The 63,703-nt window shown below is 41.5% G+C and overlaps 4 protein-coding genes across 5 annotated transcripts; 3 read left to right on the top strand and 1 right to left on the bottom strand.

Annotated features, from left to right (window-relative positions):
- The first annotated feature begins 5,297 nt into the window (after window positions 1-5,297).
- On the top strand, window positions 5,298-14,378 carry LOC310872642 (VIP36-like protein). Its single transcript, XM_083784684.1, has 8 exons — window positions 5,298-5,512; window positions 7,323-7,441; window positions 8,712-8,829; window positions 9,462-9,544; window positions 10,017-10,178; window positions 10,803-10,917; window positions 11,222-11,338; window positions 11,872-14,378. Exons 1-8 carry the CDS (start codon window positions 5,305-5,307, stop codon window positions 12,012-12,014), a joined length of 1,065 nt encoding a protein of 354 aa, XP_083640810.1. The 5' UTR covers window positions 5,298-5,304; the 3' UTR covers window positions 12,015-14,378.
- Window positions 14,379-17,759: 3,381 nt separating this feature from the next.
- LOC310872853 (leukocyte surface antigen CD53-like) lies at window positions 17,760-23,646 on the top strand. Its single transcript, XM_083785024.1, has 7 exons — window positions 17,760-17,848; window positions 17,990-18,178; window positions 19,334-19,408; window positions 19,813-19,923; window positions 22,248-22,355; window positions 22,840-22,923; window positions 23,034-23,646. Exons 1-7 carry the CDS (start codon window positions 17,786-17,788, stop codon window positions 23,100-23,102), a joined length of 699 nt encoding a protein of 232 aa, XP_083641150.1. The 5' UTR covers window positions 17,760-17,785; the 3' UTR covers window positions 23,103-23,646.
- A 1,243-nt stretch (window positions 23,647-24,889) lies between these two features.
- On the top strand, window positions 24,890-31,484 carry LOC310872709 (leukocyte surface antigen CD53-like; the record flags this gene model as incomplete). Its single annotated transcript, XM_083784752.1, has 8 exons — window positions 24,890-25,018; window positions 25,689-25,773; window positions 27,177-27,365; window positions 27,576-27,650; window positions 27,770-27,871; window positions 30,065-30,169; window positions 30,945-31,028; window positions 31,377-31,484. The coding sequence occupies exons 2-8, from the start codon at window positions 25,711-25,713 to the stop codon at window positions 31,482-31,484; spliced, it is 726 nt and encodes a 241-aa protein (XP_083640878.1). The 5' UTR covers window positions 24,890-25,018; window positions 25,689-25,710.
- Window positions 31,485-38,017: 6,533 nt separating this feature from the next.
- araf (A-Raf proto-oncogene, serine/threonine kinase) lies at window positions 38,018-52,809 on the bottom strand. Of its 2 annotated transcripts, none has more exons than XM_083783734.1 (15): window positions 52,723-52,809; window positions 50,801-50,895; window positions 49,759-50,057; window positions 47,128-47,288; window positions 45,294-45,398; window positions 44,822-44,966; window positions 44,692-44,719; window positions 44,441-44,571; window positions 44,020-44,222; window positions 43,147-43,323; window positions 42,567-42,613; window positions 41,772-41,890; window positions 40,204-40,335; window positions 39,458-39,592; window positions 38,018-39,071 (listed from the first exon to the last, which is right to left on the bottom strand). In XM_083783734.1, exons 3-15 carry the CDS (start codon window positions 49,981-49,983, stop codon window positions 38,931-38,933), a joined length of 1,749 nt encoding a protein of 582 aa, XP_083639860.1. In that variant the 5' UTR covers window positions 49,984-50,057; window positions 50,801-50,895; window positions 52,723-52,809; the 3' UTR covers window positions 38,018-38,930. The 2 variants fall into 2 exon arrangements, with proteins under 2 accessions (XP_083639860.1, XP_083639861.1); XM_083783735.1 differs by having other exon boundaries at window positions 44,444-44,571.
- Between the last annotated feature and the right edge of the window lie 10,894 nt (window positions 52,810-63,703).

The raw sequence follows: 63,703 nt of genomic DNA, 5'->3' as shown, positions 1-63,703 counted from the left end.
CACCCAGCAGTCTTCTGTCACCCAGGCGGATGCTTGCACGCCCTCAGGCGTCTTGCTGGTAGTATTTGTAGTAGATAACAGTAGCACAATTTGAAATTTGTACCCTTGCTGTCTCAGTCTGGCTGCGCCAGGCTAAGACAAATAATCTGTACAGTAGTCTGTGTGTTTGACTAGAGTTTGGTGTGAGGTGTGAGCCTAAGGCTGACTCCCATGTGACTCCCATTGGAAATGCATTGCGAGCTTGCATCAGTAAACAAGTCTCATGCATCAGCCATACATCAATCTGTTGTGAAGGTGTGAGTCAGGCCTATAACGCCTCACTCACACGACACACGCAAGACACACTTGTGTCCTGTGTCTTCTGTGCGTTATGGCCGCCTCAATGCATTTCCAATGGGAGTCACATGGTTTCATGACACAACATTGTTGCATGGCTGGCTTCTGCCCTCCCCCCCACATGCAACAAGTAGGACAGGAGGACAGCCCTCGAGCTAGGATATTTTATCTTTTACCAAAAATACACAAAAGCCCGGATTCATGGACAATACCATATGAAATTCCACCCGGTAGACCAATTGTGTCGGACTGTGGCAGTGAGACTTATCAGACAGCAGAGTTTATTGAATATTTCCTAAACCCACTGTCGATAAAACACCCCAGTTTTATAAAAGACACTTACGATTTTGTGGACAAAATTAAAGCTATTATAGTAGGAAAGGAGGCCTTGTTGTTTTCGATAGATATAGACAGCCTCTACACAAACATTGAGACAGAAGCAGGCCTACTAGCAGTTAAAGAAGTCTTTAATAAGTACCCAGACACAAATCGACCAGAAGAGGAATTACTCCAATTACTAGACTTAAATCTAACCCAGAATGATTTTTCCTTTAACAACACATTTTATTTACAAATCAAAGGGACGGCCATGGGAAAGCGATTTGCACCATCTTATGCAAACATTTACATGAGCATATGGGAGCAGACAGCACTAGAAAAATGCAGACTTAAACCAACACATTATTATAAGTTTCTGGATGATATTTTTGGAATATGGGAACATAGCAAGGAAGAATTCCAGGAATTTATTGATGTTCTTAATAGCCATCATAGATCCATAACGATAAAATTTGTGACACACACTGAAAGGATTGACTTTCTTGATGTAACAATCTTCAAGGTCCCAAACTTTAACACAAATGGGAAACTAGACTTAAAAGTATTCTTTAAAGAAACAGACACCCACGCCCTATTACACAAAACGTCATTCCACCCGACACACTCTTACACAGGGATAGTCAAATCACAACTACTAAGATTCCATAGGATTTGCACGCAAAGAAGTGATTTCAAAATAGCTTGTAAAACACTATTTAAGGCACTCAGACTAAGGGGATACACTAGGACATTCCTCTGGAAAGCTCAAAGTACCTTCTTAGAAATAAGAGTGCGAGATCCAGGCCCTAAATTGGCCCTGATAACCAGTTATTCAACACAGAGCACACTAGCCAACAACAGAATAAAAAGGAATTTTGAGAACCGAACGGATGATCTTCTAAAAGATTATAAAATTATATCGGCCTACAGAAAAATCTAAAACCTTAAAGATTATCTAGTACACAGCAAGCTAAAAGAAATCAACACACCAGCACGCGAGGGACCAGAATACTTCAAACCCAAACAATTAGTCAAAAATAGAACTACAAAACGCGTGTTAGAGATTAAACAACGAATAACAACCAGAACCAGCAACTGCATTTACTTAATCACATGTAACAAATGTGGTTTACAATATGTCGGAGAAACGGGTAAAACAATAGGTACAAGGCTGGGACAACACAGATACAATATTAACAATGGAAAAAAGACAACCACAAGGTTTGTGCAACATTTCATGGCTCATGCCATGAAGCTCTAAAATGCGCTGGACTCCAACACAATCCCAACTGGACAGTAGGACAAAGACGTTTTAATGAAAAACAGTGGATTAAGAACCTCAACACGGATTTTCCTGGAGGCTTAAACATGCCTAAAATCAGATCTTGAACACAACAAAACCTAAACTCAGGATTAAACTGGAGAAATCTAAAAATGATTGGATCAGACTTCCTTCACATACTGTACATGGCGAATGCATTTATTCCTTGCATTGTGCCTACACATGTTGCGACGTGCGGTCGCCACATGTGTAGGCATAGTGCGCTGAAGTTTTTTAATTCCCCCACATGCAACAAGGTTGTGTCTTCAAACCATGTGACTCCCATTGGAAATGCATTGAGGCGGCCAAGACACTCTCAACATGCAAGACACATTAATATTGTGTCTTGCGTGTGTCTTACGTGTGAGTGTAGTGAGTGAGTGGCCGAGATTTTGGGTACTGAGACAACATGTAGTCCAGGAAGGAATTGACATCACAGCCACTTTGAAATATTGAAATATCTAAAAATACATATTACACACAAAACAACGCCAGGAAAGTGTTTCTTGTGTCCTAAACATCATTAAAATAAGATCTGGTTGCAAAAGGGGTTAAGTGACCCTTTATGCCGCTATGCGAAACAATGAACACCGTAAAGTTTACGGTGTTCATTGTTTCGCATAGCCTAAATGTTTTGCAATATAGGCCTAGGCATTTTCCAAACATTATGAAAGCAGAAAAACATTGCAAGGGGTGATCAATGACTTCACATTAAATGGTATTTACCACCGCGCGAGCGCACGCGCGCGCGCACACACACACACACACACACACACACACACACACACACACACACACACACACACACACACACACACACTATATATACAGTATCACACAAATATTATAAGCTAACTTTGGCTTCATCTGAAGCTACAGGCAACCAATGAATTGGCAAAATAGTGCTATATATCACACAAACTAGCCAACCTTTATTTTGAAGGTCCTCCGCCACGTCCGGTTGATTGGTTGCATAGGCAATGAATGTGAATGAAAGCAGACTATGAAACAAACAAGCTGTCTGTCACACTTGACTTTCAGTGCAGATGGAAAATGGAACTACAGAACACGGGTACTATACTTTGGTCCGACATACCATTGGTCCGATCTACTACCTACCCCAAACCCTCACCCATAACCGCGAGCACAGGGCAGCACACCTAAACCTAACCCCCAACCCTATCCCATTCCCGAGTCGGACCAATGCTCCTTCGAACCAATGGTATGTCGGACCAAAGTATGATCCCCACAGAACACAGGTGTTCTGTTTCCTTGATTCAGATGCATAATGGAACTACATAACACAGGTTCAGTGTTCTGTTTCCATGATTCAGATGCATAATGGAACTACAGAACACAGGTTCAGTGTTCTGTTTCCATGATTCAGATGCATAATGGAACTTCAGAACACAGGTTCAGTGTTCTGTTTCCTTGATTCAGATGCATAATGGAACTACAGAACACAGGTTCAGTGTTCTGTTTCCTTGATTCAGATGCATAATGGAACTACAGAACACAGGTTCAGTGTTCTGTTTCCTTGATTCAGATTCATAATGGAACTACAGAACACAGGTTCAGTGTTCTGTTTCCTTGATTCAGATGCATAATGGAACTACAGAACACAGGTTCAGTGTTTTTTTCCTTTATTCAGATGGATAATGGAACTACATAACACAGGTTCAGTGTTCTGTTTCCATGATTCAGATGCATAATGGAACTACAGAACACAGGTTCAGTGTTCTGTTTCCTTGATTCAGATGGATAATGGAACTATGGAACACAGGTTGAGTGTTCTGTTTCCTTGATTCAGATGCATAATGGAACAACGGAACACAGCTTCAGTGTTCTTCAAACGAAAGCAGAAAGCAGGTGCCGGTTTTAGACTTTAAAGGTCTATTCAGTGATTTGACTTAATTCAAATATAACTTATTTTTTTTGTTTTGTTGTGATAGTCTTCCCTACTATAGAGTGTGCTCACCATATAAGGAGTTCCTCCCTGGGGGTCAAAAAACCCTAGGTTTCGTTTTTGGCTAGGTGGCCAAACCTTCATCCAATCAGGATAGAGAGGGGCCTTGGTGTGTGTGCTACTGTTGGCCTGTTGCGCGTCCCCCCACTGAATGCTCCTTTAAAAGACATTTAGAACAACGAAAAACAGGCCTGTATTCTCTTTTGTCATTTTATGTTTAAGAACGGAACACAGCTTCTGTGTTCTGTCTTCATTTGGTTCTGTTTACAAGAGAAAATAAATAAATTAAACCGACACAAACAGAAAACGGGCACAAACAGGCGCTGATTTCCAATGTTTACAGACATTCAGACTAATGAAAAACAGGCCTGTGTTCTGTTGTTTCATTTTAGGTTTAAAAATAAAACATGATATTTTCTTGTTTTCTCAATTTTATTTTGAAAAACAAATTATTCTTTAGTACCCTGACCATAAAGCCCTGAAGGTCAACCATAGAGTTAAAGTGGTTAAAACAGAACAAATTGAAATATTTATCACATGATCTGATTATACTATGATTATTATGCCCCTCAGCCCTCAGACAAAAACATGCCATGACATGGCATAAAGATAAAAGGCTAGTAAGGCTAGTTCAACTGAGCATTTGGGGAGAACCAGGTACTTTTCCCCCCACATTTTATGATTTCTAATCTCACTCTATTTTACATTTTAAAACCATTTGTAATGGCATTCAATGAATGGCTTAAAGGTATATTCAGTGATTTCACTCAAAAAACCTTAGGTTTCGTTTTTGGCTGTGGGACCCAGCTTTTCGTCCAATCAGGATAGAGAGTCAAAAACGAAACCTAAGGTTTTTTGACCCCCAGGGGTTAACTGGGGACAGGGAGGAACTCCTTATATGGCCAGCACACTCTATAGTAGGGACGATCACAACAAAACAAAAAAATAAGTGATATTTGAATTAAGTGAAATCACTGAATATACCTTTAATTGTTTTTTTATATAGTTATATATAGTTATATTGCTGTTCTTAAATAAAGGCGTGAAAAGATTTTGACATGGATTTGCACCAAAATGTATCATTAAAAAAATATATGAAAATAAATCACAGAATCACACTGTCCCTGGCTTCCCTGGACTACATTTTTCTGACAATGAATATGCTGGCTAATGTTCCCCCAGAATATGGATGAGGCTGGGATCCAAGTGGTTAATAACTCCATAACCACAGAAACCAGGTCACTGATCTGATGATTCATAATGATAAACAGGCAAACCAATAGCAACGGGACACAATCACAAGTTCATAATACATGTGGGCGTGGGGACTCCTTAAAGTGGGAGGGCTAAAATGGCCGCCACCATGATCAAGTGTAAACTGTGTCGGAGAAGAAGTTTGCTGATTTCAGATTTAATGTTCAATTTTAGAAACATTCGTGAATTAACATGTTTGTTTGTCGTTGTTTGTGCCATGCTCAGCCAGTCGTCGGCGGACGATGGATACGAAAGAAGAACATACGATACCGAGGACTTTTTGAAGAGGGAGTATTCGCTGACAAAGCCATACCAAGGTAACTAACGTTAGCCAGTGAAGCTAGCGTCATAATGTCATTAAAGTTGACATTAAGCTGACAGCACTGTACAACAAGGTTCATGCTTTTAGAACGGAGCAATTCCAACAACACTCTTGTCATGACTCATGTCAAATAGTAACTTAATTGGTAAATGATAAACATTTATTCTGACACCGACAGGCATACAGGGTGGCTTTATTATACTTTTATAGGGCAGGCATAGACTGCACAATACAGCACTTATACCGTTTAATACTACTGTACTACACAATAATACATGACGGTGAGATCACCACAAATAAAGTTAAAAAAAAAGTGACAGATTAATTGGTCTATGCTGGCCGTTTAGGTATTGCAAGCCTAGCCTTGGATCAAGACTATCGATAGGTGTAATTATTTGATCGATTTTGGCATTAGATTGATTGAAATAATTAACAGTTTGTAGAATTACAGTACATTTCAAGCACAAACTCAATACAAAGACTGTTAACTGTGAGTGGACGACCCAATTAAGCATTACACTTGTTTACAACAGGGTCCACATTGTTCAATTCATCAAAACATTTAGAGACATACAAATAGACACTTCTATGTAGTTAAAGAACAGAACAGGAATTCATCATATAGGAAGCAAAATATACAACAGGGCTTGACATTAAGGCTTGTCCTGTTGTGACTCTTGGTTTCACTTTTTCTGTGATGCTCCTAGCAGCCAACAATATTGTCTGACATTATTATCTAACCTGGAAGTGCGTTATTTGTCTATGGAACCCGGCAACTATGGCTAACCTCGCGTCACCAGGCTTTCCATCTCGGAGGTAAGCCTGGTCTGTGTTCCAAAATCGCCGTGTGAACCGGTCTGGAGTGGATGGTAATTTATGTCATGTTGTAGTCCCTGATTTGTAGTCATCAGACCGGAAACCACAAGGCGGAATAAGAAGTACCCATTCATAGTACTGATTCCGCCTTGTGGTTTCTTGCATGACTACAAATCATTGACTACAACATGATGAAAGTTACCATCCTGATCATAAACCCGAAATGGAATGCAGCCCAGGCTAAGCGATAGCAGGCGACAGTCAGAAAGTGGGCGGGGGAACGTCGCCCGAAAACATGAAAATTATCTTTGGACTACATCGATGGGTGCATTTATTTTATCGATTTTGGCATTGGATACATAACGATATTCAATCAAAACTCAGACTTGATAAAAAATATATATCTGATAGTCTTGATCCAAACCAAGGCTATTATAAGCCAAAACTTTGCATTGTGATTAGAGACGGAACTGTTTTCGCAGGATAACCCTCTAGTCTCTATAGAGCGCCGAAGTCCTGACGTCACTCGCTCATCCCCTCGATTCCCCTGGTTGACGGAAGTAATTTCTCTATGGAGAATAACTTGAGGTGATCTTAATATCGTCTACTATTGTGCTCCAAAAATAAACAAGCTGTCTGCGTTATTGTCAGGGAGGTGTCTGTATCGTTTGCGACAGTCAGTCACTCATATGATAGTCTGTTTCCAGCGAAAATGTAACTAATTCAGTAGCAGTAACAGTAGCATTTTCTCTCAGTCAGTTGATTCTTCATATCCATATGAGTGAAGCGGCCTGGGTGATTTGTTAATTTTTCAAACAGTTCTTATGAGGCGATCTAAAATCCCCCTATGGGGATTACAATGCAAATAAAAAGTACATGAACCCGTGGATTTGCGCCCTCTACCGATATTGACGTCAGACTTCGGTGCTCTATAACTGACTTTTAATTACTTTAAGTGTAACGTACAGTGCTTTTATGTTTTATTGTAGGAGTAGGTTTCTCAAGTTCTTCTCATTGGGACTTGATGGGCACTGCCATGATCACCCCTGAACATGTGAGACTAACCCCAGACCTACAGAGTAGGCAAGGAGCAGTGTGGAGCCGCTTTGTAAGTTTAAATGCAAATCATTATTAGAACCTGTCAACCTAGAACATCAAGGCCAATTCATGACATCTAGAAGTAGGTTTATTGGTTATTAAATAATACATTTGAATGTACAACTGACACGACTGGGACGGGTCATGGTTTAAATGTTACACGGTATCTAATAATCACACCTGTGTGAAGTGACTGGTGCTCTTATCTCAATCCGGCCTATCACAATTTGCGTCCTCACCTTCAATGCGTCCTCACACTCAAAGCTGGACATGGGAGCGGCTAACGCCCCTCAAAATAGGCAATTATATTTTCAGTGTACACTGAAGTCCCTATAAATAGTGCATTTTAGGCGAACAGCAGTGTTTACCAGTACTTTAACACAAATACTGTTGTGATTTTATGATGCTACAGGGGATGGCACAACTGGTCCACAGTTTATAAAACCAACATCCAGGACACAGTCAATCATGTGTACTTGGTTTGAGATTTTACTTTCCACCACCAGTAAGCGAGACAATAAGAAGATTGACACATTGGAATATGTAATTTGGAACACCTGCTGTTGAGAAAAAAAAATATATACACACACATGCAATATTGTTCTCCAAAATCATCGGTTTAATTACCATCATCACAAAATCAAGCTACATAACTGACATTAACATTTTCACTGTAATTATGCAACGCTTCTCATACCTGTCAAGCATGTTCTACTGCTTACAAGAAAGACCAGCTGTGAGAGACTGTAGGGTAGGTGGTTGAGGAAAAATGTTGATCTTGAACAGTACGGTTCTGAAGTGATTACTAGACAAGTAGTGATATATTCAGCTCCAGCTCTTTATTAACAGAAAATGTATTTTCAGGTTGGGATACCAATTTTATCCCATCAGGAGAGACCCCAAACAAGTGAATTTGGAAGTGATGACTCAAATAAATGAGCAGACAAAATCGGAACTGGAACACTATAAAATTTGAAGCTGATAAGGCTTGGCTGAAGATTTGCCACCCACCTGACAATTTGTTTATTCAAAGAGCTGGAGACACACATGACCCATGCTACTGAACAAACATTCCAATCCATAGCAATGATTACTATCACAATATTGTGCTTTAACCTTTTAAACAAAAAACCTTTTGATGTAACCAAAGAATATCACTTGCCACACCTTTAAAAAAAAAAAAAAAAAAATCTTTTTATAGCATTTTGGAAAAGTCATGTATAGCAATATCCAGAACTTGTAAACTAAATCCACCTCGTCTTCAATCACTGTGTTTCTAGCCTTGTTACATCAGGGACTGGGAGCTGCAGGTGCACTTTAAAATCCATGGGCAAGGGAAGAAAAACCTTAATGGAGATGGCATGGCTTTTTGGTTCACCAAAGAGCGCATGAACGTAGGTAGGTCTTTATCGTAGATTGTTTTGATGCATGTCAAGATATCATTGATAACCCTTGTGTTTTGTTTGGGGTGGGAGCATTTCTGTATTGCACAGAAAGAAAGAAACACACTACAAAAATCTAACATGATTTTAAAATGGTTTACTGAGCCAGATGTTTCAGTCATGTAGTATTACATTTACAGTTGAATCTAGCTTAGCATCACCAAAATTGTGACAAAGGTATGTTGGAAAGTCTTCCCAAAAAATGAGAAACGGGTTCATGCTAAAACAAAGTGGAGAGCAAGAGCATTATAGTCTATGTAAAATAATTTCTTAGGCTTTCATCAAACTATACAGACTCTTAAAGCCTGAGCGTACTTTTCTCTGTTTTTACTTGCCACCGTCACAGCGGAGTAGCTTTTCACCTAAAACTGGAGTATGCGTGTGCCTTAGGCTTAGTTCATATACATATGATAATATGATACATATATAATATGACAAATACTGAGGATAGAGTAAAGGATAAATGACAGAAACGTATTCAAATATGTAGGTTTAAGACAGCCCTGCCCTTCAGTTGAACTAGCTTTGCTTTCTACAGCAAGGCTATTCTGGTCTTTCTATGAGTCTATAAGGTTGTGTCTTTTGCAGGTCCTGCGTTTGGCAACATGAACCAGTTTACTGGTCTTGGAGTTTTTGTGGACACCTACCCAAACCAAGACAAGAACCATGAGGTGACATTCTCTTCACATCTCTCTCTCTCTCTCTCGCACACATGCACGCACGGTTACTCACTCACTCGACACTCACTCAACTCACTTTAATACAAGTGAAAGTGTCCCCTAGGTAGAAAATTGGGTCATCTTCCTTTTGAGAACTAAGTGTCGTTGTTTCCTATTTGTTTTTCTTTGCAAACCTACTGGATATGCAGAAGAAGTACACTGGACCTCAGGTAGCATCAGTGCCATATTAACCCATTTTGAGGAATATTTACCTCGTCAACCAACACCATTACCTAGAAGTAATTACATTGCCTGCAGTTTAGTATTAATTAATTAATGTAAAAATGAGAAATCCTAAAATAAAGCTTCCAATACTATGGCAATTTTAACATTCCTTCCTCCATATTTCTCTCACTCTCCTTTGCACTTCATAAATCCTTTTTTCTGCCTCTGTTTTCATTCTGCCTGTCTCTGTCTCTCACAGAGGGGTTTTCCATACATATCAGTGATGCTGGGGAACGGAACGCTGCAATATGACCACAGCCGGGACGGACGGACCACTGAGCTTGGCGGGTGCATGGCTCTAGTGCGCAACGTCAACCACGACACCTTCTTCCTCCTCCGATACTACAGAAACCACCTGACGGTGGGAATACACCTTTTATTTGCCTTTAGTTATTCAACCACCATGTCGTCACCGTGTCCATGGCATGGTCATCTTAGCAGCTGATGCCACCACGGCTACTTAATCATTTAAAAGCCTTATTATATCTATCTATGAATGCACCAAGTCTCTGTAGGTATATGCGTGTGTATGTACGTACGTCTTCAATCCACATAACTCAAGAACCGTTGTCCAGAACCAACACAAAAGCCTCTTCCCGGGCTCTGGACCTGATCACCCCTATGTCTATAAATGCAGCTGGCCTGTTCGGACATCACGTTGATGTTCTACATCTGCATAGACTCCATATTTGGGCATGCCTGACAAATAACTCCATATATGGGCATAAAAGGGACAGAGACATAATAAATGGATGGAGCATGCATTTCCAACTTGCATCGTTCCAAGTAGGCCCCTGCCCAACAGGCACCGCTCTAGTACTTTAAGAATCTGTCAAACCTTCGAATATATAATAAATGGCGAATATAGCTGATCTGCAAGCTAACAGTATATTATTGTCACAATATTGATATTGAGTGTTCTTGATCCAAAATGTTTGATTCCATATCACCCAGCCTTCATGCTGTTCTGTGTTCTGTCCTCCAGCTAATGATCGACATCGATGGCAAGCGGGAATGGAAGGATTGTGTTGATGTCTCAGGCCTGCGCTTGCCTCTTGGTTACCATTTTGGTGCATCCTCTGCCACAGGAGACCTGTCGGGTATAGAAGAAGTCTATTGTGTTTTTATTTTTATTTTATATATATATACCCCGGTGTGGGTGTGTGTGTGTGTATATATATAATATATATATATATATAACTTATTTTCAACTGACATCCCTGAATTGAATAAAGCGTGCTAAGAAAAATGGCAGGTGGATATAGTACAAAACATTATTTCATCATCATCACCATATACTCGGCAATCCTCAGAGAATATTATGTTCTAGTACTTTACAAGGTAAAATAATTTAGTGTTGTGAGCACCATCATGTGGCCTGAAGAATGATGCGTTTCCCCATAGATAACCATGACCTCATCTCCATGAAACTATACCAGCTGACAGCGGAGAGGACTCCAGAGGAGGAGGAAGAGGAGGATGTCATTATCCCCATGGTTGAAAACATGACACCATTCCAAGGTACAAACTACTAAGCCACATTTTTGTGAGTCAGCAGTGTTGTTTTATTTCAAAACACTCAAAAAGGACATAAATGGTTAATATCAAGTGTTGGGCAAGCATCAGTGTGACTTTAAGTGCAGTCAAGTAAAAGGTTGCACAACACTTTTCTGCCAAAGCATTAACTAAAACTAAATGTCCTTGCATGCCGGGAGCGTGACGACTAAACGATTAGAAAATGCATCATATAGGTTGATTATTTTCTTCTCAGTAAAAAATCAACCTCAACTTGAAAACTGATCACATCACTGTATCTGTGTGGAAGTACTCAAAACACAACAGAAGTTTGATTAATTTAATTAATCGCTCGAAATGAATGCTCCCGGTGTGTTCAGGGTGTTATCTTCCCCCAGAATGTGTAGACTTATTTTCTTTCCTTCATCTTCTTTTAGCAACTGAAATGTTTGGGACGATAACTTACTCTTCTTTACACATTTTAAACAGGCCTGTATTCCAACACAAAATCTGTGACCTTTTTTCTTTTTGCCATGCAGTAGAGGTAGAGGAGGAAGAGACGAGTGGAGTGCAGGTCTTCTTCACCCTCTTCTTCTCCATCGTTGGCCTGTGTGTCTTGGGGGCCATAGCCCTGATGGTGTACAACCGCTGGAAGGAGAACAGCCGCAAACGCTTCTATTGAGCAGAGATGGACCCAACAGTCTACACAACACAGGCGGAGTGACAGTTCTCGGTGTGTGTTTATTTTTTTGTTTTTCTCACGGGCAGTTCAATAATACTAAGCCTACTGTAGCTTTAGCCCAGACACATTTCGTGGACAGTCAAGTGTATGCAGGTATTCATTTCAACCAAATGCCAACATTTCACAAATCACTTCCCCACTTTGCTTGGTTGTGTGCTCATTTGTGAAACAAACTGGTGTAGTGTTTGATTGGAATTTAAAGCCTTCATATACTCAGCTCTCCATGGACATCACTGCTTTAACTGAACAAAGTTGGGAATCTCAGCCAAAAGAACTACACATGTGATGCATTTGTGGGGAAATGATGGACTTATCCACTAGGATTCGAGTTTTTTTTTTTTAAGGTAGAAATGTTATGTATTTGTAGTTGCTGCTGAGCATACGGACAATGATCTGTGGATCTCTGAGCCAATCATGGGCAGATCTCTTGTTGCACTGATACAGTACAAAGCACCCATGAGATGATTTTTATTTTATTATTGAACTATTTTCTTTAAAAGTACATTTGGGAGAACGATGTGCTCCATTTTGTACTTTTAAGGAGTATGTGTGCTTGAGTTGCTAATGCTATCCAAACTAAGTGCCTAGCTAGGACCAATAATGACTACTCAAGTCTTACTTTATGCATGTTCTGTCCTAGGTTTGAGGTTTGGGATACACCTGCCTTTTGTATTTGACATCTCATTGCTCTCACACATTTTTATATTGAAGTTACTGTTATTGAGAATCATTTCTTGAATAAGTTTTTAACTGTTGCATAGGAAAAACTGTTTTTGTACTAAATCATCTAGAACACGCTGCACTCAAACTCATTTTTTGCTTCTCTGCCACAGAATTTCATTCAACCTGTGAAAAGGAAACATTTATGCACCGTTTTCACTTTGTCGTTACATGGCACATCAGCAGTCACATTTGCCAGTGATCAATTGTCATATGAAAGCAAATACAGTACATGTTTTTTACTGTCCATTGACATATTTTGAGTTTGTGTATGAACACTGTTTGGGTGTTAACCGTTAAACCTGTGACATAATTTGGTTATCAGGAGGGATGCACAATATTGTCAAAGAAAATTAATTGGGATATCTTTCAAAACATATTTGAGTTGTCAATTCTGACACATAAATGTACATGTGGATGCAGTTGATCCCATATGAACGAATGTATTAAAAAATAATACATCTCATCTCGCATTTGGAAATTGCAGTAAATATTGTAGTTGACTTTTCTTTTGCAATTAAATTGTGCAGCCTTAGTTAGTTACCAAGACAACATTGATGGCCTTCTAATGATGTACATGCTGGTGCCTTACTCACACATCTAAGACCAGAAACTATTCAGCAAGGGGCAAGTGTCCTGAACTGACAGTTTAATATTTCATCTAACTTGTATTGAGTGGAGGGGGTTCAGTGTAGACACAAGGCTGCACTGTGGTAGAATATGTCAATTGGACCTTTTCATTACAGCCACTCTTAAACTATTACTAGGCCGTCTACCCTAGGCTCTAAAGCAAAATGTAATTCTTGAATGTGATCTAATTACATTGCCTGAAATAAATCATAGTTATGGTCATGTCAACATCTAACCATATAGCCAAGTGAGGCAGTCTTTCAGCTATCGCAGGCAATTCAGTGATGTCGAGATAAATGTAACTGACAACTCAAAATGGCAGTGTTCTTAAGCTGCATGTGTATTTCCCCAATATGCAATACACTACAAATTTGGAGATATACTAATTATTTGAACATCATATTCCATCAGACGTGATAGAATTGCTCAGCCATTGTTATTATAGATAATTGTATAAACATTTAATATAGATACTTCATTATGCATAATTATAATAAGGACATTCGTGAATTTGTAATTATTATAATAATAGGGATAATTGTATTGATATCTGAGATGATAAACTATTTAAAGTTATCTGGTTAACTGAGAAATCCTGTTTTTGGTAATAGAGGATGAGGAACATGTTGCTGCCATTCTATTAGTTTACAGATCTCTAGTATTCTTCTAAAAGTGTATGTTGGTGGATAAGGTTTTTGTGGTATGCCACACACGGTGAAGACAATGTATTGTGCTTAAAAGACCTCTTGAAGAAACAATGGTTATACAGTAGAGTATTTAATTGATGATATTTAGGCTGTGAAAATGTGAATACTTTAATCAAAGCTCTGAAATTTCTATTTTAAGTCTTATTGCTGTAATTAGTTCTTGTTGGTGTAAGTGGATAATATGCACTTTTTGTGCTATACCGTGTCGGATCATTTTCAATAAAAATGTCTAGTGTTCTTGAATGTCCATTGTCCTCTATCGCCTCTTTTTTCATGCATTGGAATAAGAAACTGTTTTGCAAACAATGGAAATTATACTGTCAATATTCTCTTTTGACTGTGTAAGTGTCATAATAGTAGCGTAAACCTACCATAATATGGGGATATGTCATGATGTGCTGTATATACATACCTTGTTTGTCTGGTTTTGCTTTGATCATATGACAAATTATATGTAGCAGTGTACTGTTTAACTGTCTTGTGTGGATTGTCTAATCGATTGAATGTTTGTTATTGGTGCTCTTTTTGAGGTGTATTAGATTTATGTTCTGTTCTGTATGTCTCTGAACTGTGAACTTGTATTAGGTGTATGTTCTGTAGAAGTACAGAGAGTAAATTCTTTCTACATTATGTATGTCATATATTTTTGCCTTTACATCAGTAAAGTGTGAAAACTGATACTAGTGTCATTATTGTGCTGACAGTTTTATGCCACTTACTTGACTTGTCTGCTTTGAGAGTGGACAAACCTAACAGATTATATTTGTCCAAATATTTTGGTGCTTATCTCTTAAACTGGCTTCATGGAATAGGCTATATACTGTAGATGCATTTACATGTCTTCAAGACGGGTGCATTGTGGGTGCTGTTTGTATCAGAAGACCACTACTGGCCACATGCAATCAACAGCAACCTGTTGGAATGTACCAAACACAAAACGGCACATGGAGGCTATGGCTATCTGGCATGGAAAGTTTGGGAACCACTCACTTTATGTAATTGATGCATGGGGTGATTGGGGTCAATATGTATCATATAGGGTCTATATCTATTATCTACACCAGTGTTTCTCAATTTTTGGGCCAGTAGGCTGCCCCTTATCCAATATCCAGGTCTCTTTCCGTAGCCTGGTTTCCAGCCTGATTCGGTGCGTTCCGGGGATTTGTTTTGTAGCGAGTGACAAAAAAATCCACCAAACGCAGCGAATCAGGCTGGAACCCAGGCTACCCTTTTCCGCCCCCACACCCAATTAAAAAAATTAACCTTAATAAAAGTTTAAAAACGGCCATAGCCATCATCATCACAAATGTGATCATCACATTTGGAAAAGTGGCTATGGCTGTTTTTAGCCCAAGGAGTGTTTTTCGTGCAAAACAAATGCTTGCAATGGATTCAGAATCATGAAAAAACCCTAGTTTGACCTGTCACATGCTACTTTAACCAGAATTAAAATGTGAAAATTGTGGCTGCATTACTGCATATGTTGTGAATGGTACCCCAACTTTCAGCACCTGTCACAAAGTATCCCAAAGGAGTTGGGTTGGAACAAATTCAGAGGAGATAGTAGACACCTTTATGAACATGTATGAAGAAAGCTATTGGTAAGCATTTATATTCCAGATTGGTCCAAAACTTTCCCTAATAAGAGTTGTAAATGGATGCTCTGTCACATCAGCCCCCTCTCACAGCACTGAATGTCATAGCCCTGCCACAGGCCCTATCTGTCATGTTACCATGGTAATATGTTACGGCCCTGTGACAGGGCCTGACATCCCAGTCCCACACCACTGTGACAGGGGCCTGTGCTGCATGTGCAACTACACACAATTCAAGAAACCATGCATTTGAATGCAGAGTTAATGAAAAGAAGTCTAGGATGAAATTAAGAGAATATGTGCACTTGTATAGGCTATATTAAACTGCCGTGCCCCCCCTCCCAAGACTCAAGAGCACCTTTAAAAAGTACGGTATTGCTTCCAGTGCCCCCCAAACTTCTCTGTATGCCCCTTGGGGGGGCTGCACAACCAAATCTCTTTGCCAAAAATAGCAGATCTACAAACTCTCTACATCTCTAGGCTTGTATAGCCTATTGACATGCACATGCAGGGATGCTAGGGTTCATGTTAAGTAATGTGGGTGCCACTCCCATAGTTCTCCTTGTTGTCAGTTGTGTAAATAAACAAATAGAAATGTCTCTAGTATAGACTACAGTATTTTGAGGCAGATCCTGCCACTGTGCCCTTATGCCTTTTCCTGCTTGTAGCTAACACTACATCTATAGCACTAGCCTCTGTATATAATCAGTGGCACCTGGGAGTTAATATTACTGCAGACTTGTTGATAAGGTAAGTCTTATACTGCGATAGTTATCAAGGATAGTTTGTAAAATAAAATAGAATTCTGGTATTCAGCTATTATACTGAATTGTTTTCATACCACCGGTTTTCGCTAAAAATCATTGAACTATTCATGAAGTGAAATAAAAACAAGAGTCTGGGTAATGGGTTGCATAGTTGTTTTATATGTTGTTATAAGAAATACGTTGCTCATGATCTGAAGATAAACTATGCATCTTTGGGATGAATTGTATAGGCATGTGTATGCTTAGAAACAAATATATTTGTAATATAATATTTATGGTTAGGTATAGAAGTTATGAAAAGAAAGTTATGAGAAGAAAAAAATTGCTTAGACAAATTCATATGACTAAAAATTATTTACTTTAGGCTCTCACACGTACTGTGTTGACTGTGTTGCATCTATTCTGCTTTTTTGCTACCATGAAACCCAAAGATAACGTTTCACAAAGACAATAACCTGGCTTACATTTGAGTTCATGCATGCTGAGAAGCTTTATTTTCTTGTGAAAATACAGCTTCTCCGAAAATCTACGAAAGTCATTTTAAATGTGAGGCATGATCTTCTATTCTATTCTAATAATAAGGAATAACAGACATGTCTAAATGTCAAGGGGCTACATTATGACAGTAGATGCAGGCTCAGGCAGTGTTGTCATATCAAACAGTGTTGTCGTGCAAACACAGTCCACTTACAGGGCTGGATTACAGAGCAGGCCAATAGGGCCCAGGGGCCTCTGAACTCCAGGGGTCATGCTTTCTAAGGTGCAATTTGGGTCCCTAAGGATTTAATACTGTCCAATACTTCGATACGGAGGGGGATGAAATTGTGACAGGCAGTTACTGCCGTCAAAATATGACTTCCCAGTCAAAGAAATAAATAAAAAATAAAATAAATGAGTGAAATAGACACTCTTTCTAAGGTGTAATTTGGGGCCCTAAAGATGAATACAAATGTAGGTAACACTTGCTATGCATCCCAAATAAGCTTTGTTACAATGAAAAGTATGAATGTCATATCACAGTTTTTTCCCCTGAATTCATATTCAGGCGCAAAACTATTGATGCAGTGTTTTTTATAATGGCCAAAGTAGATATTGTCATTGTCATGAATGAAAATCTCCAAAATGCTACTTTTAATTATTATTTTTGTTAGATTCCAGAATTGGCAGTGAAATGCTGTTATATAGCAGTTCTGCATGTCTTTAGGCAAATATGCACAATGTTGAATTTGAAACCATCCCTTCTTATTTCAATTGTATAGGTCTTGACGGAGGAAGATCACCGTTAAGGAAGAATGAATCGCTCCTGTGTAGACTGCTGGAAGAGCATGATGATTCTCCTCAACTTCATTTGCTGGGTGACTATAGCCTAATTCATACGTTGTCGCAATTTCTATTTTAGATTCATTTATTTCCTTCTCTATAGGATAATGTCCGTTGAAATACCCAATATGTCATATATGTGATAAAAGTTATCTCTTATCTCCCATGTGCGGTAGCTGTGTGGTGCATTTATAGTGGCGTTTGGAGAGTTCCAGATGATGCACTCTAAATATGGTTCAGTGATCACCTCCTTCTGGCCTATCTACCCTGCCAACACCCTGGTGGTAACAGGGACCATCGTCACTTGTGTCTGTTACCTGGGAGTCCTGGGAGCACTGAAGGAGAACCGTTGCATGCTCATCACTGTACGTTTATTGAACTCACTCAACATATAAAGAAAAATTATCTAAAGGGGTTTCTACTCAAAATATGCTTAGAAGTGGTATAATCAATTGTTAAAATCGAGCAGTGTTTCTCAACCATTTTTGGCCCCCTATAACCAATATGCAGGTCCCATGTCCGTATCATCATGACAGTATCATGTCAGTATCATGGCCAGTCTCATCCAAAAAATATAATATTGCTTCTACCGCCCCCTCATAACTTCTCTGGGGGGCTCTACCACCCCTGCCGAAGAACACTAGTCTAGAACAAACTGAACACAAAGGAGCACACATCATATATTCTGGTCTGCTTACATGCCAGATGGGTGGGGATGTATTTGCACCAAATAAATCTCCTGTGATTAACATCTTGTGGAGTTAATCACACCAAAGCCAATTTAAAACCAAGGGTCCCTGCTGGGGCTTATCCCAACCCCACCATGCCCTCTCATTTACAGTGACATCTTTAACATTTATCGCACCTCGTCTTTGCGTTGTATTTCTGTATTACGTAAAAACACCTTGGCATGTTACACATAGGATGTAGAGTTGTAGACTCTACATCCTATCTGTAACATGCATAGTCTACATTGTAGACTATAAGCATGATATGAAAGGTCCCATTGCAGTCAGAACTGCAGCATCACTCCCAATCTTCCGCCGTAGTCTGAAAACCCACCTTTTCAGACTCCATCATGGCCCATAGCACTTACCCTACCCCCTTAGATAGCATTTCTGTAGACTTAGATAGCATTTGATACAGATTTATAGCATGTTATGTAGACAGCACTATAATTGCATTGTATGTAGTCATAGCACGCCATAGTACATATGTATAGCATAGTAGTATATATGTATAGTTTATATTATATAGATATTCCACTGTTACTTTCTTAGCTTACGCATGTTTCATGATAAATGCTTTTATGTGATGTATTCCCATGCTTTTTGTTCTTGCTTAATGTAAGTCGCTCTGGATTAAGAGCGTCTGCTAAATGCCTAAATTGTGTAAATTGTAAATTGTGGTGCTAAATTAAAGTGTATTAGTAAGGCAAGGCTAGTTTATAGTATTTCACACACAAAGATAGTGTGAACATCCAGTGTTGTGCATAAAGTATATGATTTGTGTGATTACAGTTCTTTGTGCTGCTGTTCATTCTGATGCTAGTGGAGTTGGCCATGGCCTGTGTATTCCTGGTGTATGACAGAGAGGTACAGTATCATGGAGCCATGCATTTTCCTTTTTTATATATTCATCAAAACACATTTAATAACCCAATGTATCAAACAGTGAGTGTACAGTGTACAATGCTAAAAAATACATTTAGTAAATATGTTGATTTCAAAGTGCCAGTGAAAAGTATTATAGAAAACATGAGCTACATAGCTAACACAAATAATACATATTTTATTAGTGAGCATAAGAGTACAGTAGTAGTATGCTGCCCCCTATTGGCTCACTTTAGCTTTCTAATTCTATACCATGCACAGTAGATATTCAGTTTAAAAAGGTTTGTCTTGTGTGGTGAGTACACTTTTTCCCCCCAGTTCATAATACTGTAATGCATTTGTAATGGCAGTTGTAACTTGTACTGATTTGCACTTACGTGGTACAGATTGACACATTCTTTGAAAAAGACCTGATGCGAAGCTTGGAGACCTACAAGCTCTCCACTCCAGAAGGCAACATGACCGTCAAAGATGATTTTGATGCTGTTCAATTCGTAGTAAGTCTTCAGCAAGAATACCCAGGGGTCATCAATGTGTCCATTAGTCCGTACATAGACAAATGTGTCCTTGGCTAGACTTGGCCTCGTCTGTGGCATGGTTTTCTTTTCTACATTTTCATCATAAGACCCATTTACTTAAAGGTATATTCAGTGATTTCACTTAATTCAAATATCACTTATTTTTTTGTTTTGTTGTGATAATCCTCTCTATTATAGAGTGTGCTGACCATATAATGAGTTCCTCCCTGTCCCCAGTTAACCCCTGGTTGTCAAAAACGAAACCTAAGGTTTTTTGAGTGAAATCACTGAATATACCTTTAAAGGTATATTCAGTGATTTCACTCAAAAAACCTTAGGTTTCGTTTTTGGCTGTGGGACCCAGCCTTTCGTCCAATCAGGATAGAGAGTCAAAAACGAAACCTAAGGTTTTTTGACCCCCAGGGGTTAACTGGGGACAGGGAGGAACTCCTTATATGGTCAGCACACTCTATAGTAGGGAGGATTATCACAACAAAACAAAAAAATAAGTGATATTTGAATTAAGTGAAATCACTGAATATACCTTTAATGTCAGTGTAAAGTTGGCCGAGTGGCCAAGGCTCCAAAAAGTCCAAAAATCCCTTTTAGGGTGTTTTATTTCCCCCGGTTGCAGTGCGTTTGTTTACAGTGGACACACAGGCCTGACAAAGCAAAGAAACACTGAAGACTAAACGTACAAAAGTAAATAGGAAACCAAAACCAGGACTTGAGAAACTCTATTAGGCTAAAACCCTTCCATCAAGGGCCCCCTATAGCAGCTCTCCCTGGGTGTTAACTTCTAGTTGCATCAAGCCCATGAACTGAACTGACTCACTGCCCCTGCAGCCTCCATCTTATACTAGGCAAGACAATACCAGAATCAGAATCAGAAGCCTTTATTGCCATAGGCCTACATGTAAAACATGTTAGGAATTTGTTACGGTGAACAGTTCTGTAATTGGTAACACATTTAACTCAACATCATGGCTAACTACGGCCCATGAGTTAACTTACACAATTACCTAGGTTTACTAAACCAATTCAAATACATTACATGCGCAGCGATGCACCACAACATCAAGCTAAATAGAAAACATAACACAAGAGCTCTTGTAACCCAGACAGACACCCCTCCTGCTCTATAGCACTTGGTACCTTCCTCCACTCAGTCAAGAGGATCACACCAGTAGGCTACTGCAGGAGAGCCATGTGCCAAACAATCATCATCTTAAACACAAATTACACCAAACATATATGCTGTGACAATATTTGCAAAGTTCTCTTTTACAATTCTACAATAATAAAAATATGCACTCATGTCCATTAACACAGTTTTCCAAGCCGGCCGGCAAAGTTAGTTAATTGGATGCAACTGTGTCGTTTCGGTGTGCATTGTTCTCCATCAATGTGTATGTGTATAGGGCACGGGCTGCCCCGTGACTGTCAGTCTCCGGGTTTTCTTCAGAATAATTATGACACTGATTTACTATGACACTATGGCACATTAAGACAGTGGTTCTCTAACCTTTAATTTTCTATGACCCCCACAACTCTTGAGAGTGCAAAAATACAGTCCCATCTGGTTCCATGTGTGCACCCTCAGAGTTAGAGACCTGTAAAAGTAATTTATTTAAGGCTATTGCTCTTTATGTGTTTCTGGTAATATAATTGTCCGCTCATTTGTATGTCCATGTCAAAGAAACTGAAATTTGACAAAATGTCCACCACAAGCCAGCATGACCCCTGAGACTTTTTAGCTTATTGACCATAAATGCACTCACTGTTAATGTTACTGCTACTCCTACTTTTTTCTTCGTATAGCTATTCTTTATTTATCCACGGAAATGTAGCTGACTCTGGCTTGCATTCCTGTTCAGTGTGTGGGTTTCCTCACAGGGTCTAGGGTGTTTTTCAATATTCTTTACAACAACACAGTAATTTCAAAGCCATTCTTCACATATATTTTCCCCCCACAAGTTGCCACAACCCCATGGCAGCACAAATACAAAACAAAATCTTCGAAGAAACATCAGGAAATGTCCATAAATACAGAACAAATTAAAAATATATGATTGATTGATTGATTGATTGAAATATTTATTAACAGTTTGTAGAATTTACAGTACATTTTAAGCACAAACTCAATACAAAGACTGTCAACTGTGAGTGGACGACCCAATTAAGCATTACACTTGTTTACAACAGGGTCCACATTGTTCAATTCATCAAAACATTTAAAGAATAATAACAACAACAAAACTGTATTTTACAGTTTAGTTGAATCAGTTTTGTCATATTTACAGTTTCAGTGCTGTGGAGTCCATGGTGAGTCTGACTGGGACGGGAAGGCCCCAATATCCTGCTGTACTGAAGACCCATGTCAAGCTTTCAACCACACCAACTGGCAAGAGGTAGGCCTAGTTATAGAAGTATCACCTAAGTTATGTTCTTATAAGCATGGAAAGGCAAGTTTATTTGTATAGCACAATTACACAAGAAAGATATTCAGTTATTTTCACAAAACAGCATTAAGACGTTAAGACAGACAAAAGAAACACACTATAAAAGGACATTTGAATACGAAAGAAAAAGTTATAATAAAACTTTTTACTGAATGACTCTTCACTGGCAGGTGAGCCAGTAGGGTACAGCAGCAGTCACAAGTAGTCAGGAGTAAAAGGGGTACAAAATAAATTAATGCTCAGTCATGACTACTATATTTCTGGCTTGGATTGTGGACTAAACACCTTTATCTCCATAATAATATACAGTATATATTTTAATACAATTGTATTTTTGAAACTGTCAAGAACATTATTCACCTATTCCTTTCCAATTACTATACTTACTGTAAGTATTTACCAGTCCATTTGAAGAGATTCTTTTTTGTTTCAGGGATGTCATCTCAAACTTAGGAACTGGTTTGCCAGAAACTTCCTCAGCACCGGTGCAGGTGTTGTCTCTCTGTTTATGCTGCAGGTACTGGTACATATATATCCTGTTATTTGCATTAAAACTCATTTGCAGATATTTGCTATTTATAGTTCTATTATATATTTGGTAAATGTCCTCTTTGTCTTTATTCACAGTTCCTTTGTATGTGTTTCACCGTCCCCGTGTTTTGCCACTTTAGTCGAAATGGACTTGGCTACCAGTGAAAATGTGGACTGAAAGAATTCTCTCACATCTCTGAATATCTGCTAATCTGTGGTGACGTGACACATTTGGGGGGATATATCTAAACTTGTCTTCTTCTTCTTCTCTGTGAATTTAATGGCAGATTTTAATTTAACAACAATAATCTTGGCAATATGTTTTGTCTTTTAGTATTAACCCATTTGTTAAAAAGGGCCGGGGAAAATGCCCTCGCATTTTTGAATTATACCTGTGCTCTAATGTTCATGGCTGCTGTTGTCAAGCCAGAAAATATAATTCTACTCAGTAACCACATCATGATTCACTGGACCAATACATCACCTTCTTTTACAGTGCCACGCACGCACGCACGCACGCACGCGCGCGCGCACACACGCACGCGCGGGCGCACACACACACACACACACACACACACACACACACACACACACACACACACACACACACACACACACACACACACACACACACACACACACACACACACACACACAGGTTTGCACAATGTGACTGAATGAATGCTGAAGGATTGTGGATGTCATTAACGCACTGGCTTGTCTTGCAAGCCAGTGCGGTTCTCAACCTCTTCAGGCTGCGATCCTCATATTTGAACTGCATGGGGACCCCCCCACTCTGATAGGCACTTGGAATGTAGGAGTTGGGGCATTATTTAGTTTGACTCTGTTCCACAGATAAATATAGTGTCACAATGTTTGCCTCTTTCTTACATTATTTGACAATTTGGCCAATGTTTGACCAGTTTTTGTATAGTTTGTTTATTACCTTTCATGCAGTCTTTTTTTCGCTTTACTGTATTATTTATGTATTAAAAGGTCTTAAAAGTCCTTAGGCCTACTGCTTCATTGGCACTTCACTGTTATCTGGGCCTCCCTGTCGTCGCCCCCCCCCCCCCCCCCCCCCCCCCACGTTGAACCGAATATCGTACTACCTACATAGAAACACTATTTTGTCCACAGATTCTGGTTTCGAGTAGCTGCAAAACCCACAATTTGCGTCAGGGCAACCACACTTTTTTAATTACTTTCAGAGACTGACTCAGCTGGTTGCCATGCTTTAATCACACTGGAGAAGGCTCCAGCCAAAAACGTCCAGGTTGCTGCTGCGCATCATGAAATAAATCAGAGCTCGTAAAAGTGAGTGCTGGTGTTTGTCACTGCCACGCTTTGGCTTCCTGCTTTAACTACAATGACTACTGTCAATATGGACAGGTATTTTGTGTGCCTAGTCTGGCCCTGTACAAGCTTAATTGACACAAAATATTGAGATGGTTTTCATCTGATATCCACCTTGCCCTGTGCCTTTTCATACACAAACACAATGCCAAAACAATATCATCAACATGCACAACCACATGGATGGAGAAGCTCTGGCAGAGATTTGAGCTCCACTGAGCACCCCTTTGTAGTATTGTATTCTATTATTTTACCGTTATTCACTGTTGAGGAAGCTTTAAGTACAAGAAGAATTCCACTGCCTTTAATTCGGATACAGCTGTATTATAATTATGTGTAATGTGTATGACTAATAAATACCTTGAACCTTTGTTTTTTTTGTTATTGGTTTGTGCAATTCTCATATTTTCCACTGTACTGTGTGCAAAACAATTTGGTGTCTAAATATAAAAGCAGCTCGTCACATACATGATTCTTGTTCTTCCTTTTTTGCCCTAGTGGTGTTATTTTTGTGTGTTCTGCAGTACACTTTCGGCCGTCGATGTTTCATGCTGTTCTGAAATAATAAGGAAGTGAAAAGGGTGGCTAAAGCCCCAGCCTATTTTTGGTAATGCTAAGCAGCACCATGCGAATGTAAAGTTCAGACAACACCAAGGTGCACACTAGAGTACAAGTGGTCTTCATTTCTCAAGAAATAGAGGGTAGCCTACAATTCAACCAACCAGGTGAGACATGAAACTTTAATATCAATATTGTAGTGTTTATAATTGGAAATTGTATAAAGACAACTGGCTCTTTTGAAAAGGGAAAGAAATGATTTAGAAGTATTTGAAAAGAAGAATTATTGTTGTGTAAATAATTGCTGTTGTTAACTTTCTGTATTGATATCTTTCCCCTAAGGGGGATTATTACATTCAATCAAGTTGTATTAAAGAAGTTAAAAAAAGAAAACCCCCCAAAAAACAGACAAAAGTTTTAAACATGATTATTGTTTTGATAACATATAACATTCACTTTGATAAGTTAATATGAATGGCTAAACTGCTGTATATAAATTATAAATGGTTAAGCGTTAGAGAGGATTTTCAGCTCCTATTTTTATTTTTAAAAACAATTTCGGAGTACATTTCAAGTAATTTATTGTAATTGATAATATCCCTTGATTATTATTTCTTTTATCACAACTGCACTTATTTAAGTAACTAATCTTACCGTGAAATAGTTTAAATGCAGAGGAAACACAACATTATCACACAGGAAATGAGACAGCAGCATACTCATCACTTCCTTGTGACAGTGACACCACCCCAGATGGATAGAGGGGAAATCCAAAGTTTGACTAACCAGGACATTTTTCCATAATGTTTAATAACATTGTTTAATGTCGTCCCCTAGGTTTGATGAGAGGATTTGAACAATGGCCCAGAATTGCCTCAAGTGCCTGCAGTACACCATGTGTGTGGTCAACTTCCTGTGTTTTGTATGTACTACCGCCTTCTGTTATCTAGCTCACATTTAGTGTTCTCTACACATACTGTATGGAATGGATGTATGAACAAGTTTTCATGTGATAGCCCAGAAGTCGGAACATGGATTTAAACACACACACACAGTCACACACACACACACACACACACACACACACACACACACACACACACACACACACACACACACACACACACACACACACACACACACACACACTGTGTGACAATTTTATGGCTATACCTACGCTTTGATGTTTATGTACATGTTGAGCACTAATCTTTTTAAAGCCTAAATTGCAGAACCAAATAATTTGTGACACACCCTTGACCCTATAGCAACCTACATTGCCATTTATTTTCTCAAACTGAAGGTTACTTATCTAAAATGATCGGGTACTACACCTTCTGGACGTCTTCTTGAATGATATTCAAAACAGAGTAGCCCTGTATTATTAAAATCAGTTGTGCATTATTTAATACAGAAGGATGGTCTTCCTGCTTTCTTTGTCGCACCTCCAACGGTGCCATGGAGGACTATGCATGGCAGGGGCGTCCTCTTCCCTGAGCCAAGCCTAAGCCTGATCGCATACCATCCATCCATCCATCCATCCACCACTTATCCGTAGTCGGGTCACGGGGGCAACAGCTCCACCAGAGTGCTCCAGACTTCCCTCTCCAGAGCAACATTAGTGACTTCCTCCTGGGGGATCCCGAGACGTTCCAAGGCCAGTGAGTCGATGTATTTCCCCCAACTGCGCCTTGGTCTGCCCCGGGGTCTCCTCCCAGTGGGACGTGCCTCGAGGATCTCCCTAGGGAGACGCCCGAGAGGCATCCTAACCAGATGCCCGAACCACCTAAGCTGGCTCCTTTCCAGGCGAAGAAGCAGCGACTCTACTCCGAGTCTCTCTCGTGTCACTGAACTTCTCACCCTATCTCTAAGGGAGATGCCAGCCACTCGTAAGAGAAAACTAATTTTGGCCGCTTGTATTTGCGACCTTATTCTTTCGGTCATGACCCACACTTCATGACCATAGGTGAGAGTAGGAACGAAGATGGGGTCCGTACGCTTTTCCGACCAGGCATTGGTCCGACATGTGGAAAACGATCGGATTAAGGTTGGCGAACAAGCGGTAAGGTTGGCGACCGGATTAAGGTTGACGAACATGCGTTAAGGTTGGCGAACATGCGCTGCTCCGTGCTTGTGGTTATGGTTAGGTTAGGGTTGAGACCATAGAGGTTGAGACAGAGGAACACCATGAGCTATATATGTAAATCACACCTGTGAATACATGTTATTTATATTTATTCATAAGGGCTTGCCTATGTCATCCACTCATCCTGACAGTCTATGATGGCACTACTACTAAGACATCATAATCTATTTTTTCCACAGATGTGTGGCATAGCAGTGCTGGCCTTCGGTGTGTACATGACGATGCAGTTAAAGATGTCCGCTCTCATCCCCACCCTTGCTCAACTCAGTGTACCCAACATGTTGCTCATCTGCGGCATCATCATCTCCTGCGTGTCCTTCCTGGGTTTCCTGGGAGCCCTGAAAGAAAACCGGTGCCTCCTCCTGACGGTATTGCTACAACAGATATGAAAGAACACATTTATTTATCTATATGGATAGAAGGATAGGATCACGCGGAAACCTGTATATGTTTATTCTAGACAGTATGCCGATTGTAATCACATCCTACATGGCTATCCTAACAGTATTCCTAATAACAAAGTGTTATATCTTACATTACACATCAAATGATACTGACAGAGTGGAATCTCTTTACAGTTTTTCCTTCTGCTGTTCATTCTGATGGTAGTGGAGCTGATTGCAGCCTGCCTCCTCCTGGTCTACGAAACTGAGGTAAGACACAATGTACAGTATACAAATTATTATAGGATTATTATAATGTGATTGTTTTTAAAGGATGGGTCAACTTCGTAAACTGAGGAAACAAATGTAAAAGTAATGTCATTGTTTAGATTGGTGACATGGTGAAAAAAGACCTCCAGGCCAGCTTGGACAAAACCAAGGAAGGGAATTCGACAGCTGCTTTGAGTGACTGGGATGTGGTTCAGAACACAGTGAGTGATCTACTTGTGCATTCATATTTCTCAATACCAATAGTGTCGTTTCACTGCCGTGTTCTGAGAATGTGGCAAAGTTCAATGCAAAGTCTTCTATTGAGAGAAGAGGAGCAACCGCTATACTTTCTCCACTGTGGAGGAAAGTTGAGAAAAGTTCAACTTTGACCCTTTAAGACGGAGCATTGGAGTGGGCATTTACACTCAACACCACATAAAAAGACAGCATACGTAAGTAGAGATTACTGATGACAAAGTTTTAAAATAGATGTTAAAAGAACTGTCTGTGCTGTCCCACACCTCTCTCTCTCTCTCTCTCTCTCTCTCTCTCACACACACAGAAAAGTGTGGTTATGAAGTCTTTAATACATCAGTGTGTACTCTTATCTCATGCACCTAATCAGCAATTCAGCACCTCTGCACTCTGCACTAGTGTCCGCCCTTCCTCCTTGTTTTTTCTTTATCTCATGTACCTCACACCCAAAACTGTTAACGTGCTATAGGCATCTGTTGATGTTTTTTAATGGGTTGATTGGTCACAATTATTAGGACTATTAAAATTAGGGTTAGGTTTTAAATTATATATATCTTTTTTTTTACACAATCAAATTTCAAGTCTATTTTTCCTGGGGCCTCATATATAGCTCTCGCACACAAACTAACATTAAGTACCATTACCGTAGAACTATTATAATAAAGTATAGTTGCAATCTTATGATCCATGTTAAGGTCAGGACATGTTGTGGACTGTAGTTGCACACAAGTTACAAAATGAGACGGCCCCTTCTTCCAAAAGAGGGGCTTGTCATTCAGTAAAAGGCTATTTTATTATATAAAGAACCAACATATTGTTTTAATGGTTATTTTGGTATGACCTGCATTTACAGTAGATATTTTTTACGATGAAATTGCCTATATCTATCTATAAATGCACCACATACGGCTGTAACGTAACTCGAGAACAGTTCGACCGCCAACAATTCGACATACGCGTTCCACAGCCCCCACAGGGGAAATGACCCGGTGTCGGGTCATTTCGACCCACAGTTGTCCAGAACCACCACGAGAGGCCCCTGCCCGGGCTCTGGACAGGTCCCTGCCCAGCGTCCATATATGGAGCTGGCCTGTTCTGACATCACAACACTCCATATTTGGGCATGCCTGACACAGAACTCCATAGGAATAAAGGGACACAGAGAGACGGATACAGAAATCACCATACAGTATATGGACATAAAAGGGACACAGACAGATGGGTAGAATGGGTACTCTGACACGGGTACAACGTGCTAGGTACAACGGGCATGGCATAGCCGGGTGGGGCATGGATCTCCAACTTCCATTGTTACCGACTCGGTGATCTACAGCCGGGCACCAGTCTAGTCTTATAAAATTTGGGTCCAAGCAGGTCAAAACTCAAGGTTGCAATCTAGTCAAAATTGAGAATGGATGGATGAATAGATTTTTATAGCGCTTGGTGAGAATGATCAGCAGGCAGCTCTGAACTGACCTTTCGGTTAAAATGGTCAAAGCACAAGGTCACCGTCAAGGTCAAGGTCTAAATGTCTACGGTCTAAAATGACATAATAGTTGGGTCATTTCTGATACTTCCGTTTTGCTCGCAAAATTTGTAAGAGACCCAAATCCATATGGCCACCATTGATGACCTATATAATTATGGCAAAATAATAATAATTTCATCATGCTTTAAGTAGCATGTGACGTGTTAAACTAGGGGATTTTCATGATTGTGAATCCATTCCAAGCATTAGTTTTGCACAAAAAACTGTCCTTATTGGGCTAAAAGCCATATCCGTCATCACAAATGTGATGAGGTATGGGTTCAGAATCATGAAAACCCCGTAGTTTGATATGTCACATGCTACTCAAAGTAGAATGAAATTTAGAAAGTGTTGCCATAATTATATAGCAATTAAGTGCAATTAAGGCAATGGTGGCCATATGGATTTGGGTCTCTTACGGATTTTGCTCACATTTTTGAAAGGGGCATGGGGGCTCAATTTGTTACATGCCAAATCTACCCAGAAACGGGCCTTCGCTCTCCACGGACAATATCAGAAATGACCCAACTACAATCTGTCACAATAGGGGTGGAATGGCATATAGTGATGACAATTGCATAGCGCTCAATCTTTCTAGTTTTAAATGATGTTCCCAACCATTGTGTTACAGTTTACCTGCTGTGGAGTCTATAACGTAACTGACTGGGGTGGCAAAGTGCCTTCATCTTGCTGCATTACATACCCATGTGAGGAACCCCCCAGATACAAGAAACAGGTATGAATATTACACTGGTCGTCCAGGTTGGGGGTTGGGCTTACAGGAACCAGAAGCAGAACAAAGTCACACATATTATACACTGGTACCATTATTCCCATTTAGAGTAGCTCTGAAATATTTAATGCTATTTCTTGTCACTAATATATAGTAAAGTGGATAAATTGTGAGTTGCGAGTGCACTCAATTCCAACTCAACACATCTTAGGACATGATATATCTCAGGTCACTTTTAGAGATGTCTGGGAGCCATATTATGATCATCATGTCAACATACAAAGTTTAGTGTGGACACAATACAGTAGCCTATATGTACCTGTCCACATTAAAGCTTGCCTTGTCAGTGATGGCAGCACCTTTTAGCTAGAGATTGTTCTTCAGTGAATGCCAAGTAGTCTACAACACAGCACAGGCATTTTGCTTTTAAATATGTATTGTTTCATGTATATGAACTTGTAAGGGCAAAAGTTCAGGGTAAACATTAAATTGTACCGTAACATCACCATCGTGTGGTGGCTCTTTTCTATGGGCACTTTAATGTTCTTGAGAGAATGACTTCACCTTGTGTTGTTAGTCTCTCTTGTTTGTTTTAAAGGGTACTATACAGTATATAGGACACAAAACACCAGGTCTAATGCACCCTGATTAATGGCCAGTGTAAAATGTGGGTCCCGATTTGAAATCAACTCAGAACCACTATTATACACAAATCCAACAATATCCATTTGATATAAATAAATACATCAAAACAAATTCTGTATGCTCTCTATTTAAGGGTTGTTTGGAGACAATGAAGAACTGGTTTGAGGAGAACTTCCTCTATACTGGGGTTTCTGTGATTGTCCTCTGCATCATTGAGGTATGCTTACTTACCACTGCAGTTTATGAATTCTTCTTAATGTATGTATGTATTTTTATAGTTCAAGGGAAAGTTACTTCACTTTCTAAGTACTGGTAAATTAATATTAGGTCAAATACTACTTCAGAGTTTCTATCTCAACTGAGATAACCCATCTACTTCATTTTTCAACATTGCTTGTGTGAAAGTAGAAGCAATTCATGTAGGCTACTGAGTTGTATTGTTATCGTGTGATGTTCGTGTCACATCTTTAAAATGAAGTAAAAGGCCCACTTGAGTCTTGAGCCCTTTACTACAACAACCATGTTAGAACATTTTATCATCATATCTTCCTCTCTCTTTTGACAGGTCTTGGGAATGTGTATCGCTATGACCCTGTTCTGCCACGTCAGAAGATCTGGACTTGGCTACAAGTTATCAGGGACGGCTCCAGGGGGGGGCAAGGGGGGGCTTTAGCCCCCTCTGGTGGAGGCTTAGCCCCCCTAAGCCCCCCCCTCCAAACAAGCCAAATTGACTGACTTCTATGTAAACCAAGATTCATTAGCCCCCCCTCTAAATAGCCAGCCCCTCCATAGCACCCACAGACCACAGTCACAATTTTCTGGAGCCGTCGCTGCAAGTTATAGAAGAAACACTCTTGAATCACGTCTCCTTTACTCTTATGTTAGCGTGAATCCTATTGCCAGGTTTGGTACACATACAGAATATAGATTTGATCCATGTGTAGTTCCAAACTTGATTCTATAGATCTTAAAATTGGATTTTACTGAAGAGCTGAAGGAACCTTTGCAATTTATTTGTCATGTTTGGGTTTGTGAAAACTATCACATAATTTTATATCTTATATATATATATTGTCTTCAAATGGAAACCTTTTTGCAAAAAGATATATGTTAATGACGTTTAGAAGCTTTAGAACACTTTCCCGGGGGTCTTTATGTGTGTAATATGTGGTTTTAGATATTTTAGATTGTAGCAGTGAGCCCAGTGTCTCTGATGTCATGGACACTGGTCTCACTTCCTTCCTGGACTACAATTCCCATAATACTACTGGTGCACTGCTCCTCCTTGTGGATAGGGGAGGTCTGTCTTACTGAGACCACATGTAGTCCAGGAAGTAAGTGATCCCAGTGTCCATGACATCAGAGACACTGGGCTCACTGATACAATCTAAAATATCTAAAACCACATATTACACACATAAAGACCCCCAGGAAAGTGTTCTAAAGCTCCTAAATGTCATTAACATATATTTTTTAGCAAAAAGGGTGAAGTGTCCCTTTAATGCGAATACAATAACATTTTGATCTATTTAGCAAAAGGCTGATGCACACCTCAGAAGGCTAGTGACATTGTCTGTCCTGATGAAGGTCTAATCGACCCAAACGTTGACACAATAAAGAGCAACATCTTTGGCAAGTTTCTGACAGTGTGCGGGACCTTTTCTTTGATTTTCAAGGATAACCTTTTTAACCTGGGTTATCTACCCATGAAGTCCCCTTTTGTTTGCATTTGAAGAGTGTGCGGAAGTTTATCTTTCAGGACGTTGTATTGGGGCCCTCGTTTGGGCTTCCCCTACATACCTGTCGTCTTTGTAGGTGTTCAAAAGACTTGCTTTTTATGTATTATATATCCAAATTACATCAAATGATATTCATAATGGTCATACAGTATTAACATTTTAATTTATTTCCTTTCTGTATTATTTCTAAAGCTTTCCAATGCCTGGAAATGATCAAATGATGTTTCTGTAAATAGATACTATTGGAACCTTATGATGCATACTGTTGTTCACGCATGCTATTCTAATGTCACTATTGTGAAAATATTATGCACCAATGTATATTATGTTAGTGTTTCATGGGCACTTTGCAGTTTCCGTACACACGATTATTTTCAATTGATTCTAAATTCTAAGGAAATAAAGCTTGTGATTGTTCAAGTGGAATATTTAGCTGACATAACTATAACAATATAGAATGGTTTGAAAACACATGAATAGCATCCCTATTCTGGGGCAAAACTACCCAATCTATTTTCCTGGCTACAAGAACCAAGTGAACAAAAAAGTGGATTATGCATGGTTGTTAACTTGTTGGTTACTCGGAAAGAGTTATAAGATACGGTAACCTGTGGTGGTAGACACTTCCCGTTTTACACCTACTTTCCCTTTCATCATGTTTCACTATGCTAAAAGCACTAAGTCTGACGGCCAGATTGATGCGTCAAAATAGCAGTCTTATGTACATTCTAAAATAAACATTTTTTTATATAAAGAAGTACGCTTCAGTTGTTGATACATATGGCAAAAATAACTAAATAAAGAAACTGGGCTTATGTCAGTAAGTAATCCACAGTTTTATTTATAGAATAAAATCCTGCATCAATATTTTAAGACAAAAAAAAAAAAACTAAAAAAAACTAAGATTTCCTTTACATTTTAAAATAATTTTGTTCTTTTTTTTTTAAACCGTCACACAAAAAATAGAAACAAGTACAATTTTTGCCATTAAAAAAAATGTAACTGTACACAGCAGAATATACCATTTATTGCAAACTTAACACCCCTGATACCTCAGAAAACTATAAACACAATTATTGCAATTCACCTAGAGAGATATGCCAAAAAGGGGAAAAAAAGACGAAGGAGAAAAAAAAAAACCTTCTCCGATACAACTCTCTCAATTTCCTCTCTGAGAAAGACAGCTGTATCTGTTTTTAACATCCCCATAATGTCCGCTGAAAGCACCCAGAGACAGCAGCAGCGTAAAGCATAATGTATACTTCCATACAGAATGGTGTTGCTAGCAACAGTCATGTGATGAAGCATAAATTAGGCTTCAGTGGTATATTCTCTGACATAATGTCATTATTGCCGTCTGTCCCATGTACTGTACAAGGTGATCCCAGTAAGCATGACACTTATCCCACTCCTCTCTTCCTGTTATTGGTGTTAAGTCACCAGATCAAACTGTCCTCTTTGGGGGATACAGAGGTAACGTCTTCCACTGCGCTGTAGTCTAGCTGTACACGATCAACAAAATAAATAAAGCAGGGAAATTCTCAGCTATGGTGAATCTCCTTCAGATCTTACACTCAGTGAGAGCATGAGAAAACCCTATAGTCTAGTGTGAAGTTTTCAGTTTTAAATTACATTCTGCCATTCGTATTGCGCCATTACGTTTTTAAATGTTTTTTTTGGGGGGGGGAAAGATAGATGTCATCCCATAACTATTGGGCTACACAGATACTTATCCTCTACCCATATACATCATTAGAACATTAGAATTGCAGTACAATGCCACTGTAGTGAAGTGCTGAGCTAAACTACCACACTGAAACTAAGTTTAATATCTAGTACTTAGTGCCCAACTGCCCAAGATGCTGTTGAAAGAAGCAAACCAAATGCCTCTGCGAGACAGGAAGAAAACCCATTAAAAGGTGCAACACTGGGCCAGTACCATGCCTCAGAGAATATTCTTGTAAAACCATTACTTAAATGCTGCAAAGAGTGTGATCTCTCTCAGTAAACATTTAGTCTGCCTCAAAAGATCCAAGATTACAGACAAAGAACATCTGGGGGGGGAAAATAAGTATACATCAATAAATAAGAATGAACAGAAACAGAGTCATTAACTAAGCCAATGTTTCTCCACAAACACCCAGCGAGTCAGGAAGTTAACGCTCCCCGTGCTCCGGGCCACAGCGGCATTATGGGATCCACAAAGTCCCCAGCCGTTCCAACTAGTTTGGTAGCAAAACATGATTTTTATTATTAGAACCCAAACATAACTGCTGGTTAGCTGCAAAAGTGGCTGACCAAGTAGAAAAACAAAGCCATAATCAGCCAGTCTAAAATTAGCATCTGGTTGGTGGCTGGTGTTCATTTTTCCACCCTGCATCCAAGCCATACCCAGAATCCATAACCCACTGACAAAACTGGAATGAGCAAAACAATGAGGGTACCCAGCCCCTATATTTAAAAACATTAAAACACCTAGGTTAAAACACCTGGATCTGCTGCGTAGACAGAAAGCTGTCAGTTCTATTTTGTTCAGTAACCACTGACCCTTGATTAGGCTCTGCACCATGCAGTTAATCGCATCAATTACTGTATAAACAAGGAAAAAAAAGATAGCGCCCTCTAATGTCGAGCCGCAGCCCAGTGCACACACACACCATCAAGCATACAGTACAACCTTCACAGTCACTGTTCAATTCACAAACGTCAAAGCATGAAACAAAAATCCTGTCCTAATAAATGTGCCTTTTTGACTGGAGCGCAGTCAAAACAGCCAAACTTGTTCCCAAGACTGATACTAAAAGGAGAACATGTCAAAGGAGAATAGGTGGTTTTGTGTGCATCTACTGTTAACTCTTCTTGAATTTTGTAAGCTAAACAAAAAAAAGGACTGGAATCAAATTCTGATTCATGGTCTGCAGCAATGTGGGAACTGAAATATTTGCTTACAGTAACCGCCACCTGTACTGAGCATTTCTCATGTATGAGTACAGTATGCCTGTCACTCCAATTTAAGTACAAAACCAGGACAAACTGACTTGATTTAAACTCGAGTTAAAAAAAGAATACAAACTAAATAAATATGGCTTGTATTTGTTTTCAACAGTCTTGATGAGTCCGTAATTCAAGTACGCCGTAGCCACACACAAAAACTTCCACACCTTTTGGAAGTTCACACATTAAACTGAGAAAAGGGACAAACAACTACAGGGTATGGTCAAAACAAAGAAAACCAAAACTGTTAATAAAGCTTTTCCATGATATCGAGCCTTTCAACAGTGCAGAAAACACTCACCCCGCTATGCAGTTACTGTGGATCCCAAATTAAACAGCCACATACTTTTTTCAACTTAATTCTTTTTAATATACCCTCCGATAAAATATCCCCCCAAATCACAAACAACCCACCCTTATTTGCATGAATTTGGCTGGGGATAATTGTACACTCTGGCATTAATCCATTAAAGGGACAATTTGAATAACTAATGATTCAATATGATCATTACAATTCCATAATTTAAATCTTTAGAAAGACAAGATGGAGATGCCTCTACAACTTAAGACATCTTGAATTACAAACTTTAGATAATGATCTTTACCTAACACCTAGCATCTAAGATAATGCCCCTAATGTCAAGGTATTGGTTGTTACTAGCCCATTCTGACCGGGCACCCATTTTGGTGTCAGCATCATGTTATGCTTTAGCTATTGAAAAATAGCAGATCTACAAGCTCATATCGCGCCACCGAGTGGCGCGATACGAGCTTGTAGGTCTGCTATTTTTTGAAAAATAGAATCTGATCTCAGGTCAGAATGGGTTCATCAGACCAGTGTGTGTCCAGTGGAAACCTCGTGTGAATCTGATCTCAGGTCAGAATGGGCTAGTCATATGTCAAGGCCTCTGCAATATCTGTCATTGCAAGTTAGAAGTGAACTATTACAATAACCCTGGAGTAGGACTGTCAAACTGCCTTTGTTCCCTTTATTATGACCACATCCTGTAGTTGCGTAAGGCAGTGTGTTAGAACGTTTTCCACGTCAAAATGGTGGTGTACATGCATTGTAATGGTGGTGTACATGCATTGCACACTTGCATCAGAATATAGTATACACGCAAGCACTGCACATCGTCATCGATCATGTCCAGTGTCTTAATGACATTTCTCCTGATCTTGTAAATATCGGAATGAGAAACAATTACTGTGTGTGTATGAACTGATGTCTCTTCCTCGAGACTAGTCATCTAACCTTGGCGAGTGTCGACAGACAAAACAGCAGCTTCTGATATGCGTTAACACATTTAAGCCAAACACCACTTTCAACGGTGAAAAGAGGAAGTATGAGTAGGAGTATGGGCCTGTGACTGGAGGGTTGGATTCAGAACTGCCGTGGGATAACCTGGATTGGTAGGCGATAGGAAACACACCTCCCTTAACAACCTAATGTTGAAGCGCCGTTGGGCAAGGCACTACATCTCCCAACTACTGCTGTGGAGCTACTCAGTGGCCCAGCAGGTGAAAACTGTGACTGTGATGGGCAGCTCCCAGGTATGATTGTTAATGTAACTGAATGTGAAGCATGGCATTGATGAAAAACACCAGACAGATGTCAGAATCAATCTTCTTCTCGGAATAAGGGGGAGTGGGGAGGCTAAGCATGTGTAGAAGAAAAGTGTGTGTGTGTGTGTGTGTGTGTGTGAGCACTGAGAATATTCTATTAAGACTTAGGGGCCAGACTTTCATGAGACGACCTGTAATTAATTTGGGGAGGGGGAGGGGGGGGGGGGGGGGGGGGGGGGTGAGAAAAGTTCTATGGATGACATTGACTGCACTGAAGTTCCATTGTGCAGGTGTCCGAGGCATATAAAAAGAAAAAGTAAAATAACTCACTGTTGTATAGCAGCAGTACAACTAAATGTTTTGATTCAAAGACTGCATCTTACTACAGTTTACCAAATAACTTAAAAAAGAGAGAGAGAGAGAGAAAGCGAGCAAAAGTCTCTTGTCAGCATTTGTCAATCTTGAAGCTCGCGGTAACATTCTATAAAGAGTAAACCTGTGGAAAGAAGCCTTGAGGAATCCATTGCCAGGTATCTGTTGGAATGTGGGGCACCTCTGAGCACGAGCAGAACGAACGCAGAATGGCTGCCAGCTGGAAGGATGAAGGATGCTGTGGTCGATGAGTCCAAAGCTCCAGAGAGTGAGCACAATAAGGTTCTGCACAATATCTATGCCAATTATGCACTCAAACTACCGCAGTGGAGCAAGAATATATGTCCACGAGTGATACAGTTTTGCTTCAGTCTTGAACAAGCAGAAAGCATAATCTGCCGATGAGGTGAGACAATTTAATTTGAACCGCGAAGCAAATTTTTAATTATTGTAATGAGGCCGTGTAATCCATGTATGCATGTCATTTTGTCCACAATGACGCAATACATTTCAACATAATCAATTTGAATCACGCCACAGATCTTCATATCTCTAAGACAGTATCTGACATTTGGTTGTCAAAGATCAAGGTCGGCGATGAGCCACTGCAACTATCCAAAATATGAATGTCTAGGTTTCACTCGTTTCAAATATTCCAATGTAAGTTTCACTTATTTCTGTAGTTTAATAATATCTGATTATGATATAAGGGCAGTGTCTATCCACTTGTCTAGAGGTTGTCTCGCTCAATTCAAGAAGTCTTATAACTATAAGAAGTGTGGAAATAACTGGACATGCATGTCTTTAAACAAGGCAACCTAGGGGTGTACTGTGTTGACTGTGAAGTTGAGCCACATGGCTTTTCAGACCAAGATTGTTTTGGCATTTCCAGCACCCTCTGGTGGACAAATATGCGGATAGTGACATGCATATACACTGTATACACTCATTACAGGGGCATTAATAGTTTCACCTTGTTGCCCAATTGCACAATTTGTGTTTACACACTTTTGTCTTCAACGTTTGCGTTAACACAAACCCTCAAAGCTGGACATAGGAGGGGCCGGTGCCCCTCAAAAATAAATCAAGACTGATGCAATACTAAAATACCTTGTTAAGACTTGTGCTCCATCAAGACTACAGCAGTCTTTTCTGCTGGAGTGCTCCCAGCAAACCCAACAAGGGCTTTGTCTGCAGAAGTGGTGGGTTTGGGAATGAGCACGTCAGCTAGACTGCTAGGACAGTCCCGTTGCTCTCTGTCTGTGTGCCGGGGGGACATACTGTACTGCAGCGCTGGGCATGCGGGCGGTGAGGGGAGCACGGAGGGCTATCAGCCTGGTGGTGGTGGTGGTGGTGGTGGTGGTGGCGGTGGCGGTGGCGGCGAGGGGAGCTCAGAGGGGCATCGACGTGGTGGTACATGCATGGTTGCTGGTGGAGGGGGCTGGAGCTCAGAGGGGCATGATTCGGGTGGTGTGAAACAGGAGAGGGTTGAGGTCCTCTGCGTGGACGGCCCGGTGCAGGGAGGGCTCTGAGGCACTCCGTTCGATTTTTGGCAACAGGTCCTGGACCTGTTCAATGGCTACCAAGATCTATAGAGAGAGAATGATCGAGACAAAAACATTTGATAGGCTCCGTGATTTACTCGACATGAGGGATTTGCTTCCTGCAGCACTTTGTTTAGGAATGACTTATTTCATAACCTATTTCTACAAATACACCAATGTACTGAGAATTGGGACTAGGTGAAGGCTACAATCTTTAATTTGCTATTTATAAGTGTAGTTAATTCACATAATAATGGACAACATATATTTAGAGATGGCTTTAAAGGGACACTTTTAGAGGAGATGAGTTTAAAGGACATATTTCTTAAAGCAGCAATCCATTCTATGTAGAGTATGTTGACTGCAACACATGACATGTAAACCACGTTCGCTGTGGGGGTATGCCTTTTCTGCATTTATGCTGCCCTCACCTGAGGAAAGAGGGGTCTCTCGTCACGCTTGAACTTCAGGCAGTCGACAATGAGCCTTTTCATGGATTTGGGCGAGGTACTATACAGCTTACTGAGATCTGGAGACAAGTAGCCCCTGCCGACCATGAAGATGATCTGAAATGAAACGTGTGTCAATATACACGCATGCAAGAGAGGATACAGTTGCTACATTTCTATGAGTAGTGCCAATGACAATCATTCCATTCCAACTCCTTCTTAGCTACTCTCTTCTGAGATGGTGATAAAAAAACTTCCGTTGTCATTTTAACTACTGACTTTTGTGTGCAACCCAGACAATGTTGTTTTATTTATTTTTCTGGTTTTTAATCAGACATGCGGCATGCCCTATGTTTTTTTTTAATTAACCTTTTCATTATTTAATTATTTAATGAAAAGGTATTAATTAAAAAAAAAATGTAACGCTTGTCTGCCGACATGCCAACAGGGGAGGCTCGTTACAGTGCATAATGTGTGCGAGACACAGCAGCATAACATCAAGCCAGGAGGATGATGTATGTGTTGTACGCGCAGATTCAGGTGACATCAGAACCCTGCATCAACCCTCTGCTTTATTTCCATAGTGACAGTGAGACCGGAAAGGTTGACAGAGGGAATGACACACAGTGAACCGGCCGACTATAACCCCCCCCCCCCCCCCTTCATTAGCATACACGATAAAGGCTCCTTTGGAATGTTTGTTATGCAACCTTGATAAACCTTCTGACCTGGTCTCTGTTGTTGATGCTGGAGTAAGGCAGGGTCCCAGACATCAGCTCAAACAGCACTACTCCATAGCCATACACGTCGGACTGAAAGGTGTAAGGGTTAGTATCCTGCATCCGGATCACCTCGGGGGCCTGAAATGCACAAATACCACCATATCAGTTGAAAGACTTTTACATTACATCTAGCCATTCGTAAAAATGACTTGAACCGGACTTGAATTCTTCGCATGGTGACGTGTTGTGAGCTTGTAGAGCAGCTATTTTCGGTGAATAGAGGCAGAGATTTGTGGTAGATCTAAAAAAAAAAGAGCACATCTAGTACAGTGCAACTCAGGTCCGTTTTACTAACTATAGAGGGTCTAAAGGCCCTTCCAAACGGGAAGCAATTTAACGCCTATAGTTCTTTTTCAATGAGACCTGCAGGTTTTTTCTGTACGCACGGAGCAGTCGAGTGGCAACAACGCAAGGGTATTTACATGGCTACTGTCCCGTGAAATTGTCGCGTGCATGCTCATTTCATGCAGGACTCACCAGACCTGGATTCGGTTTAGCTTTTTTTTTTTTTACGCTTTTTTGTACCTCTTGAGCAGACCTGTAGCAGACCTAAACTAAAAGGCATTTCCCCAACAGCTGGTCAATATATTTTACATTGACAGGCATCGACCCCAAGCGGTTGCCCGACTGCCCGTGGCATGTAAATAAAACTTTCAGGCAGCTGGAGTTTGCTTTCGAGTTGTCCCACCGGGCACGTGCACAATTGAGTGGGGACCCCAACCATCTTTAGTTCGCTATAAGCACAACACGATATATCAGTCTAAACACCAGAACGTGGCCAGATCGCTTGGTCCCGCCCGCCCGCGCACACACACACACTCACAAAACTCATTCAAGCATTCTTTCCCAGTAGATAAAACTTTGTGACAATTTCACTCTATGGGTGGACGTGTGTGTGAGATGAGCATGGCTACATCCCACCCGCGATATTAAAAAAAAAAAACACCCGCAGATATTTAATGCATGTGCTGCGGTTCCCTACTAGTTCTTAACCAACATGTGAAAATGCAAGAATGCAGCAAGCATTTCTTTTATGTCAGATTCAAAACAGCAATGCCAATACCTACTGGTAACGGTCAAACTTAGCATGCAACATATTATAACTCTAGGTTAGCATGTGTCAAGTTAAAACGAACGTAAACCCTTGAATTCCAGTTGGTGGACTTAATAACAGCGCTTTGTCAAATGATGAGAAAGTAAGTGTCGTCTGGTCTGTGGCATGTAAAATAAGAGCACCGTTTATCTATAATGTGCCGTTTTCACGGTTGCTACACTTAAAAATATGAAATGGCAAGTGTGAACGGTGAACCCATAGTCATATTCATACTGTATATATTTTTGCATAAATAGTCTTTTTGCGCAGCCACAGAATTCACGAGTAGAAAGTAAGTGTTAAATTGACCGGTAATTCAAATTTTACCTATCATTTTATAATGGACGATTTACTTTGCGGGCAAGAAGAACATGTCCTGTCAACACCTGTCACATTGGCATAGAAATGTTAAAACTCTCACCATCCAGAGAATAGATCCACTTGGCTGTTCGACTTGCTGTGAACCACTCCATCGAGATTTGACAGTGGCCAAACCAAAGTCACCTATCTTCACCGTCCAGCCCTCATGGAGAAAGATGTCTAGCAGCAGTGCTAAGGAAAAGTATTCTATAGAAATCTCCAAAAAAAAAGGTTAACCCATTCTGACCCGAGATCAGATTCATACGAGGTTTCCACATGGACACACACTGGTCTGATTAACCCATTCTGACCTGAGATCAGATTCTATGAAAATGTCAGTCGATCTTCGATTTTTCAAAAATAGCAGACCTACAAGCTCGTAGCGCGCCACTCGGTGGCGCGCTATGAGCTTGTAGATCTGCTATTTTTTCAATAGCTAAAGCATGACATGATGCTGACACCAAAATGGGTGCCCGTTCAGAATGGGTTAATGACAACTAAAAGCATTGTTACAGGAGGCTAATGCACATGTCAAATACTGTATATATCGGTATATATGACGGCACCACTCTAACAGACTAGAGGATTTTATTATATAACAACGATAAGGGAACTGCAAAAAAATAAAATTTGTGGTTACAAACCCTGTGCAGTAACTTACACAATGAATCAAAATATTGAAATTGTCTGTATTGTTATAACTGGCCCCCAAACTCATGATGGCTGATTTGACATGTGAGACAGAAAGTAACCCAACGTCTCCAAAATGTAGTTACTGTACTTAACTAACTAACTGACTGATTTATCAACTAACTTATTTATGTCAATGTTAAATAAATTCTGGAAAAAAGGATACTGTTCGATTTCAGATCTCGATGAATTATGTTCTTGGCATGAAGATAACTGTAAGGGAAACAAATGAGGCCACAGCAACAAATTAGATGAACAAAATTATGAAGTTCAAAGTGAAATGCTTTTAGTCTTAAATCTTGTTATATCACTTGCATTTGCGTACGTGACTAGCTGGAATTGGTACCGGCATTAAGATAGGTCTGAGAGTATTACTAATTTCTGTATTTGAACGTGAACTGAAACAGTAAGCATCTCAGATTTACCAAAGTGACAATTAAAATGTATGCCCTACATTACAAAGTGCAGTAAAGCTGACATAATGGGTGTAAAAGAATTTCAACTTGTCAGCCAAATGAGATATCGGCATATAAGTGATATTACACTAACTGCACATCTGTTCTTGAGGTAACCGTTTATCCACCAAAATCACAAAGGCTAAATTGACCTTTGGGATACACAAATAAGTCAGTGTGTCCAAAAACGCAGTTGCTGCACTTTGTCTTTGTACTTTACATACAGTAAGCTTCAATGTGCATGTTTAGCATTCTTGTGAACTGAAACAGCATCTAAAGTGTAGGACTTACTCCATGCCTTGTGATGTCTGGCGGGCCACGTCAATACGGCGCATGGTTTCAAACTTGGTCTCGCTGACGTGCAGATGGCGGTACAGGCTACTGCCCTCGCACCACTGGGTGATGATGGCAAAGTTGGGCTTTGTCATGAAGCCCATGAACAGCAGAATGTTGACATGGCGCGTTTTCCTGTGGCGGAGGGTTGAGAGTGGTTTGAGTTGGGTTCGTGGAGAGAGGTTTATTTGCAATGTTAGTTAACATTGAAAATAATAATCCGGGATCCCATTGCTGAAAATACTTGGGGACAAAACACCAAGTTTCCATAGAAAAGCAGCACATTTGCATGCCTGCTGTATTAACAATACAGAATCAGATGATGCAGGCGGAGTTTGATTGCGACTGTAGGTGGCAGTTTACTATGAAAACCTGCATCTCCCGTCAGCCTTGTGACACGCTCCATATATGGCCAATACATAATTAATAATATATGTCACACTTGCAAATGAACCAAGTTGGTACAACACATGGATCTCCATATATGAAAATCACGACGCTGACCTCATCAAACCCTGGATAGCCAGAGAGGCATGTCGAAGTCAGAAATGAAGAGCTCAGTATATCCATCTGGTCAAAACCACGGAGAGCTCCTTAGATTACGCGCACCGAGCCTTTCTTTGTGAACGGTAAACAGGGAAGTGAACGACAACGTGCATGCAGGAGAGAGAATATTTTTCTCTCGTTTGATAACAATGAAAATGCGCTAGGACGTGTGTACATGTCCTATACCAACCCGTCGGGTTGGTTTAGTTATGACGTTCCCACACGTCGTACGGTCTAAATGGGTTAAGATGGCGGGGGAAACCATTGAAGGCAGGAGCAACTCACCGTAAGACCTGCATTTCATTTTTGAAGGCTTGCAGCTGCTCGGGTGTGGGGTCAGTCACCTTGAGGATCTTGATGGCGACGTCTCCATGCCACTTGCCTTTGAAGACGGTTCCAAAGGAGCCAGCGCCTATCCTCTTCTGAATGGTGACCTCCCGCGAGTGGACCTCCCAGTAGTAGCTTGAGTCTCTGTAACCACCGCGGTGCTGTAATGCAGACACACACCTATGTTGATCATCACCCTCACCTGTTTGGACAAGGCGAGAGGCCCTTCATATTGGCCCCAGCCTCAGTCTTTTATTTTTCTTTAATTGACTATAATTCGTTTTTTTTTTTTTATCTTTGTAATGCATTTTTAACATAATATGTATTTTGGTCAGTGCCATGAAAAGATTAGTAATGGCAAGCTTGTCCTACGACGTACCACCTTCTTTTTGTCGTCAGATGAGGAGGATTTCCGTTCCTTGTGTTCTGAGGGCGATTTAGGTGGCCTCCTGCCTGGGGAGCCTAGGGAGGATGGAGGGCTGGTGGAGGGTTTCGGTGAGGGCTCTGGACCTGTGGGAATAAAAGGTAGTGGAACAAAATGAGAAAAGAATGTGTGTGTATTACAAGCATTTCAAGAAGAGCACTATGAGAGAAGGATGCATTGTAGGATTTAGTTAAATTATTTCATACCCATTGTATTGTTGAGTTTTAGTGCTTCCTGGGGGTAGAATTGAAACGCAGAGAAATATATGATAAGTTTCACTGTACATTTAAGAGTAATGTTGATAAAGTGCAGTCACGTTATGTTTTACCAACAGACCTCTATGATGCTAACACCAGCAGAGCCCACAGTGCTGATCATATGAACATTAGGCGTGGAGGTGGAGCGATGCCTCTGTAGGGACTGGCACTCTCCGCCTGGCATGGGGAAATGGAAGGCTGAGGTTGGGGACAGGAGTCCCATCCTGAGGGTACACAAGACCGGATTAGATCAAAGTGTTTTTCTGGGTATCCTATCATGTTTTTCTGTGTATCCTATCATGTATCTTACCAAGAGGGCCAGGTTTTTTAATCCAACCAACCATGAACATACACTGGTTGATTTCACAAATTTGGGAATTTGGGGAGGGGAGACCAATAAAATAAATAATGTTCTTTACTCATTCCCCCTGTGTGAAGCTTGATTTAATATAATTGGTGCATTTCAAAGTCAACCTCAAAAGAGACTAGGACTGTGTTGCTTGTTTTATAGAATGTGAATCACGTAGTTCAGTGTTGAACAAGGAGCTTACCCAGCAGGATCTGGGGTTAAGGCTATGTCACTCTGCGATAGCACGGAATTATCTGGCAATAGAACGGATATCTGGGGGTATTCATCTTGACAGGCGAGGGCCACCCTGATCACAACACACATACGACACACATATGAGAAGGGAAAGGGGACAATGTGACACAATTACATGGCATGACAGACCTGATAAGACGAGGGTCAAATGACGATGGGAAGTGGACCAATGCAACGATTCTTTTTTTTAGACTGATTTTGTCTGCTATACCAGTCACTTAACCATTCTGACCTGAGATCAGATTCTAGAAATGTCAGTCGCTCTTCGATTTTTCAAAAATAGCAGACCTACAAGCTCGTATCGCGCCACTCGGTGGCGCGATATGAGCTTGTAGATCTGCTATTTTTAAATAGCTAAAGCATAACATGATGCCGACACCAAAATGGGTGCCCGGTCAGAATGGGTTAAGACTTTTTCTGATACACTGAAATTGTGATCTACGATTTTTAGGGATGGGCATTTTTACAGCATGGGCAACCAAGGGGTCAGACATCGAGAACAGTGTTTTTTATGCATGTCTCCCAAATGTTTGTGTGTCCATGGGTAATTATGTCCATCAATCTACCCACGTCTCATCTCGCAAACAAATACACAGATCAGCGCCAAATGTATTGTGCCTGGAATTCAATACCCAAATATGTTTCATATTTTGTTAATATATTTTTTGTGTGGATTTTTCTACATTCTGTGAATTTACAATCTCAGATTCACCGTTGCTCCATATTTTGGCAAGACTGAGGTCATCAATAGGACAGAGAACCACAGGAAAGTCTTGTGGTGGTGGCACTGGCTCAAGATGTAAAGTAGGCAAAGTAGTTTCCAGTTCAATAACCAGCTCCTTGTGGCTTTGTATCAAAGTATCTTTGAAAAAGAAAAACCCTAACTCTATACCCCCAGTACGATATATAAAAGGTGCTATATAAATACACCATTTGCCATTTTGGGGTTTCCTAGTTGTCTCTTCATCAGCTACAGTTTGAGGAAAGTATTTGATTAAAAGCTAAAGGGAAACTTAACTGGGATCAGAAATACAAAGATGTGTTTCCTTGTGACTTTGCGGGGGCCAGCAACATTTGATATTTGATTATACATACGTTGGATAAATCCAACAGGATGATGTTAACGTTAATATCACTGGACCAAGTACGGTGGTTCAGCTGTCACTACTATGGCTACAAATGGGGCGGATGTAGCCGAGTGAGTAGAGAGGTCGCCTGGGAATCAGAACGTCACTGTTCTATGTGTCGAAGCGTCCCTGAGCAAGACACTTAGGCCCCCTTTACATAGCGACCGGGCATGCACACTGCAGCGCTTTTAATCATTGTCTGGTCAGGCTTTTATTTTCGTTCGCATTTAGCTCAAAAATGGGAAAAACTGGGTAAACGCTTTGGAAATTCTGGCATACAGGAAGCCCAGCTCCTTGTATTTCGTTAACCAATAACAGGGCAGAGGTGTTTCGGTCCAAATTTGGTGAAGTCAGTCAGTGTTCTCCACTGTTTTCTACCGGGTAGGTGGAGGCGCATTTTTGTGCCAGAACCGGCCCCTCTAGACCAGAAATCATACAGGCTAGGCCAGGCTGCATCTGGTGTAAATACTGAATACACTTTCAACAGCCGTTTTCTATGGAGACCGTTGTGTAAAAGTGGCCTTAACCCCTAACTGCTCCCCAAGGCGCTGCCTCCTGGTTCTTCTGATGGATTAAATGCAGAGAACACTGTATATATATATGCAAACATGATTCATTTGATTAGCATTAGAGTGTATTAAACTTCAAACTCACGTTTTATATTTTGATATGGTGTCCATGTCTACGCAGACAGTGGGCACCTTGCTGCTGCAGTGCTGGTGAAACTTGTAGCCACATGTCTGACATCTGAAGCCGTTAAACAGGAACTTGTGGCAGAAGTCACAGTAGGCCAGTTTGAAGAAGGTTTTCCGTACCTGTGCAGATGAATAAGGTCACGATGTACCCTTGTTGAACTAAAATATTTAATATAACAATAATGATACACTGTTTACCACTGTACTGCTGCCGTTACTGTATGTACAGACCCTTTTCACAGTAAGAACATCCCCATAAAACACTACAGAAGCTAATATTAATTAACTTGTGGGAGTTTTATTTAGGTGTCAAGAGATTATAAACACAACCTGTCTCAAGAAATCGCAAAACCTCCATGAAATTTGCCTCGTGCATTGGAAGGAGATCCTGGTGGTAAAACTTCTTGTGGCTTGAACGAGGAGGGAGTGAAGCTAGGTAGATTACGGAGTGTTCAGAACTTAGAGCTGGAAGTATAGAATGATTTTGTCTTCGTTTGGCATTGGTAGGTCTTGCAGACGCTAAAGGAACACATTTCTTTTTGTTTTGAGTATGCTGCAGCCTTTACTGTGTCAACATGGACGGATAAAGGTAACTTCATGCTTCAACACTTGAATGAAACACACCCACAATCTGCTTTTTGCATATGATGTGGTCCTGATGACATCATCGGTCGAAGACCTTCAGCTCTCACTGGACCGGTTCGCAGCAGAATGTACGGTGGCTGGGATGAGGATCAGCGTCTCCAAATCTGAGGCCATGGTTCTCAGCAGGAAACCGGTGGATTGTGCAGTCCGGGTAGGGAATGAGGCTTTATCCCAGGTGAAGTAGTTCAAGTATCTCGGGGTCTTGTTCACGAGTGAGGGGAGGACGGAGAAGGAGATCAGCCGGAGAATCGGCTGTACCGCACTGTTGTGACGAAAAGAGAGTTGAGCCAGAAGGCAAAGCTCTCTGTCTACCGAGCAATCTTTGTTCCTACTCTCACCTATGGTCATGAAGTGTGGGTCATGACCGAAAGAATAAGGTAGCGAATACAAGCGGCCAAAATGAGTTTTCTTCGACGTGTGGCGCGCGAGAAGTTCAGTTACACGAGAGAGACTTGGAGTAGAACCGCTGCTCCTTCGCCTGGAAAGGAGCCAGTTTAGGTGGTTCGGGCATCTGGTTAGGATGCCTCTCGGGCGTCTCCTTAGGGAGGTCCTCGACGCATGTCCTACTGGGAGGAGACCCCGGGGCAGACCAAGGCGCAGTTGGAGGAAATGCATTGACCAACTGGTCTTGGAACGTCTCGGGATCCCCCAGGAGCAAGTCACTAATGTTGCTCTGGAGAGGGAAGTCTGGAGCACTCTGGTGGAGCTGTTGCCTCCGTGACCCGACTACGGATAAGCGGTTGAAGATGGATGGATGGACACCCACAATTAATGTTATTACCTTCAGCTGCATTTACGGAACTACAATAGCTAAAGTAAACATAAATCATCAATAGTCATAGAAACCAACTGGAAAATATTTATTTTCTAAATTCCTGGAAACACATTGTGGAAGAACAATTTCAAAACGGTTTCAAGTGAGGCAATTGTGAATGATCAATTATGATTAATTAGATTATATAATTTGGACACATATAGCCTATGGACATTTTAAGGCTTAAGCCTTAATTTGTTTTATTGTACTACTTGTCGCACGTCAGAAATAGCAGCTCTACAAGCTCACAATGTGCTGCCTGTGACCACATGTTAATTACGCTAATGTGGGCATCTGACACTGCCATAATGACCTTTCAACTAACATGAGATGTGCACGTTTTTAGCCAATATAAGGGCTAAATATATTACATTGATAAAAAATAATTTGTAATTAAGATTTAAAAAATAAAACAACATTTGTGAAGTTGGCTTAATAATGAAACTGTCAGGATGTAATAGACATTTTTAGAATATGATCTCAGGTCAGAATGGGTTAACCCATTCTGAACGGGAACCCATTTTGGTATTAGCATCATGTTATGCTTTAGCTATTTAAAAATAGCAGATCTACAAGCTCATATCGCGCCACCGAGTGGCGCGATACGAGCTTGTAGGTCTGCTATTTTTTTTTAAATCGAAGACACTCTTAGAATCTGATCTCAGGTCAGCATGGGTTAATAATGAAACTGTCAGGATGTAATAGACATTTTTAGAATCTGATCTCATGTCAGAATGGGTTAAAAAAATTCTGCCTAACGATGATGTCACTGGTGGGCGGGTTTCTGAACTGCCCACAGCCCTCCTATGAGACACAGACTGAGTAGGAAAAAATTGTGCCATTTTATCATGATTATTAGTGAGGACCCGTTATATGAAGATAGGTTTAAAAGTGGTGTAGTGGTCCGTTAAGTCATTGCTTTACAATGCAATATTTTTACAGACTGGAAACCGCTTATAACATGTTTTCTCCTAAATTGGTCATTACTGTTTTGAGGAATCATTTGGGGTGTTTTCAGACCATACTCCGACCACTTCCAGAGAACGTCTGAGAGACTGAGTATGGTTCATTTCAGAGGGGTTTGAGTTCTTCTAGAGTCAACTTCAGAGGCAGTGTTTTGCATTATCTCACCTTGCAGCGTGTGTGAGAGTTCATGAAGCTGAACGGGGTGGGCTGCTTGTCAGGGGCTTGAACCTGGGCCAGGGAGAAGTCTACAGAGTCCTTCACAATCCTTGGGGGTGTACCGGTCCGTAGCCTGCCCACCTTCAGCGCCAACTTCTCCCGCAGCGTGTGGGATAGCCCGGCGCCCGATGGGGGGTCTCCAATTCTCCCCCCCGGCGATGTGGTTTGACCCATGAATAGGGAGCCAGACAGGAATGTGCCAGTGGTAAGTACCACTGAGCTGGCTAAGATGGGGTGGCTTCTGTCCACTGAGGAGGACCGATAAAATACCTGTCAATTCCTGAGTGTTAAGTTAACCCATTCTGACCGGGCACCCATTTTGGTGTTAGCATCATGTTATGCTTTATCTATTGAAAAATAGCAGATCTACAAGCTCGTATCGCGCCACCGAGTGGCGCGATACGAGCTTGTAGGTCTGCCACTTTTGAAAAATCGAAGAACGACTGACATTTTTTAGAATCTGATCTCAGGTCAGAATGGGTTAACCCATTCTGACCTGAGATCAGATTAAAAAAAATGTCAGTCGTTCTTCGATTTTTCAAAAAAATAGCAGACCTACAAGCTCGTAGCGCGCCACTCGGTGGCGCGCTATGAGCTTGTAGATCTGCTATTTTTCAATAGCTAAAGCATGACATGATGCTAACACCAAAAGGGGTTCCCGTTCAGAATGGGTTAATCCAGAGCAATTTACAGTAAGTAAGAACAGAAAACAAATATATAGTACATAAAAATAGTCACCATGAATCATACGAAATAAAGCTAAAAACAAGTACAGTTGAATATCTATATAAATTAATGAAACTATGCGTATACAACTATATACACTATAGTTGCTATGTCTACATCATTGTGAAACTGCATCACAATTCAGAATTTGCTTTAGAAGAATTTCTACTTTTCATATGTTCTGTTACGCAACATGTTTTGTTAATCTCAACTAGACTGACACCGACAAATTGCATATTTGAGATGCTGTTGTACTTCAACAAACCTCAAACAAAGCCAAGTTCCTGTCATAGAAGTCATTGTTCTTGGCAGCATCTGTACTGTTCAGGAACGGGCTGTCCTCCTTGTGGTTCCCTTGACCTACGAGAGAGAGACTATTTTACATACTGTAACTAGTAACTGACTCCAAATGAGCAGAGTGGTGCCTGAAAAATAACTTTACTGCACATTCATTTAACAATGATTTAAGCTTCACATTTGCAGCAGGTGTTGTATAGACCTGCCGTTCACAGCTAAATCTGAAGCCCCAAATAGCATTTGTTTTACGCAGGTGGAACACAACACAACACAACACTCGTTCTGTGCCTACAGTACATAACACTGCATTTAACGCAGAACCGCACTTCCTTAATGCGTCAAGAACGGAATTCAGACAAACAACAACAGCATCTATGGATGCCAGTGGTTCTCTGACTCTGTTGTCTCAGGGCACCCCTGAATAACTCTAGTGTATAACCGTATGTCATATTACGCTACGTAAATATGTCAATCTGATGAGGGGGGAACATTCACCAATTGGTGGTACAGTGCAATTCAGGTCTGTTTCACTAAGTATTAAACTTTACTCAAGTGATATTGATACATTCCAAATAATCAAAGTATTCTGAGGCACCCCTGGACTTGTGTCACGGCACCCACTTTGATTAACCCTGATCTATGCAATGCTCTACAACTGTAAAAATAAATTAATAATAATACAAATCTGTTGTATTGGAAGTTATCATTCCTGAAACAGAGCCAACCAAATTAAATCAAGGGGGATATAATCAGCCCTCAGTTAAACGGCACCTTTAGCTTCAAGCATGTGCAGTCTCACACACACGCACGCACGCACGCACGCACACAGACAGACAGACAGACAGACAGACAGACAGACAGACAGACAGACAGACAGACAGACAGACAGACAGACAGACAGACAGACAGACAGACAGACATTGAAAAATAGCAGATCTACAAGCTCATAGCGCGCCACCGAGTGGCGCGATACGAGCTTGTAGGTCTGCTATTTTTGAAAAATCGAAGAGCAACTGACATTTCTAGAATCTGATCTCAGGTCAGAATGGGTTCATCAGGACCAGTGTGTGTCCGGCGGAAACCTCGTATGAATCTGATCTCAGGTCAGAATGGGTTAACCCATTCTGAACGGGAACCCATTTTGGTGTTAGCATCATGTTATGCTTTAGCTATTTAAAAATAGCAGATCTACAAGCTCATAGCGCGCCACCGAGTGGCGCGATACGAGCTTGTAGGTCTGCTATTTTTGAAAAATCGAAGAGCAACTGACATTTTTAGAATCTGATCTCAGGTCAGAATGGGTTAATCAGACCAGTGTGTGTCCAGTGGAAACCTCATGAATCTGATCTCAGGTCAGAATGGGTTAAAGGAGAATTCCCTGCTGCCCCTGTCATTCCGTTAAATAAAGCGGTTTATTCAGCATTTATTTCAGAGGGGTATGTGTCTCTGCCTGGTGGAAAGGCAGTTGCAGTGAAGATCTTGAGAGATACAGGCGCACTACAAACATACATCCATTCTCCTCAGTTTCAGACACAGTGGTCTTTACTCTTGAGCGCAACACATCCTGCTCCGTAGGCACGTAGCCTGGCACCACCAGTCTCGCCAAGTCACACAGGTAGCTGCCAAACAATGAACTTCTCTGATCACACAAGTCCTTTTCACACAAGGTAACATATCTTACAGATTTACTCATCTCGTTAGTTCTTAGGAAACCACCCGGATTTGAACCTTGATCTCCCACAAGGGAAACCAAAGACATACAGTACCACTCACTCATCGACTGCCCCTTTGTATTTGAGAGGTACTAAACTACTTATTGTCAGCCACAGCTACTCTTCTACATTTTACACCCATGATGAAGTTTCCCGTAGCAGAAAGGAGCTGACTTACTATCCGGCAGAGTCATTGAGCTGGTATTCTGCGGCTCGTTCATAGCATTGCTGGATGCCACCATCGTTCCACAAACGTATAATGATGTCTGCCATTTCCTTTGGCATGGTGCCTTCCTCCATGGTGTCTGCAAGGTGCTGAAGCTTCCTGGCATCATCCTACACAGACAGGTGGAGCCACAGACACAAACACACTCAAGGTTTGTTGTAGGAAGCGCGGTACCCAGGCCGGTACCCAGGCTATTGAAAAATAGCAGATCTACAATCGCGTAGCGCGCGCCACCGAGTGAACTACAGTCTTTTCACATTGAAAATGACATTTATAAAAGATAACTGTGCATGAATGGTTAGAATGCATCCCAGTGCTTCTCAATTAAGCGTTCGTGGACCCCCCAGGCCCTTGGCGGATTCCCAGGGGGTCCCCAGTAAACGTAGGTAACGCAGCTACTATTGAAAAATAGAAGATCTACAAGGTCAAAGCGCGCCACCGAGTGAACTACAGTCTTTTCACATTGAAAATGACATTTCTAAAAGATAACTGTGCATGAATGGTTAGAATGCACCCCAGTGCTTCTCAATTAAGCGTTTGTGGACCCCCGGGGGCCCTTGGGGGATTCCCAGGGGGTCCCCAGTAAACGTAGGTAACGCAGCTATAGTGGTTTGAAGTATATAGACAGCAGTGAACTACAGTCTTTTCACATTGAAAATGACATTTCTAAAAGATAACTGTGCATGAATGCTTAGAATGCATCCCAGTGCTTCTCAAAAAAGGGTCCGTGGACCCCCGGGGGCCCTTGGCGGATTCCCAGGGGGTCCCCAGTAAAAGACTGAGTGTCGCGCTTGCTTGCAGGTCTGCTATTTTTGAAAAATGGAAGAAAAATTGCTTTTTCAGAAAACTGTCGGGATGTAAAAGACATTTTTAGAATCTGGTACCCAGGCCGGTTACCCAGGCTATTGAAAAATAGCAGACCTACAAGCTCGTAGCGCGCCACCAAGTGGCGCGCTACGAGCTTGTAGGTCTGCTATTTTTGAAAAATGAAACCACAAACAAAATATTAGTATAAAAGAAAACATCTGCTGATGCACAAACCTGGACTGTCAATGTTGTAATCTTTTTTTTTTTAAGATATTTTTTTGCGGCTTACGCCTTTTATTGATTTTTGAAGGGACAGACAGTAGGCTGACAGGAAACGGGAGAGAGATGGGGGGATGACATGCAGTAAAGGCCGTGTCGGGTCCGGGAGTCGAACCCGCGGCACACTGCGACTGGATTACCAGTCCGGTGCCCAGACCGTTACGCTACGGCCTGGGCCAAATGTTGTAATCTTGAATCATGTGATGTTTCTGCGTCTCTCAACAGGACACCGTCCTCCAGGCGACCCGACCACAGCTGATGAGACACCGGCTTGAGTCCAAGCCGGTAATGACCCAAGCCGGTAATGACCTGTATGTACAACAGCAAATTGGGTTAAGGTTATAGGGTTAATTATTAGGATATATTGTAGATCGGCTATCTTATATTTCTGAATTCACATGCAAGTAAAGACATGGTATTGCAAAGCAAAAGAAAGCGCTGGTATAGTGTACTGTCCGAGCTTCTGCCTGGATATGGGGTTCGTAGCCCTACAGCGCTGTAAACCTGCTGACCTGCCTCACCTAGTCCTGCTGTATGTTTACATTAAATATGAAATTCACTATTTCACCAGTGTTACGATGCTTTTAATGTTTTCTATCATATACATGTCCATCTCATTTAAAAACTGTCTCTGCTGTTTCTCTGAACATAGTTGGTTGGATGTAACTTTTTCTGAATGGCCTGTGTATTCATTGCAGCTTTAATTCAATACTTGACGTCGGGTAATGTCATATTAATGTCAATTTGTGTTGCTATACAAATGCTCATTTAACCCATTCTGGACCCCTTTTGGTGTTTTAAGCATCAATTATACTTTAGCTGTTGAAAAATAGCAGATCCACAAGCTCATAGTGCCGCGCTACAAGCGGGCGGAGCAGTAGCAGGTTGCCTGTTGGTGGTGTGGGCGGGGCTGATAATCTGCACACCTGAGGGATATATATAGGCCTAACTAGGCGGCATACAAACATTTGTCTCTCACTGAGAGACAACTCCTATGTGCCTGTATACTGAATGATGCATTAATGTAAGTCTGCTTTACTATATATCCTACTCGTTGTATTGCCTATGTTTCCTACTGTGTATTACGCCTGACTTATCCCCATTATTGATTGTTATTTATTCACCACTGCCATAGCTGTATCTGCAAAGACTGAATAAACACTCAATGTCAATACTGTCTGGTCTGGTTCATTCTCTAACAGGAATATTTCAACTTAACTGAGGGTAATGTTATATTAATGTCAATTTGTGTTGCTATACAAATACTCATTTAACCCATTCTGGACCCCTTTTGGTGTTTTAAGCATCATATTATACTTTAGCTATTGAAAAATAGCAGATCTACAAGCTGCTACGAGCTTGTAGGTCTGCTATTTTTTGAAAAATCGAAGAGCGACTGACAGAATGGGTTAACCCATTTTGACCTGAGATCAGATTCTAAAAATGTCTTCTACATCCTGACAGTTTACTGAAAAAGCTATGTTTGCTATGTCAGTCGTTCTTCGATTCTTCCAAAATAGCAGACCTACAAGCTCGTAGCGTGCGCTATGAGCTTGTAGATCTGCTGTTTTTCAATAGCTAAAGCATAACATAATGCTAACACCAAAAGGGGTTCCCGCCCCAAAATGGGTTAAGTAAAAGTAAATTCAAAATGTATTGAGTAAGTGCACAGACGTATTGGCATCAAAATGTACTTTCAATTATCAAAAGTAAAAGTACTCATTATGCTGAATGTCCCATTTCAAGTTTTCAAATGTAGGCCTGTAAAAAGAATGTGAAAAGAGCCGATCTACAAGGTCAGAATAGTGAGGTTGTAGATCGGCCATTTTCAAATGGCCAAAATGTGTATATAGGGCTGCATTGGTTAATGTATGTTTTGTAATAATAATACAAATATATTTGAAGTATCTAGTTACTAAAGCTTTCAAATAAATTGTAGCGGAGTAAAAGTACAATATTTGGATCCGAGATGTAGTGGAGTAGAAGCATTTCTGTAGACTTAGATAGCATTTGATACAGACTTATAGCATGTTATGTAGACAGCACTATAATTGCATTGTATGTAGTCATAGCATAGCATAGTATAGTATGTATAGTTTATATGTATATTTTCATTATATATATATTCCACAGTTACTTTCTTAGCTTACCCATGTTTCATGATAAATGCTTTTTATGTGATGTATTACCATGCTTTTTTGTTCTTGCTTAATGTAAGTCGCTCTGGATTAAGAGTGTCTGCTAAATGCCTAAATTGTAAATTGTAAGTATAGCAAATTGGAAATACTCCAGTAAAGTGCCTCTACTTCTAATTCTAATTCTACTTACAGTAAGTACAGTACTTAGTTGCTTTACACCAACGTGTGCGGCCGTGCTAACCTGAAGTCTTTGCGGTTGTAGAAGTCCCAGGCGGAGGCGTGGCACTCCACCGGTCGTCCGTCGGTGGGTTTCTCCAGCATGGACTCCTTCCAGAACTCTGGAGGCATCTCCTTGAGGCCCAACGAGGTGAAGAACTCCTCCGCAACGCGGAACATGTGTGTGGCATTATAGTTCTGATGGAGAAACACAGAACATGTGTGTGGCATTATAGTTCTGATGGAGAAACGCAGAACATGTGTGTGGCATTATAGTTCTGATGGAGAAACACAGAACATGTGTGTGGCATTATAGTTCTGATGGAGAAACGCAGAACATGTGTGTGGCATTATAGTTCTGATGGAGAAACACAGAACATGTGTGTGGCATTATAGTTCTGATAGAGAAACACAGAACATGCGTGTAGCAGATCTACAAGCTCATAGCGCGCCACCGAGTGGCGCACTACGAGCTTGTAGGTCTGCTATTTTTGAAAAATCGAAGAGCGACTGACATAGAAGACATTTTTAGAATCTGATCTCAGGTCAGAATGGGTTAAACCATGTGATTGGGATGGGGACATTAAACCATCAACACTGGTGTGTGTGTGTGTGTGTGTGTGTGTGTGTGTGTGTGTGTGTGTGTGTGTGTGTGTGTGTGTGTGTGTGTGTGTGTGTGTGTGTGTGTGTGTGTGTGTGTGTGTGTGTGTGTGTGTGTGTGTGTGTGTGTGTGTGTGTGTGTGTGTGTGTGTGCTTGCGCGCACGTACAGACAGTTGGACTGTGAGGTGATGTGGCAGCCGTCCTCCTCGCCTCCAGAAGGACCTGGCAGGGAAAGCATAGTTTTTTTAAATGACGTGTAAGTTTGATTAGAAAGTTCTGCATTGTCCCTTAACTCATGCATCATGCATAGAGATACAGAAGGGATTCTTCTAATGGTTTGTTTGATTTATTGATTGAATACTTTAATAACAGCTTGCAAAGAAGTACAGAGATACACATAATGCTCATCAAGCGTGGGCAGTGTGTGTGTGTGTACTATACAGCAGGGCTCCAGACTAACTTTTTTCACCACCGTCCCGGAACCGTCCCAAAATACAATTTGAACCGAAGTAAATGTATACCGTCCCGGGGGGAAAAAAAGTACAAAAAAGCACCACTCAAATTGTGAAATGAATAACTGTATTCCTATTGTAATAGAAATACAATTAAGCCAACCAAATAATGTACTGTATTGAATACATGCAGTACATTATTTGTTTGGCTTCATGTTTCTTCTGTAGATACACTGATTTAGTCAAAATGCTCCCAGATGAAAAATAGGGCTTGGTTAAAAATGTTAATTGAATTAATCAGAGGCTTTGTAATTAATTAATCTAAATTAATCATATTTTAATCGCATATCAATATTCGACCTGAGAACAGTGATATTTATTTTCAAATGGATTTTGTTATTTTGGTGTAGCCTACCAGTGAATCAATGAATAGTGACTACAGTAGCTTATAAAACTTTGGTGTAGGCTACTTGATCAAGACCAACAGATAACGTGCAGCAATGCAGGTATATGAATACTCAAATGTCTATTACATGGTTGGCATGAGAAAACAAATAAAAACAACTTTATCAGGGGGAATACTAAGACGAAGGATCAATAAATAATAATAATAAATGCAATCAATAAAAACTGTGGAATGAGAGCGTTTTGGGGTGTGCATTCCACAGTGTTGGGGCAGCAATTCCAGAACAATCTGAGCATTAGAAAACATCTGTTGCTTCAGAGGACACATACCAACATATTATTTAATGTCGATGCCAGCGAGCAAGCCTATATCATGGAAGCTAACGTTAAACGTTGGTGTAGTACTTACTGTAGCCCCATGTCCATATGGAACCTTTCTGTGGCACACAACCATGGTTTTATGCACGCTTCCAACCGATAGTTTTTCAATCTAAATGTCCCATCCACGGGGCAAAAGCAATATAATTCCTATGATTCCGTTGGGTGAATGTATAGTGTGGCTTGTTGTTGCTGTTGTCTCTGACGGCACGCAAATTCTCATGCTGCTCATCGCTGCACACGAAATGCGCATTTTCAGTGTAAACCGGATCATGTTTTTATGTCAACATGCTCTAGGAGTAGCAATAACAAGTACAATACTACTACTAATAATAATAAGTACAATACTATCAATACAGTACAGTACCAACTTGAGTGTTTACTGATTGACCTATAGCCTAATAACAACATAGCCTCCTGCAGTAAGGGGTCCGGGGACCCCCATATTTGAAATAGCAGCTATAACAGCTAAAGCCACTAGATAGATATATCTTTATTTGTCATTGCAACGTGTACAACGAAATGAAAAGTGCCAAGCAATCAGTGCATTATATCACAAAAACAACATACAGTATAGGCTACAAAGCTAAAACAAAAGCCGTGTTAATGCTTAGTGTTAATTTAACACTAAGCATTAACACGTCAATGTTGCTGTGGTCAAGACAATGCATTTTACCCTGCACGTACCTGTCAGTTTGTGCTGCATCTCTCGGTCCAGTGCAAACAGACAGTAATGACGTTCCTTCCTGGGTTTTAGAATATATATTTTTTATAATACTCCCATCGGATGACATGCAAAAGAAAATTACCAAAAATGGAGCTGTTTAATGTACTCCCGGTGGGACGCTGGTTAGCGCGCTGGTTTTGACTGTGGTTGGTCCTCGGTTCGATGCAGGCAGTCAACAAGTCTAGGTCAAAGAATCGTGTCCTCGGTCCAAAGGACTAAAGGACCTATATAGAATACCTTTTACTACCTCTCACTCTCTGACTCTGAAGAAGACCGCAGCAAAAAAAGTAAAATCCATTCCATCCATTGTTTACCTTTCACGAGGACGTCCGTCCTGCTCTCATGACTGACTCATGCTCTGGCCACCAAAGGACAGATGACCAATATAGAACTACCTTTTAGGTTAAATCCATTCTTTAGCTTTTATGGGAGGACTGAGTACAAATCACTGACTGTAAATGTCTGCTGCTGCAGTCTCTCACTCTCTCTCCTCCTCCTTGCTCCGGCTCGAAGGAATTCAAGGAATGTACTCTCAGACCGGCCAATGAAAGGCAGCGAGATCTTGTTACGTAGCTATGGTACCACTCTGTGGTGTCCGGGTGGTACTACCTCTGTAAGCAAACCGTGGCAGAGTGGTTAGAGCGCAAGTCTTGTTAACCAAAGGCTTCTCTTATTGACCGGAGGCCGCTGGTTCGAATCAGACAATCTGACATTTTCAAAATTTTGACCACTAACCTGAAATGTTGTATGAACAGGGCTTGGCTGTAAACAATTATCTGATGCTTCCAGTTACCCTGGGTAAACTTGATTTACCAGAAAGCATTTCTTCTTCTTCTCCATGCACACTGTGTGTGTGTGTGTGTGTGTGTGTGTGTGTGTGTGTGTGTGTGTGTGTGTGTGATTTTTTTTAAATGGCAAGCTTGTAGGTCTGCTATCTGTCTGTCTGTGCGTGCGTCTGTCTGTCTGTCTGTCTGTCTGTCTGTCTGTCTGTCTGTCTGTCTGTCTGTCTGTCTGTCTGTCTGTCTGTGATTTTTTTTAAATAGCAGACCTACAAGCTCATAGCGCGCCACTTGAGCTTGCAGGCCTGCTATCTGTCTGTCTGTCTGTCTGTCTGTCTGTCTGTCTGTCTGTCTGTGCGTGCGTGCGTGCGTGCGTGCGTGCGTGCGTGCGTGCGTGCGTGCGTGCGTGCGTGCGTGCGTGCGTGCGTGCGTGCGTGCGTGCGTGCGTGCGTGCTGTCGGCGATTGCTGGCTGGTAGGGACACAGGACCCACGGGTGGTCCCTGCGTGCGTGCGTGCGTGCGTGCGTGCGTGCGTGCGTGTGCGTGTGCGTGTGCGCGTGTGCGTGTGCGTGTGTGTGTGTGTGTGTGTGTGTGTGTGATGTGTGTACCATATGCTTGCTCAGTGGGTGGGCACTCGGGGACCCATGGTGCGCAGGTCCCGGTGGAAGTGCTCCCCGGAGTTCGCTGGTAGTGCATGAGGGAGCAGACACTTGGTTTTGCCGACTGCTGGCTGGTAGGGACAGAAAACCCACGGTTGTTCCATTCCTGGCCTACATGTACCATGTACCATGTGTACCAGTACCATGTACCATGTACCATGTACCATGTACCAGTACCTGTACCATGTGTACCAGTACCATGTACCATGTACCAGTACCTGTACCATGTGTACCAGTACCATGTACCATGTACCATGTACCAGTACCTGTACCATGTGTACCAGTACCATGTACCATGTACCATGTACCATGTACCAGTACCTGTACCATGTGTACCAGTACCATGTACCATGTACCATGTACCATGTACCATGTACCATGTACCATGTACCAGTACCTGTACCATGTGTACCAGTACCATGTACCATGTACCAGTACCTGTACCATGTGTACCAGTACCATGTACCATGTACCATGTACCATGTACCAGTACCTGTACCATGTGTACCAGTACCATGTACCATGTACCATGTACCATGTACCATGTACCATGTACCAGTACCAGTACCAGTACCATGTACCATGTACCAGTACCTGTACCATGTGTACCAGTACCATGTACCATGTACCATGTACCAGTACCTGTACCATGTGTACCAGTACCATGTACCATGTACCGTGCGTACCAGTACCTGTAACATGTACCATGTACCAGTACCTGTACCATGTGCCATGTACCATGTACCATGTACCAGTACCTGTACCATGTGTACCAGTACCATGTACCATGTACCATGTACCATGTACCATGTACCAGTACCTGTACCATGTGTACCAGTACCATGTACCATGTACCATGTACCATGTACCATGTACCATGTACCAGTACCATGTACCATGTACCATGTACCAGTACCTGTACCATGTGTACCAGTACCATGTACCATGTACCATGTACCATGTACCATGTACCATGTACCATGTACCAGTACCTGTACCATGTGTACCAGTACCATGTACCATGTACCATGCGTACCAGTACCTGTAACATGTACCATGTACCAGTACCTGTACCATGTGCCATGTACCATGTACCATGCGTAACATGTACCAGTACCAGTACCATGTGTACCTGTACCATGTACCAATACCAGTACCATGTACCAGTACCTGTAACATGTACCAGTACCATATACCCTGTACCATGTACTAGTACCTGTACCATGTACCATGTGCTAGTACCTGTACCAGTACCTGTACCATGTACCATGTACCATGTACCATGTACTAGTACCTGTACCATGTGTCTCTCTAATGTCTGGGGGCGTGTCTCTAATGTCTGGGGCGTGTCTCTAATGTCTGGGGGCGTGTCTCTAATGTCTGGGGGCGTGTCTCTTTAATTTCTGGGGGCGTGTCTCTCTAATGTCTGGGGGCGTGTCTCTTTAATGTCTGGGGGCGTGTCTCTCTAATGTCTGGGGGCGTGTCTCTCTAATGTCTGGGGGCGTGTCTCTTTAATGTCTGGGGGCGTGTCTCTTTAATGTCTGGGGCGTGTCTCTAATGTCTGGGGGCGTTTACTAATGTCTGGGGGCGTGTCTCTCTAATGTCTGGGGGCGTGTCTCTTTAATGTCTGGGGGCGTGTCTCTTTAATGTCTGGGGGCGTGTCTCTCTAATGTCTGGGGGCGTGTCTCTAATGTCTGGGGGCGTGTCTCTTTAACGTCTGGGGGCGTGTCTCTAATGTCTGGGGGCGTGTCTCTCTAATGTCTGGGGGCGTGTCTCTAATGTCTGGGGGCGTGTCTCTTTAACGTCTGGGGGCGTGTCTCTTTAATGTCTGGGGGCGTGTCTCTAATGTCTGGGGGCGTGTCTCTCTAATGTCTGGGGGCGTGTCTCTTTAACGTCTGGGGGCGTGTCTCTTTAATGTCTGGGGGCGTGTCTCTCTAATGTCTGGGGGCGTGTCTCTCTAATGTCTGGGGGCGTGTCTCTTTAATGTCTGGGGGCGTGTCTCTTTAATGTCTGGGGGCGTGTCTCTTTAATGTCTGGGGGCGTGTCTCTTTAATGTCTGGGGGCGTGTCTCTAATGTCTGGGGGCGTGTCTCTCTAATGTCTGGGGGCGTGTCTCTTTAACGTCTGGGGGCGTGTCTCTTTAATGTCTGGGGGCGTGTCTCTCTAATGTCTGGGGGCGTGTCTCTCTAATGTCTGGGGGCGTGTCTCTTTAATGTCTGGGGGCGTGTCTCTCTAATGTCTGGGGGCGTGTCTCTTTAATGTCTGGGGGCGTGTCTCTTTAACGTCTGGGGGCGTGTCTCTTTAATGTCTGGGGGCGTGTCTCTCTAATGTCTGGGGGCGTGTCTCTTTAATGTCTGGGGGCGTGTCTCTCTAATGTCTGGGGGCGTGTCTCTTTAATGTCTGGGGGCGTGTCTCTAATGTCTGGGGGCGTGTCTCTCTAATGTCTGGGGGCGTGTCTCTAATGTCTGGGGGCGTGTCTCTTTAATGTCTGGGGGCGTGTCTCTCTAATGTCTGGGGGCGTGTCTCTAATGTCTGGGGGCGTGTCTCTTTAATGTCTGGGGGCGTGTCTCTCTAATGTCTGGGGGCGTGTCTCTAATATCTGGGGGCGTGTCTCTAATGTCTGGGGGCGTGTCTCTAATGTCTGGGGGCGTGTCTCTAATGTCTGGGGGCGTGTCTCTTTAACGTCTGGGGGCGTGTCTCTAATGTCTGGGGGCGTGTCTCTTTAACGTCTGGGGGCGTGTCTCTAATGTCTGGGGGCGTGTCTCTCTAATGTCTGGGGGCGTGTCTCTAATGTCTGGGGGCGTGTCTCTCTAATGTCTGGGGGCGTGTCTCTTTAACGTCTGGGGGCGTGTCTCTTTAATGTCTGGGGCGTGTCTCTAATGTCTGGGGGCGTGTCTCTCTAATGTCTGGGGGCGTGTCTCTTTAATGTCTGGGGGCGTGTCTCTCTAATGTCTGGGGGCGTGTCTCTAATATCTGGGGGCGTGTCTCTAATGTCTGGGGGCGTGTCTCTAATGTCTGGGGGCGTGTCTCTAATGTCTGGGGGCGTGTCTCTTTAACGTCTGGGGGCGTGTCTCTTTAATGTCTGGGGGCGTGTCTCTTTAATGTCTGGGGGCGTGTCTCTTTAACGTCTGGGGGCGTGTCTCTAATGTCTGGGGGCGTGTCTCTTTAATGTCTGGGGGCGTGTCTCTCTAATGTCTGGGGGCGTGTCTCTAATATCTGGGGGCGTGTCTCTAATGTCTGGGGGCGTGTCTCTAATGTCTGGGGGCGTGTCTCTAATGTCTGGGGGCGTGTCTCTTTAACGTCTGGGGGCGTGTCTCTAATGTCTGGGGGCGTGTCTCTTTAACGTCTGGGGGCGTGTCTCTAATGTCTGGGGGCGTGTCTCTCTAATGTCTGGGGGCGTGTCTCTTTAACGTCTGGGGGCGTGTCTCTCTAATGTCTGGGGGCGTGTCTCTAATGTCTGGGGGGCGTGTCTCTAATGTCTGGGGGCGTGTCT

This window comes from Protomyctophum parallelum, assembly GCF_964188405.1.
Source record: "Protomyctophum parallelum genome assembly, chromosome: 15".
In the NCBI taxonomy this organism is placed as follows: domain Eukaryota; kingdom Metazoa; phylum Chordata; class Actinopteri; order Myctophiformes; family Myctophidae; genus Protomyctophum; species Protomyctophum parallelum.
Note: the sequence above shows the minus strand (reverse complement) of the source record. Positions and strands in the feature narration are given on the sequence as shown.

Bases quoted from the DNA above. Each gene is read 5' to 3' on its own strand.
- araf (XM_083783734.1), bottom strand. From the start codon at position 49,983: ATGGGTCAAACCACATCGCCGGGGGGGAGAATTGGAGACCCCCCATCG. The intron at 45,399-47,127 runs GTGAGTTTGAAG...TGTTGTGATCAG, and splicing joins ACCATATCAAAATATAAAAC to GGTGGCCCTCGCCTGTCAAG. The intron at 41,891-42,566 runs GTATCCTTTTTT...CACTGCTGCTAG, and splicing joins TCGAGATCTGAAATCGAACA to ACATCTTTCTCCATGAGGGC.
- LOC310872642 (XM_083784684.1), top strand. From the start codon at position 5,305: ATGATCAAGTGTAAACTGTGTCGGAGAAGAAGTTTGCTGATTTCAGAT. The intron at 9,545-10,016 runs GTGACATTCTCT...TGTCTCTCACAG, and splicing joins ACCAAGACAAGAACCATGAG to AGGGGTTTTCCATACATATC. The intron at 10,179-10,802 runs GTGGGAATACAC...TCTGTCCTCCAG, and splicing joins ACTACAGAAACCACCTGACG to CTAATGATCGACATCGATGG.
- LOC310872853 (XM_083785024.1), top strand. From the start codon at position 17,786: ATGAATCGCTCCTGTGTAGACTGCTGGAAGAGCATGATGATTCTCCTC. The intron at 22,356-22,839 runs GTAGGCCTAGTT...TTTTTGTTTCAG, and splicing joins ACCACACCAACTGGCAAGAG to GGATGTCATCTCAAACTTAG. The intron at 22,924-23,033 runs GTACTGGTACAT...CTTTATTCACAG, and splicing joins TCTCTCTGTTTATGCTGCAG to TTCCTTTGTATGTGTTTCAC.